The 65,816-nt window shown below is 32.4% G+C and overlaps 5 protein-coding genes and 1 pseudogene across 8 annotated transcripts; 3 read left to right on the top strand and 3 right to left on the bottom strand.

Moving 5' to 3' along the window:
• Positions 1-12,498: 12,498 nt before the first annotated feature.
• LOC109788416 (uncharacterized) lies at positions 12,499-14,018 on the bottom strand. Of its 2 annotated transcripts, none has more exons than XM_029269249.2 (4): positions 13,701-14,018; positions 13,328-13,373; positions 13,077-13,237; positions 12,499-12,993 (listed from the first exon to the last, which is right to left on the bottom strand). In XM_029269249.2, the coding sequence occupies exons 1-4, from the start codon at positions 13,887-13,889 to the stop codon at positions 12,682-12,684; spliced, it is 708 nt and encodes a 235-aa protein (XP_029125082.1). In that variant the 5' UTR covers positions 13,890-14,018; the 3' UTR covers positions 12,499-12,681. The 2 variants fall into 2 exon arrangements, with proteins under 2 accessions (XP_029125082.1, XP_020202725.1); XM_020347136.3 differs by having other exon boundaries at positions 13,698-14,017.
• A 101-nt stretch (positions 14,019-14,119) lies between these two features.
• LOC145956914 (uncharacterized) lies at positions 14,120-18,733 on the top strand. The gene is made up of 2 exons (XM_083072794.1): positions 14,120-15,813; positions 17,588-18,733. Exon 2 carries the CDS (start codon positions 17,591-17,593, stop codon positions 18,614-18,616), a length of 1,026 nt encoding a protein of 341 aa, XP_082928920.1. The 5' UTR covers positions 14,120-15,813; positions 17,588-17,590; the 3' UTR covers positions 18,617-18,733.
• An 8,164-nt stretch (positions 18,734-26,897) lies between these two features.
• Positions 26,898-34,529, top strand: LOC145956913 (uncharacterized). Its single transcript, XM_083072793.1, has 2 exons — positions 26,898-29,240; positions 34,178-34,529. Exons 1-2 carry the CDS (start codon positions 28,199-28,201, stop codon positions 34,213-34,215), a joined length of 1,080 nt encoding a protein of 359 aa, XP_082928919.1. The 5' UTR covers positions 26,898-28,198; the 3' UTR covers positions 34,216-34,529.
• A 3,110-nt stretch (positions 34,530-37,639) lies between these two features.
• LOC114915109 (uncharacterized) lies at positions 37,640-39,183 on the bottom strand. 2 transcript variants are annotated; one of them, XM_029269247.2, is made up of 4 exons: positions 38,767-39,183; positions 38,393-38,438; positions 38,140-38,300; positions 37,640-38,048 (listed from the first exon to the last, which is right to left on the bottom strand). In XM_029269247.2, the coding sequence occupies exons 1-4, from the start codon at positions 39,166-39,168 to the stop codon at positions 37,827-37,829; spliced, it is 831 nt and encodes a 276-aa protein (XP_029125080.2). In that variant the 5' UTR covers positions 39,169-39,183; the 3' UTR covers positions 37,640-37,826. The 2 variants fall into 2 exon arrangements, with proteins under 2 accessions (XP_029125080.2, XP_082929440.1); XM_083073314.1 differs by having other exon boundaries at positions 38,140-38,297.
• A 13,626-nt stretch (positions 39,184-52,809) lies between these two features.
• LOC145957456 (uncharacterized) lies at positions 52,810-53,427 on the top strand. Its single transcript, XM_083073717.1, has one exon. It carries the CDS (start codon positions 52,810-52,812, stop codon positions 53,425-53,427), a length of 618 nt encoding a protein of 205 aa, XP_082929843.1.
• A 3,185-nt stretch (positions 53,428-56,612) lies between these two features.
• Positions 56,613-65,154, bottom strand: LOC109788417 (putative receptor-like protein kinase At3g47110; annotated as a pseudogene). Its single transcript, XR_014433294.1, has 3 exons — positions 64,854-65,154; positions 57,585-59,994; positions 56,613-57,305 (listed from the first exon to the last, which is right to left on the bottom strand). The product of XR_014433294.1 is annotated as a putative receptor-like protein kinase At3g47110 (transcript).
• Between the last annotated feature and the right edge of the window lie 662 nt (positions 65,155-65,816).

Below are 65,816 nucleotides of genomic sequence, written 5' to 3'. Positions count from 1 at the left end.
TAATTGTTCCAAAACTTAGTTCACAGGCACTCTTCTACAATTTCGTTCTCTCTCACAGATCATCATTTTTACAAATTATTAGCATATTTATAATCCTCAACACATACCGAATCTAATGATATAATTAATTCCTCAAACAGGAATAATCCAATTTTTCCAAAACCTACCCTACAGGCACTTTTCTATAATTTCGTTCTCTCTCCTAGAGCATCATTTTTACAAACAAATTATATATTTATTGTCCTAAATATATACAGAATCAAATAATGCCAATAATTCTTCAAACAGAAATAATTGTAAAATTACTCATAATCCTAAGGGCTCTTCTTTTACCCAAATTCCCTCATGCAACTCCACATATAAATAATCCCCTTTTCTCCCGTACCTGGATACATAGGAACTCGGGCAGAACCTCCTCTTTTTCCTTAAATAAGGATCGGAACTAAGACTGGAGCAGAACCTCATCCTCTGAGTTCCCCTTGGTCTTCAGAGAGAAGAAGAAGAACGAAAGAGAGAACAGAAGAGAAGAGAGAGTGAGAATGAGAGGTGTGTAGAAATGAGAGGATTTGAGGCCTATTTATAGGATTTTTCGCCCACCTACCACTACGGCCCGTTCCAAAATCGGAACGGCCCGTTCTGGGCCATTCAAACCTATGTAAATTTTTCAACTGGAACGGCCCGTTCCCAAACCAGAACAGCCCGTTCTCAAACCCAGCAGAACGGCCAGTTCTGCTTCCAGAACGGCCTGTTCTCCAAACCAGAACGGCCCGTTCTCCCTCTGGAACGGCCCGTTCTCCAAACCGGAACGACCCGTTCCCCCTCCAGAACGGCCCGTTCTGCTTCTCAAATTTTGGGCCTTTAACTTATTCCAGAACGGCCCGTTTCACTTTTGAAACGGCCCGTTCTGGGCAACGAATTGGGCCTACGGCCCATTGAAAATTGGGCTGTTACAAGGGATCTAACTCATCCCTTGATTGAAGAAGTCTTAACATGAATCATATAAAATTTTAAATTTAGGTGATTTACATATTTATTTTAAGATGCTTCTTTAAAATCTACATACCCTTCAAATGATGATATCATTATTTTCTATGATAAGGACTAAATCTAATGACAAGGTATTTCTAATCGATGTGATTAGAGAACCACCAAAGCATAAGTATCAGTGAGTCAACATGTCATATCAAGATGAGTCATTGACTTACAACGACTATATTAGATTTACTCCATTAACAGTTAAGTGTCAAGTTTTGTCTCACCCTTAGATTGATGGGAAGGTAGGTAACAAATCAACCACTCGGATTTACTCCATAGTTAATTCCACCTATTTTATTCTGTAGATCATTGTAAAACTATGGTGAAAGTATAAAAGTGGGCTAATATGGCTCACTCGGATTTGCTCACTATAGGTTGGGACTTTAAACGAGTAAGTCCAACCTAACTCACTTTCTAGCAAGTCAAGAAAATTTCAACTTGACTCGATCCACTATGGTTTGACGGGTTGCTTCACCAAATTTTCTTATAAAAAAGTCACAAATTTTTTTTATTAAATCATTCATTGATTTAAGTACAAATATAAAAAAAAGTCATTCAAGTAACATTTTTATTTTTAAATACTGGGATATATATATATATAATATTTTAATTCTAAGTGGGTTGAGTGAGCCAACCCGATTTCAACCTATTTGACATGTGAATTAAGTAATAAGTTGAAAGTGAGCCAAAATTGATGCAATGTTTTTTCTTAACCCAACACATAATTCTGACAATTATATATCCTGAAAACATATAATCATGAAGAAGCAAAGCTCTCCCATGACAATTATGCAGGCTAGAAAATTCTATACTGTATCCTTCACATGCTATTTTGCAGCACTATTTAGGCAACAAAATTCTCCCTCCATGTATACATGATTTTTATATATGTTAAGACATACAATAGAGTTTCGTTTCTAAAGAAAGAATTTAGGTTTTGCCCAAAGAATATTAACGGAACTGGGTGAGCTTAATTATGTACTCTGTTTTATGTTTAGAAATTATACCTTGGGCTCCTAAGTCAACACTCATAATTTAGAATGGACTTTAACAGCCCTCAATACTAAGTAGGAAACAAATATATATACTGTCAGAAAAGTTGGCCTTTGATGCCTATCTCATTCCCTTCTTCTCAATAAATAGTACAAAGATGTTTTCAATTATTTATGATAGAATAAATCTAATTCCTAATTTGTAGGAAGTCTAATTATATGAAATAAATAAATTGATTGATATTCCTAAAATACATAATATATAATTGGAAACAGTAATCGTAATTGATTCCCTCATTAACATCCCCCCTCAAATTGATGCGGTTGATCAAGAAGCATCAATTTGTGAACTAGAAATTGATGTCGTGGACGAGGAACAACCTTGGTAAATATGTCTGCAAGCTGAAGTTGTGAGGTGACATGAGGAAGGGAGATAACATGATTGTCCAAAGCTTCTCGAATAGAATGGCAATCCACTTCAATATGCTTAGTGCACTCATGAAAGACTGAATTGGTAGCAATTTGAATGGCACTAGTGTTGTCAGCATAGAGAGGTGTTGCATCTGTTTGAGGGAATCCAAGCTCAGCCAAAAGACCACGAAGCCAAATAATCTCAGAACAAGCTATTGACATAGCCCGATACTCAGATTCGGTGGAGGAGTTAGAGACATGAGACTGCTTTTTACTTTTCCAGGAAATCAATGCAGGCCTAAGGGACATACAATAACCAGTGACTGATCTCCGAGTATCAGCACAACCAGCCCAATCAGCATCACTATATCCCACCAAGGTAGTTGGGGAGTCGTTGGGAAAGAAAAGACCACGCATAGAGGTACCTTTCAGATAACGTATAATGCGACGAACAACAGCTAAATGATGATGACGTGGAGTGTGCATAAATTGACTCACCTGTTGAACTGCAAAAGAAATGTCAGGGCGGGTAATAGTCAAATAATTAAGACTACCTACCAACTGTCGATATAGTAAAGCATCCGTTAGAAGATCACCCTCATCACGATGATATTTGACATTAATCTCAAGAGGAGTATCCACTGGTGTAGTAGAGCGTAGACCCGCGAGAGAAATCAAGTCTTCAACATATTTATGTTGATGGAGAAAGAGACCTTTAGAGTGCATGGAAACCTCGAGAACTAAGAAATAACGAAGAGGACCGAGGTCTTTCATATGAAAAGAAGCCTTGAGCTACTCTCTTTAAGATGCTGGATGGATGTATGATCAGAACCCGTAATTACCATATCATCAACATAAATGAGAAGAAGAACAATACCAGTTGTCGTATGGTGAATGAATAAAGAAGAATCATATTGACTTTGAACAAAGGAGAATCCAAGAAGAGTGGATCGAAACTTCTCAAACCATGCCCTAGGTGCTTGTCGTAGGCCGTATAAAGAGCGTTTTAGCTTTCACACGTCAGTGGAAGGAGAAAACAAGCCTTGAGGTGGAGTCATGTAAATATCTTCTATGAGGTCACCATGAAGGAAGGCATTCTTCACATCCATTTGATGAAGTGGCCATCTTTGAGAGGCAGCAAGACATAGAATTGTGCGGATGGAAGTCATTTTTGCCACTGGGGCAAATGTCTCGTCATAATCCACCCCATAGTGTTGTTTGTTACCCAAGGCGACCAATCGAGCCTTATAACGATTAAGAGTGCCATCAGAATTCAACTTCACAGAATACACCCATTTGCATCCGATAGGCTTAACACCAGGTGGGCGAGGAATAATGTCCCATGTGAAATTCTCCTGTAAGGCTTGAAGCTCCACTACAAGAAAATTCGGTATTTCAGACGGCAAAAATCCATGGGAAATGCCCAAAATCCGTGGGTAATGAGGCATTTCCGACGGATTACCGACGGACACTAATCCGTCGGTAAATTGGTCGTCTGAAATTTACCCACGGATTTTAATCCGTCGGTAACTTTCCCACGGATTTTCCCACGGATTTATCCGTGGGTAACTTTCCCACGGATTTATCCGTGCGTAATTACCCGAAAATTATAATTTTTTTTTAATTTTAATAAATTTATTAATGTAACAACCCTCATATTTGGCCTCTCAAGGGTTCTATTTCACGATATTTCATTGTTTAGTGTGTTTTATCCTTACTTGTGCAATTTCTGGGAAACTTCCCAGAAGGTCACCCATCCTTGTACTACTCCAGGTCAAGCACGCTTAACTGTGAAGTTCTTTGAGTAAGCTATTGAAATGTATATGTATGTTGTCAGTATAACTTGTACAAATTAATTCATTTAAGTCATTCTCAAATATACAATCTCATATTTGTACTATAATAATAATATATAATAATTTTATATTACAAATAATAATAATTAATAATAATAATATATTTAATTATTATTTATTTATATGTACTTACTTTTATAATTAACGTCTACTTATTTTTATTTAAAATTATAATTTAAATTATTTAATTTTATAATTTATAATGATAATATAATTTAAAAAATTATAAATATTTATTTAATACATACTTATAAATTAAATTTTAATATTTTAAATAAATTATTAATTAATTTAATATATTTATTTACCTTAAATCAAACATATAAAATTCAAAAAATGTATTTATCCTTGTTTTTTTTTTATTTTTCTAATTATCAACTATTAATAAAATACTAACTTAAAATCGTATCTAATTATATATAATATTCTCATATCAAATTTAAAATCAGATATTAGTTATACAAAAATATTAAGATCATATAGTAAAATCAGATATTAATTATACAAAAATATTAAGATCATATAGTAAATTGTCAATAAGATTTTAGTTAAATAATTTAAAATAATTAATGTTTCAATTATATTGTTAATTCACAAATAATTTATTCCAAAACTAATTAATTTTTTATATTAATTATTAGTAAAATTTAGTAACTTTTAATTTAACAATTAATTAGATCGATAAAATTCAACACACGCCATGAGTTACTGAGCGGAATAACTTTACCAAAGAGTTATTTTATAAGTTATCTTAAATCAAACATATAAAATTCAAAAAATGTATTTATCCTTGTTTTATTTTTTAATTATCAACTATTAATAAAATACTAACTTAAAATCTTATCTAATAATATCATAATATTTTCATATCAAATTTAAAACCAGTTCTTACATTTTCGACAAATATAAATTTGTCTGAAATATTTCATCAATAATATAGCTTTTCCTACAAAAAATTTTCTCATCGAAAATATAAATTTTTCAACATATTTAATTTTGTTTTATAAGAAATCATCTTCGATTAATATAACATTTTGTATATATGATTTAAGAGTAAAATATTTTTAATTTAACGGTTGAATTTACAAAATTCACATTTAATATAAAGTTATACGTCATCTTGTAACTGATTTTGTCTAAAAAATAATAGATAATCATACCCTTAAATGATTTTTATTTTATATATTCTAATTTTATTTGTAATAATATGATTATATATTTAAATAATTTAATTTTAATAATTTTTTAAGTATATTTTTGTCTTTTCACTTAAAATATTTGAATTTTCATATTTTAATTTGAATTATTTTTTAAGTATATTTTTGTCTTTTTGTCTTAAATTTTTGAATTTCTATATTGTAATTTAAATAAATTTTTATTTCTATTATTTATTAATTCTTTTCTTTTTTAATGTTTTATAACATTATTAAAATTTTATAATTTTAATCTCTCTAATTTTATCTTACTTTTTATTTTATAAATATAATTTAGATTATTCATTTTATAATTAAATTAATTTTGTTAAATTTTTTATGAGTTTACATTCTAAGAATGTATTGAAACTCCTCAATTTTGAATTTAAAAAAAAAATAATTTTTCACAGAATTTCCCACGGATTTCCCACGGACTAATCCGTGGGTAATTTCCCACGGACTTGTCCGTGGGTAATTTCCCACGGATTAGTCCGTGGGTAATTTCCCACGGATTAGTCCGTGGGTAATTTCCCACGGATTTGTCCGTGGGTAATTTCCCACGGATTTGTCCGTGGGTAATTTCCCACGGATAAATCCGTGGGAAATTACCCACGGATTAGTCCGTGGGAAATTACCCACCGATAAATCCGTGGGAAATTCTGTGAAAAATTATTTTTTTTAAATTCAAAATTTTATTAAATAATTATCCTATTTAAAGATATTAAATCAATCATAATTATGTAAATCAAAACAAATTTATTCATACAAAATAAAATGTCATACATAACAAATAAAGTTTAGGAGTTCAAATTTAAAAATAACATATAGTACGATCAGTAGTAGAATTATAACATAATGTCTAATAATCAGAATATTCATGTTGTTGCTATCTAATAATCAAATATTGAGGAATTTCAATACATTCTTAGAATGTAAACTCATAAAAAATTTAAAAAATTTAATTTCATTATTAAATGAATAATCTAAATTATATTTATAAAATAAAAAGTAAGATAAAATTAGAGAGATTAAAATTATAAAATTTTATTAATGTTATAAAATATTTAAAATGAAAAGAATTAATAAATAATAGAAATAAAAATTATTAAAATTAAAATATAGAAATTCAAAAATTTAAGACAAAAAGACAAAAATATACTTAAAAAATAATTCAAATTAAAATATAGAAATTCAAATATTTTAAGTGAAAAAACAAAAATATACTTAAAAAATTATTAAAATTAAACTATTTAAATATATAATCATATTATTACAAATAAAATTAGACAAAATCAGTTACAAGATGACGTATATTTCCCTTTATCTATTACTATAGATAATCAAACAACTATATATTTAACTATTTTTCTTCTATTCATTTTCTGTCTTTATCTCTACTTTCTATATATAGATTCATTGAAGTTTTAAATACTCATATTTATACTCGTTACTTTGTATTTTACTGATTTACTTAAATATAAAATTCAGAAATCAATAAAGTGTAAATTTAAGAAATTACTACAACTTAAAGAGATTTTTAAATCAATCAGTTATTAGGAACAAAAATAATTATTTAGTGTAATTATTTTAACTTTAATCTTTTAAGTTTTAAATAAAGAAGATTTAATCTAGAAAAAATTTCATTAACCCCTACTTGAAGTTTTTCTCAATAACGTCATACATATATCTCTTCTCAAATTTTTAAGTGAGTATTAATTTTCTTATTTATTTATTTAAGAGGCACATACAACTACTTATATAAGATAATACCGTTTATATACTATTAAGAGAAAATAATTTATTAATACAAATATCAATAATTAAATGAGATTTGATCTCTTATTTCATTATTTCAACTTTTTTGAAATTTATTTTAAATATCATGCACACTGTGATTTAAAAAAATATATTAAATTTAAGTAATAATTTTAAAAATGAATTGAAAAAAATCTTATTTTCAAAATTGAAGATCAATGAAAGTTTTCATCAAAATGACATATTGGATGTAATTTAGAAATAAATGATAGATACATATATATGATTTGCAGAACATAATTTAACTTTTTTTCCCCTTATTTAATTAATAACGTTATTTTCAAAGAGATGAGTGATTTTTAAAAATTAAAGAAAAGATGTGTTATTCTTAAATTTGAACGTCATGTGTTGGTATTTTTCAAGATAAGTAACAAAAAACACATTTACGCTAATTAGTTTATAATTTATAATAACCTAAACATATAATTATATATAGGTAATATAAGTCATACCTCACACACTTTGATTTATATTTATCTTATTTATATTTTGAAAACACCCATATAATAATGAAAACATTATATAGTGCATTGTTGTTTGTATTGATGCGATTATGATTGGTTGCATTTGAAAAATAATTGGCTTAAATTTTATTTAATAATTTTAGACGTGGGAAACTCCGTCAGAAATTTCAGACGGATTTTAATCCGTGGGAAACTTCGTAAAAAATTTTAGACAGATTTAAATCCGTGGGAAATTCCGTTGAAAATTTTAGACGGATATAAATCCGTGGGAAATTCCGTCGGAAATTTCCCACGGATTTAAATCCGTCGAAAATTCCGTCGGAAATTCCTTCATGTAAAAATCCGTGGGAAATTCCGTCAGAAATTTCCCACGGATCTAAATCCGTGGGAAATTTCCGACGGATTTTGGTCCATGGGAAATAATCCGTGGGAAATTTGACTTTTTCTTGTAGTCCTCTTGCATTGGTTTCACCCAACAAGCATCCTTAACTGCTTGTGAATAACATGTAGGAATAGATATACCAGATAGAGTAGCAGTAAGAGAAATAGCCCCAAAGCCATACCTATCTAGGGGACGAATAATGCATCGTGATCTGCATTCTGCTAACGAAGCAAGTTCAGGTGGAAAATCAGCATCACGAAGGGGCGAGGTAGGCTGTCGTCGAACATAAACATAACCTGGTTTGAAGCGTTCTATAGGACGAGAACCATTAGAAAAATTTGGAAGGGTAACAAAGCCAGTAGAAGTAATAGGAGACTGAAAAAAATATTGATGATCAAAGAAAACCACATTCCGAGATATGCGTAAGCGAGAAGCAGTGGCATCATAACACACAAATCCTTTGTGAGTATGACTATAACCAAGAAAAGCACATTGGACAGATTGAGCCCCAAGTTTATGACGATCAAAAGGTGGTAAGTGGACAAATCAAACACAGCCAAAAGGATGGAGATTATGGTAATCAGGATGAACCTTAAATAGAAGAAAGTAAGGGGAATCAAGCCCAAGAACCTGAGATGGAAGACGGTTGATCAAAAAAATAGAAGTGGATAAGGCTTTAACCCAAAATTTAGGTGGAACAGAGCCATCAAGAAGTAGGGACCGAGTGACATCAAGCAAATGGCGATTCTTACGTTTTGCAATGCCATTTTGTTGAGGTGTATAGGGACAAGAGCGTTGAGAGATAATCCCATGTTGTTGAAGGTACTCTTGAAATTGATGAGAAAGATACTCCCCGCCAGAGTCACTACGCAAGGTCTTAATCTTGGTGTGAAATTGGGTCTTAACATAAGCTAAAAAGTTCTTAAACATGGTGAAAACCTCAGCTTTGGATCTAAGAAAGTAAACCCAAGTATATCGACTATAGTCATCAATAAACGTCACAAAATATTTGTATTGAGCATGAGATAAAACAGGAGACACACCCCAAACATCACTATGAATAATATCAAAGCATTTATCAGCACGATGAGCAGAAGAGGGAAAAGGTAGAGTTTTGCTTTTGGCAAGTTTACACACAGAACAAGGGACGAAGAAGAAATAATATTTTTATTGCCTATCAAACCAGATTTTATTAAATGCGACAAAACAACAGAGTTTGGGTGTCCCAATTTTTTATGCCAAGTCACAAATGTGTTGGGAACATTATTACAAACAAAGGATGAAAAACTAGGAGAAGTAAATTGGAGCAGAAACAATCTCCCCACCTTAGGCCCCTTCGCGATCACTATCTTCGACACTTGATCCTGCACCAAGCAACCAGCCCGAGAAAAATGAACACTACAATTAGTATCTACTAATTGACTAACTGAGATTAAATTGGATGATAAACCAGGAGACACAAGTACATTTCGAAAGAAAGAATTAATGTCTCCAACAGCAGCTATAGAAAGAGTATTACCGTCCGCAATTTGAATTTTTTTCGGTGCCATTGTATGAGTGAACATTGTGCAAATGTTTAGGAGATCCAGTCATATGATTAGAGGTCCCAGAATCAACAAACCAAGGGGAAGAAGTGGCGGTAGACTTACCCGTGATGCCTAAGGCAGAAAGAGCAGATAGTACCACTTGTTGCACCATATCCGTAGTCAAAACACTATTGTCGAAGGTGGTAGGAACATAAGAGGGACATGCTGAACCAGCCGTGGCAGTAAAGGCTTTCAAGGGACGTTTTGCTGGTCTTGTGGGGCACTCGGTGATAATATGACCACGTTGTTTGCATTAGTTGCAAAAAATTTTAGTGCAATTTTGAGCAATATGACCGAACTTTTTGCAGGAGAAACATTGGATCTGCCGCATGTCACGACCTTTGCTTTGACCTTGAGCAGAGTAGGCGATCGGAACATCAGAAATATCAGACATGGAGGCTTGGGTAAGCACGAGCCCTAAACGACTGAGAGAAGCACGAACTGAAACACAAAACCAGAGGCACGAGCCCTAAACGGACTGAGAGATAATTACAGGCTAGAAAACCTGACTCGTGATACCATGTTAGAAAAGTTGGCCTTTGATGCCTATCTCATTCCCTTCTTCTCAATAAATAGTACAAAGATGTTTTCAATTATTTATGATAGAAAAATCTAATTCGTAATTTGTAGGAAGTCTAATTATATGGAATAAATAAATTGATTGCTATTCCTAAAATACATAATATATAATAGGAAATAGTAATCGTAATTGATTCCCTCATTAACATATACTATTAAACATAAGAGCAACCAAGCACTACAAAAGTATAGTACAAGCTACCATAGCCGTAAAGATCTTCTTTTTCCTAGTAAGAGATATCAAGCAATAATAATTATTTAGGTCCAACAAAAATAGTAAGTTCATAAGCCATTTTTACTATTCCTTCCATTCCTTTAGTTGGATGGTTTAGGATTAATGCAACTCCAAATGTTGTCATGGTCACCCTTCTTTTCAAGCTTGTGTAAGAGAACATGGTCAAAACCATCTTATATCCCTTCATGGCAGTTCAATTGCTTGATGTAGGATCTGTTCTATAATTTCTACTAGTCTACAACACCAATTAGGTAATTATGATAATCTATATGAATACCTAAATCAGTTAGCTACTATAATCAATTCGGCTAACCTTTTTCGGAGATATCTGATTCTTTTTTCTCAACATCTATATGATCATTATGTAATCATTGCAAGTGTTAGTCTATAAAAAACAAAAGAAAATCACAGTAGTTTTGCTACAAGAATTTGCATTTTTTTTTATTACAAACAAATTCAATTTTCAAAGTATACAAATAAAAAAGTCAAGTAAAATTTGAAATAGAGGAGTTCACCTATCTTTGATGTTGTCAGTAGGTTGAATCATCTCTTGATGTGACAACAACGTATGCTTCACTGTCTTGGTTATGATAAACCAGTGCACGTCCACTGAATGAAATGAAAAATGAATTATTCCATGTTAGAAAAGCATAAAATAATAAGTTACACTAGAATATATCCTCCAATAAACAAAACGGTAAAAAATAGAAATATTTGTTATTTTTCAAAATCTTTTTTCTTTGTTGATACAAACAAATAAAAGTTTTTGGCAACCTATATAAATAGGTGATGGGAAGATCTTGTCCATAATGGTAATTAGGGAAGAGGTATTTGGAGACCTATGCACAAAAAGGTAAGTGATCCGAGTAAGGGGTGTCTCCTTTCATACGGTGGCAGGTGAGAAAGCATTTTTGCAATTGAAACAGTTGGGGGATACTCTAAATTATTTATCATTAATTAAAATATAATTTATATATTTAAAAATATTTATTTATTTAAATTTTAAATACAATTTATATATTTGAATATAATATTTATTTATATATAATTTATTTTAAATTTTAGTTATATATAATAAATATTTAACATGTGCATTGTATAAACTATAATATTAGTATAACATAATTAATATCTTCAAATATAATATTATTTACATATATAATTTATTATAAATTTAAATTATATTTAATACACATTTAACTTATTATTAAAATATTTTATTCATCCTAATTGAAAATACTTTGAGATCAATAGTGCAATTTGAATCCGACTCATAGTTTATAGGTTGAAAAATTATTAAATAGTTAGCATAACCAAATATTCATGATCCTAACTAATTATTACATGACATGTATGTAAGTTTTTTAACTCACTAAAAAATAATTACATGTCATGTAAAGACTAATTAGGATCCTGTGATCCAAGTATCTAATAATTTCTTATATGAATAAGAGTGTAAATAGATTTTTTTGAAGAAAACGAAAGATACATTTAAGTTATAATTAAAGTATATATTTAATTTGTAATTGATACTTAAAATTACATTTAAGAGAGGAGTGAATCTTTTGTAGAAATAGTCTAAGAGGAATGTGCATATAATAACACAACCAAATTGTAAAAGAGTACATATTGTAGTGACAAATCAACAAAACAGGTGACATGGCAAGAAAAACAGTTATTGACGTAAAAGCGTCGTGTTTTGTAGCCCAAAGTTTAAATATTATGAATAGATAAATAGATTTTGAACAAGTTTAACTATTATGGCCTTTTTCTTTATTGGAGAAAATGCCATAGTTGCTCACTGGGGTCTTTTATTGTTGGAGAATTAGAGGCAAGAACACTTAATTATTGAATATTCAGATTAAATTAGAAGCAACATTATCTCCTGACCTTTTGGCCTTCAGATGCAATTCTCTTATATTTGAGAAATAAACTAATGAGCCAAGGATATGAACAAATAAAAAATCATTTCATTGATTAACATATAAGGCCATACAATAAAAGAAAACTTATTTTTACTAATAATGAGTAGTATCAGCGGAATGGCAATGCCAAACTGAAAATAACCAGAGCTTTCATTCTACTAGTAGATCATACTTTGTGTTCGAGGAAACAAAATTGAGCAATTCGGGTTCAACATTTGCTTTTCATCACTTTGGTAGCATTGGATTTCGACTTCTCTTTTGGACTATCCAAATTTGGCATTTCTGACTCCTTTTGCATTTCGTTATTGGAAGGAGCAGGTTGATCTTCCTCTTTTGTGATGGGAACTTCATCATCCTCAGTTACTTTTTGAGACTGAGCATTGTCCCAATCCTCACGAACAATGATTCTATTCATTGCTTCCCAAGTGTGAATGATTCTATCTGGGCCTGGTTGCCAAATAATGTCACCTTCTCTTCTCTTCAGAATGTATTTGAATTGGAATTTTCCGGTAGGTATTTCCTGATTGTATGAAATATGACATCACTCAAAAACTTTTTCATCACAAAACATTTTTCATAGTTTGAAATAATAATAATGCTCACCATCTCTAAAGTCCATAGATGCCCTTCAGACCAAGTCATTGGTATGGCATTCGCAGGGTTCCATGAACCAAACATTGGATCATTACCAACTACTAGGAATTGTTCTCCAAAATTGCAAATGCGATGTAACTCAAATTTGACATTAATAGTCTTTGGTTTCGCTGAACAATAAATAGACCTTTTTAATCTTCATAACTATAAAATATATATTGGAAATAAAGATCCTACAAGATGTTACACTCAAAACTCACTTGGTTGTTCTTGATCAGATTGAAGCACCAAATTGTCCAAGTCCTCCTGCATCATGATACACAAACCAAGATTAAATTTCATCGAATTAACATACCAAACCTCACGACAACTCATTTCCTCTAAACAATTAAAAAAAATGTTATAATTAACCATTTTATGATTTTACAACAAGTTTTTCCAAATAACAGAAAAATGATTAGTTTGAATGACATTCTCTCGAACTCCAAAAAGTGATGGAGAATTTTATCATTGAAAAACAATACCTCCCTTCCTAATGACCAAAAACACATTAGTTAAATACCAAAACATTATAGCAATTAAAACATGCAATTGAAGCAAAGCCAAAATCAAGAGTTAACAAGAAAGGACCACAGTTTTGGATGGCACAGCATGAAGTGGAGAAAGACCCTTGTTTTGGACAAGTTTAGGAAACCCAAAATCGCAACCCTTTTTGTCATTGAGGAAGAAGGAGAATTTTGGGGTGTTGGAAACAAGAAAGGCAGATTTAGGAACATGGGTTCCTAGCATGGCCTTGGAGCAAGAGCTGTTGAGGGCTTCCATCACTTTGATGTTGATGGAGTGATGTTTGATCACGGTCACAAACAAAGGAAGACACAAGTGTTTGTTCCTTTGTAAGTCAGGTGTTGTTGGGAAAGGGAAATTGACAAAGCTTGTTTGTGTGTTGTTAAGAGTAGAAGTGAGGTCTATTTATAATAGGAGTGTATGGTTCTAGAACCATGACAGAAATAGATCACAAATCGAAATGGACCTGTCATGAGCCTATGACTCGACGTGAGAATCTCAACTGATAAACTGTTATTTTGTTTGTGAGTGGCTATAAACAACTCTCCAATGTTTTGTCTGGAAAACTCTATACCACTTGCCTTTGGTTGTATTGCATGTAGGTCATTTAAGGCATGAATACCCTTGAAGATCGAAGGTCAACTTTGAATTTAAAAAACGTGAAAGTTATTTTTTTTATTGGTTTGATTAAGGGTTTTTTTTTAAAAAAAAAATTTATTATAAAAAATATTATTTATTATTATTTTTTTATCTTACAGTATATCAGTTTACGTACATATTTATTATAAAAATAAATATTATGACACGTAATTGTTTGTACCAAAGATATTTTACGATAGTTGGAGATTAGTTTTTTTTTCTCGATAATCCTATATATTAAATTTAATCATAATAAATTATTGAATTCAAACTTTTTGATAACCACTTTTTAATTGCGCTGGAACTTGTTGGTTATTATACTACGTGACAAATATATTGAGTTTAATAGTTTATTAAATTTAGTCATAATCATTAGATAAATTTAAAAGTATCTAAGTGAGTAAAAAGAAAAATATATTTATTTTAAAAAGTTTAATTATGTTTTTAGTCCTCTAAATTTATATTATTTATTTTTTTCTTCAAATTTAAAATTTATATTTTTAATTCTTGTAATTTCAAAAAAATATTATTTTAATTTCTGTATATATTTTGTCCCTCAAACTTAAAATATATGTTTTTAATTTTAATAAATATAAAACTATTATTTTATCTTTCAAATTTAAAATTCATAACTTTAGTTCTTGTAATTTTGAAAATATATTTTTTAGTCTATCATGATCATCAATAGCATAATTGACAATAATATGTTAAGATAATTTTATAATATTAGTTAGTTTAATATGATATTTTCTCTGACAATAATATAATAATAACATAACTGACGGTGTCTGTAACACCCCAATTTTTTTATAAAGAGTATTTTTGTATTAATGGCATTTTCGTATTTAGTAATGGTATTTTCGTAATTTTAATAGAGAAATGAGGGTATTTTTGTAAATTTATTATTAATGGCATTTTCGTAATTTTTAATGGCATTCTCGTAATTTTGTTAAAGTTTTTGGGGTATTTTTGGTTTCTGGAACGGGCCGTTCCAAATGTGGAACGGGCCGTTCCAAATGATAAAATTGTGTATTTTTGGGACGTCCAGAACGGGCCCAGAACGGGCCGTTCTCCAAAGGAGAACGGGGCGTTCTCCTTGCAGAACGGGCCGTTCCAGAAGGAGAACGGGGCGTTCTCCTTGCAGAACGGGCCGTTCCAGAAGGAGAACGGGGCGTTCTGCTGGGTTTTGGAACGGGCCGTTCTGATTTCAGAACGGGCCGTTCCAGTTGAAAATTTTGCGTAGATTTGAAGGGTCCAGAACGGGCGTTCCACTTTTCGGAACGGCCGTTCAGGATAGGTCCGCGAAAATGCCTATAAAAAGGCCCCTCCTCCCTCTCAAATCCTCACACCTCTCATCTTCTCTCCCTTCTCTCTTTTCTTTCTCTCTCTACTTCCTGCTGTTGATGGAAGGAGCTTAGGGGTGGAAGTTCTACCCTAGTTCCGGTCCCGATTTAAGGAGAGAGAAGAGAAAGTTCTGCCCGAATTTTGACTACCGTTTAAGGAAAAAGAAGAGGAGGTTCTGCTCAAGTTACTATTCATCCAGGTACGGGGGAAAAGGGGATTATTTATATGTAGAGTACATGAGGGAATTGGGTAGAGAAAGAATTTCTTAGGATTATGATTAATTTTATAATTATATTAGTTCTATTGAAATTATGTTTGAGGTTTATAGATATGCCAAATTGTAGGAATAATGATCTGGGAAGAAAGAAGAAATCATAAATGCTGTGAACTAGAATTTGGAATAATTATGAATTTCACTGTTATATTAAATTGATTATCTTATTGATTATTATAATTTATTATTGCTATATTACTCGTTAAGAATGGATGATCTTGATATGAATTGCTTAAGGGGTGTGTAAACCCTCATTTTGTTGGGCTTATCTGTTGTGTATGTGATGTGTATGTGATGTGGAATTATGTACGTGATGTGAATTTGAGTTATGAAATGAGAAATGGGGAATGTGATTGAGATGTGAATGAGATGTGATTATGGTACTGATGACCAGGGGTGAGCACGACCCTAAGCTGATGGGTAGCGTGACCTTGGCACAGTATTATGTCAGGGGTGAGCACGGCCCTAGGCTACTAAAAAGGGTAGCGTGACCTTGGCACAGTGTTATGTCAGGGGTGAGCACGGCCCTAGGTTGGAAAAAGGGTAGCGTGACCTTGACATAGTGAAATTTGTGTGGATTATGAATGAATTGTAATGTTCAAGTGGATTGAGATGGATTGATGTAATTGTGAATTGAGATGTGAATATGATGAATGGTTGATAAATTATGATACACACACACACACACACATATATATATATATATAGATAAATGCTTATGAATATTTTATTAAATAATGAGTTATTATGAGATTATATTGTGATGTGTTTGTATGTACTTTGCATATAGATATTTTCTTTTCTCACCGTATAAACTGTGGATATTTTAGGAGCAGAAGATCCAGCTACGAGTGGCTTCTAGGATGCCAACAGTTAAAATTCTGGGAATGCTCTGATAGTGTGACATCGGGGCAGAGGGTTTCTAGGATGAAATATTTATGTGTATTTGGCACTGTAATATTGTTTTGAAAACAATTTGTAAAACTCTTGTGTTTTATGTTTTATATCTCTATTAATGTGATTGTCGAATTTTTATGTGAACCCTTTTACCAACTTAGAAAATTTAACCTTCTTAAATGTATTATAATTTTTTTTATATATGTGTTGGGGTAGTAAGGGTGTCACATTTAGTGGTATCAGAGCAGGCCGATCCAATCGGCCGTGAGTTATGAGTCTACTATGCTTGTTTGGTAGATTAATTATGCTCTTATTTATTTATTTGTGTGCATTGTATTCTCAAGATTTGTCTGATAGACATGATATAATTTGATGATGCTATTTTTTTTTTTTTTATCTTTTCATAATTTCTTATTTGTTTGATACTTTTTACGTAAAAAGACCTTAGATTTGGATGATTTAAGAGTTTACGGTTAATGGAATTTAGGAATCTATAGTAGTAAGCAATTGAATCAAAGGTGGTTGTATTTGAGAATTGGAATTTTGATATTTTGATGAGAGATTGGAATGTTCCTTGAGTATTGGTGCTTGCATGTTAACTTTATGGTTTAGGTAGTATGTAAATTTTATTCTAAGTCCTTTGTGAGCTGTTTTGGAAAGCTTTAATATGAGTTTAAGGTGAAAAAAAAAAAAAAAAATGAGTTTGGAATGGTTAAGATATTTTGTGAAATGTTAGTACACTAATGCTAGTATGATAATTCCTTATGTCTGTTGTTTATTTGATTGTGTACTATTTTCTTAGATTATGGCTGGTAGGAATGATCGTGCAATTGCTGATGCTCTTCAAGCATTAGCACAAGCTGTAAGTAACAACCATAGGACTGAAATCGCTCCTAATTGGTTAGAGCGATTTCAACGAAATAATCCACCTACTTTCCAAGGAGGATATGACCCAGATGTTGCGATGAATTGGCTAATGGAAATCGAAAAGATTTTCAATGCCATGGAGTGTCCTTTCACTCAGAAAGTGAGGTTGGCTACCTTCATGTTGACTGCTGATGCCCATTTTTGGTGGGAAGGAGCACTTCAAAGGATGATTGATGGAGAAATGCAATTGAATTGGGACAACTTCAAGAGGGTTTTTCTTGAGAAGTATTTCCCGGATGATGTAAGAAGCCAGAAAGAAGTTGAATTTCTTGAACTAAAGCAAGGGAATGACACAGTGGCAGAGTATGCTGCAAAATTTGATGCCTTGGTTCGCTACTGTACTCATTACCATGGTGAGGATGGCGAAAGGGCTAAGTGTATTAAGTTCGTGAATGGCCTTCGCCCTGAGATAAAAACAGCAATCAATTATCAAGAAATTTATCACTACCCAACTCTTGTCAACAAGAGTAGAATTTACGACCGTGACAATCGTGCACGTGCTGACTATTACAAGGGAGCTGGAGGTCCTATGCGTACCACAAATTCTAGTGCTTTAGGTAAAAGTAAACCTTACACCAAGTCTACTGGGAATTCAAGTTCTAAGGTGAATAATCAAGATTCGATGCAACGAAAGAGTCAATCTCCAATGGTTGGACAAACATCAAAAGGGGGGAGTGAGGGTTCTGTTCCACGCGATAATTGCTTCAACTGTGGGAAGACAGGTCATAAGGCATATGAGTGTTGGGTACCAAGAGTGATAACATGTTACAACTGTTACGAGAAGGGACACAAAGCTCGGGAGTGCCCCAAGAATAAGAAAGAAACAACAGAGGTTGAAGGGAGGGCTAGCAAGCCTAGAGCCACATGGAGAGTATTTGCCTTGAGTGGTGTTGAAGCTACTTAATCCAAAGATTTCATCCAGGGTATGTGTTTCATCAATGGAACCCCTCTAATTGTTTTATATGACTGGTGCGACTCACTCTTTTATATCACGTGTATGTCTAAATTACCTATTTTTTTTCCTTGTCTTTTGAATTAATAGTAGAGACACCCACTAATGGTTCAGTGATCACTTCTGATGTCTGTCCAAAGTGTCCCTTGACTATTGTTGATAGAGAATTCATAGTTGACTAAATTTGTTTGCCTCTAAGTCAGCTAGTGAGATTAGTAGCTTCCTTGGATTGGCTGAATACTATAGAAAATTCATAGAGGGATTCTCCAAGTTAGCATTACCTTGACAAGTTTGACTACGAAAGGAGTTGTGTTTGTATAGGATAGTAAATGCAAGGATAGTTTACCGGGCCCTTGAGGAAAAGTTGACTAGTACACCTGTTTTAGTATTGCTTGACTGTTGTGGTTTATTGTGATGCTTCTAAAATAAGTTTGAGTGGAGTGTTGATGCAAGACGGAAAGATAGTGGCTTGTGATTCTAGGCAACTGAAAACTCATCATAGGAATTACCTTACTTATGATTTTAAGTTAACGGTTGTAATATTTAGAGACATTGCCTATATAATTATAAGCTTGAGGTATTTATTGATCGTTAGAGCCTTAATTATTTGTTGACTGAAAGAGTTAAGTTAAGTTTAAACTTCTAAGAGGACTAATATTTCAAACTTAATTGTTATTTGAGTAAAGTCATTGTGGTAACCGATATTTTGAGTAGGAAATCTTTATATTTATTTTCCTTTATGATTAGAGATTCAAATTAGGGATTTAAGTTTGACTTATGAGATTACTCTTAATAGTGTAAAACTAGGTATGACTCAAATACTAAGTGGATCGTTGAAAGAAATTGGAGAAGCATAATTAGTTGATTCATTTGATAACAAGATATGAGATTATAGGATAAGGTGATGGATAAGAATTTGACTTAGGTGTAGATGGAGTGGTGAAATTAGTGATCTGATACGTATACCTAGTGAACTTACACTTAGGTACTTAATCTTTAGAGATAACCATAGAAGTAAAACCAATATTGTAGCAGATACCTCGATTATGATGACCTCTGATATATCATTTTGATGATTTAAGGGTTGGATTTGATTGAAGAATTTAGAGACTTATGCTAGATGAGTGAGATTACCCTTAGAAGCATTGAATGGATTATGCTGAAAGTAACTAGTGAATTAATGGATGAGATTAGAGAAGCTTAGGAGTCAGATCCTTTCTTAGAACCAAGTGGAGAAGATTGGTAGAAGTATAGATAACCAATTCTGAGTAGAAATCAATGTTGTTTTGAGGAGCAAGAACCAATTTGGGTGTTTAGTAACCTTGAATTAAGAAAGATGATTTTAGAGTAAAGACATACGAGTGTTCTTGAAATATATTTACGAACTACTAAGATGTATCAGAGTTGCGCAGCGGAAGTGTAGTGACCTAAGGTGAAGAGAAAAGAAATCATATACTCGTGTTTAGTATACAAGAAATCTTTACAAATTTTGTAGCAATTAGACGTCTCATTTTGGAAGTAAGATGGTGAATGGATAGACCTTAATTATAGGTTTGTTTGAGACATTTAAGAGATTGATTTAGATTCCTTAAAATTTACTTGTCTTACCCTTAGATTTCCTTGGTAAAATGAATAGAGTTGTAGGTAGTGAGGTTGCATAAGAATTAGAAGTAAGAAGCGAAGAATTTACCATTGCAAAAATTTCGAGGACGAAATTTCTAAAAGGAGGGAAGAATTGTAACACCCCAATTTTTTTATAAAGAGTATTTTTGTATTAATGGCATTTTCGTATTTAGTAATGGTATTTTCGTAATTTTAATAGAGAAATGAGGGTATTTTTGTAAATTTATTATTAATGGCATTTTCGTAATTTTTAATGGCATTCTCGTAATTTTGTTAAAGTTTTTGGGGTATTTTTAGTTTCTGGAACGGGCCGTTCCAAATGTGGAACGGGCCGTTCCAAATGATAAAATTGTGTATTTTTGGGACGTCCAGAACGGGCCCAGAACGGGCCGTTCTCCAAAGGAGAACGGGGCGTTCTCCTTGCAGAACGGGCCGTTCCAGAAGGAGAACGGGGCGTTCTCCTTGCAGAACGGGCCGTTCCAGAAGGAGAACGGGGCGTTCTGCTGGGTTTTGGAACGGGCCGTTCCAGTTGAAAATTTTGCGTAGATTTGAAGGGTCCAGAACGGGCGTTCCACTTTTCGGAACGGCCGTTCAGGATAGGTCCGCGAAAATGCCTATAAAAAGGCCCCTCCTCCCTCTCAAATCCTCACACCTCTCATCTTCTCTCCCTTCTCTCTTTTCTTTCTCTCTCTACTTCCTGCTGTTGATGGAAGGAGCTTAGGGGTGGAAGTTCTACCCTAGTTCCGGTCCCGATTTAAGGAGAGAGAAGAGAAAGTTCTGCCCGAATTTTGACTACCGTTTAAGGAAAAAGAAGAGGAGGTTCTGCTCAAGTTACTATTCATCCAGGTACGGGGGAAAAGGGGATTATTTATATGTAGAGTACATGAGGGAATTGGGTAGAGAAAGAATTTCTTAGGATTATGATTAATTTTATAATTATATTAGTTCTATTGAAATTATGTTTGAGGTTTATAGATATGCCAAATTGTAGGAATAATGATCTGGGAAGAAAGAAGAAATCATAAATGCTGTGAACTAGAATTTGGAATAATTATGAATTTCACTGTTATATTAAATTGATTATCTTATTGATTATTATAATTTATTATTGCTATATTACTCGTTAAGAATGGATGATCTTGATATGAATTGCTTAAGGGGTGTGTAAACCCTCATTTTGTTGGGCTTATCTGTTGTGTATGTGATGTGTATGTGATGTGGAATTATGTACGTGATGTGAATTTGAGTTATGAAATGAGAAATGGGGAATGTGATTGAGATGTGAATGAGATGTGATTATGGTACTGATGACCAGGGGTGAGCACGACCCTAAGCTGATGGGTAGCGTGACCTTGGCACAGTATTATGTCAGGGGTGAGCACGGCCCTAGGCTACTAAAAAGGGTAGCGTGACCTTGGCACAGTGTTATGTCAGGGGTGAGCACGGCCCTAGGTTGGAAAAAGGGTAGCGTGACCTTGACATAGTGAAATTTGTGTGGATTATGAATGAATTGTAATGTTCAAGTGGATTGAGATGGATTGATGTAATTGTGAATTGAGATGTGAATATGATGAATGGTTGATAAATTATGATACACACACACACACACACATATATATATATATATATAGATAAATGCTTATGAATATTTTATTAAATAATGAGTTATTATGAGATTATATTGTGATGTGTTTGTATGTACTTTGCATATAGATATTTTCTTTTCTCACCGTATAAACTGTGGATATTTTAGGAGCAGAAGATCCAGCTACGAGTGGCTTCTAGGATGCCAACAGTTAAAATTCTGGGAATGCTCTGATAGTGTGACATCGGGGCAGAGGGTTTCTAGGATGAAATATTTATGTGTATTTGGCACTGTAATATTGTTTTGAAAACAATTTGTAAAACTCTTGTGTTTTATGTTTTATATCTCTATTAATGTGATTGTCGAATTTTTATGTGAACCCTTTTACCAACTTAGAAAATTTAACCTTCTTAAATGTATTATAATTTTTTTTATATATGTGTTGGGGTAGTAAGGGTGTCACAGTGTCAAGTTAAAAAATAATTTTGTAGTATATTAATTGGTCTAATGTGATGATTTTACTAAAAATGATACTGATAAAATAATTTGTATAATAGAATAATCAATGACATTGGAGCAGAGAGGCTAAAATTATATATATATATATATATATATATATATATATATATATTATATTTTGAGATTAAAAATACATATTTTAAATTTGAGGGACCAAAAAGATATATGTAGGAGCTAAAAAAATATTTTCTAAAAATTACAAAAATTAGAAAGATAATTTTTGAATTTGAGGAATAATATATATATATATATATATATATATTATTTTAGAGATTAAAATAACAAATTTTAAATTTTAAAGACTAAAAAAATACAATCTCAAATTTAAAAGATTAAAACCATATAAAGCCAATTTTGAAATTATTATAGCAAAAGAGTTAAAAGCATTTAAAGTATGATAACGTAAGCATTTATCTTCGAATTTTCATAAATTCTTATAAAAAAATGTTAGCCACATTTACAACAATTATGAGAGTCTAACTTAATTGGTTTTACAAATGTGTGTGAATTGTTGTAAACTCTTTAATATCAATTTCAATTCCAATAGATAAAAAATAAGAAGATACATTTACAACGATTATTTTGTATATGCAATAATATTTTTTCTGTATAATTTATATATCCATTATATAGGAAATTCATAAATGTAATTATTAACATGTTTCTAAAATGTAGTTGTTATTATTTTTTATATATATATTTTTTTCATATATTCATACTCAACAAATTTACTCATATACTATAAATGAAAACTCTAGTGAGTGGAATACTTACACTTCTCGTTCTATTTATTAGAGATTCTCAAACTTTTTTCCCTATCATTGTGAGGTGCGTTTCACTCTTTCTTCTTGCAACTCAGAGAGAAAAAAAACATCTCTCACACAAAGTAACTTTTGGTAAAGTTATTTCGCTTAATAACTTATGGTGTATATTAAATTTTACTAATAATTAATATATAAAAAATTAATTAATTTTGAAATAAATTATTTGTTAATAATATAGTTGAAAAATTAATAATTTTAAATTATTTAACTAGAATCTTATTGATAATTTACTATATGATCTTGATATTTTGTATAACTAATATCTGGTTTTAAATTTGATATGAAAATATTATGATATAATTAGATAAGGTTTTAAATTAATATTTTATTAATAGTTGATAATTAAAAAATTAAACAAGAATAAATATATTTTTTGAATTTTATATCTTAAATTTAAGATAAATAAATATATTAAGTTAATTAATAATTTATTTAAAATGTTAAAATTTAATTTATAAGTATGTAATAAATAAATATTTATAATTTTATAAATTATATTATCATTATAAATTATAAAAATAATATTTTAAAAAATACAAATTATTATTTAAATTTTTTAATTTATAATAAATAATTTAAAATTGTATCATAATATTAATTTTAAATAGAAATAAGTAGATTGTTAATTATAAAAGTAAGTATATTTATAAATAAATATTAATTAAATATAATATAATTATTATATATTATTATATTTTTATAAAAACTTAGATACACCGGAATAAGAGAGATTCAAGGATAGTACAAGTATGAGATTGTATAATTGAGGATGACTTAAATGAATTAATTTGTACTACATATACTCACAACATGCATCTACTTTTCGGTAGCTTATCTCATCAGAACTCTATAACTAAGCGTGCTTGACTTGGAGTAATATAGGGATGGGTGACCTTTTGAGAAATTTATCAGAAATTGTGCAAGTAAGGACAAAACACGCTGAAAAATGAAGTGTCATGAAATAGAACCCTTGAGAGGTCAAATATGAGCAGTTTCTAGAAATTGTGCAAGTAAGGACAATAGAACCCTTGAGAGGCCAAATATGAAGGGTATTATATTAATAAATTTATTAAAATTAAACAGAAATATTTTAACGGTTTATCCGTCAGAATCACATAAAGATTTTCAAACAATTTCTGATGGATATATCTGTTGGTAATTTCTGACGGATATATCCATTAGTAATTTCTGACAAATATATCTTTTAGAAATTACTGATGGATATATTCGTCAGAAATTTCTGACAGAGTAAATTGTTTCCGACGCCCCTTTTTCTGACGAATTGGCATCTATCAGAAATTCTCTATTTTCGATGGATATATTCCTTTTTATTGATAGATTATGTTCGTCAGAAATTTGCATTTTTCTTGTAAGTGAATTCTTATAACAACACCCTTCTCCACTGTTCTTTATATCTATTTATTTGTTCTTGAACATGTGTATCTATTATTTTATTTTTTGACAATCTCATTTCAAAATCAATCCATGCATTCATGCTAGTAATGTGCTCATCTATTATTTCATGGCTCTTCAACTTAGCATTAAGATTTCTCCAGTCTCTACTGCCTTAATTAGCTAGTTTACTTGTGCAAGAAACAATATTATTAAACAATTTGCAACAAAAATAAAAGACTATCTAAATATCTAGAATAAATTAGCCATCTTCTTTCATGTTTCTCTCCATTAGGCAATTTTTGAGTGTATTTGATGAAGAAAAGTGCCTAGAATATTTATTCTTTGAAAAATCTATATCATTAGTTATTTTAATAAGGCCTTTTTCTACTAATATGTCATTCAATTTTGTATCAATATTCTCCCATTGACTTAGATCATATATATTTCTAAGAGTAGAATCATCTACTCTTATAATTTTCTCCTTGTTATCATGAGTTTGAGAATAAGAATTATCCTCTTCATTAACTACTTCTCTATTGTTGTTTTCACCTATATCTATATTGTTATCTTGTTCATTCAAAGAGCACCCACCAATATTTTCTAATTCTTTTTTGTTGCTTATTTTTTATAAATTTATTTGTAGCTCCTTTTTGTGATTGAATTATAGCCTTGACTTTTCTCTTTTTTTTTTTCTAGTTGACATATTCGTATATTTTTATACAAAATTAAAAATTATAATATATAACACTAAATATAAGTATATAAAATAAGACTAAGTTAAAACAATAAAACCCAATTGTCAACTACCAAACTTGATTGTAGTATTTATCTTGAAGTCTCAAGTCTCCTTTTGCCTACTTAAATTTAATTTAAAAATTTTAAATTTCTAATGCTCTTTCTTGAATCTACACAAATTATTGAGATTAAATAAATAATAAAATAATAAAATAAAAAATTATTTTTGATCAATTCATCAATCTCGCAATTGAGGATTAAGGTAGAATATATATAAAAAAACTTTGTTAGGTTTCAAACTTTTAAATTAACAATTTTTTAACAGAAAAGACAACATGATAATTTGATAAAAGAACATATAACAAGCATTGACAAAAGAGAAATTGACTGAATAACAATACACCATGTTCTAATTTTTAGATTTTAACTAATACTGACACAGTCATGCACCCAAAAGGAATAAAAGTCAACACATACTCCAATTTCCTTTATTTCCAAGCCTTCCAAACAGAGGCACACACAAAAATACACAACAATTGTAACACCCAAATTTTTATTATTATTTTAATGGCATTTTCGTAATTTTAATAAAGTTATAGGGGTATTTTGGGTTCTGGAACGGGCCGTTCCAAAAGTGGAACGGGTCGTTCCAAATGTTGAAAATGTGAGGTTTTTGTAGTCCCAGAACGGCCTTGGAACGGGCCGTTCCGGTATGGAGAACGGGCCGTTCCGGAAGGAGAACGGGCCGTTCTTCTGAGATTGAGAACGGGCCGTTCTGGTTTCAGAACGGGCCGTTCTAGTTTTTTGGGAACGGGCCGTTTCGATTTTGGAACGGGCCGTTCCAGTTACAAATTTTGCCCAGATTTGAAGGATCCGGAACGGGCCGTTCCGAAATCAGTACGGGTCGTTCCGGGTGCGTCAGATTGCCTATAAATAGGGGCAGGGGGGTGAAATTTTTTATACAGAGGAAGAAAGTGAAATTTTAGAGAGAGAAAGAGAAGAGAGAGAGAGAGAGAGAGAAAGAAAGAGAAAGAAAGAGAGAGAGAAAGGAAGAGGGAATCCAGAGGAGGAGGCTCTGCCTAAGTTCAGCTCCGCTTATCCAGGTAAGGGGGGGAGTGAGAACCTCGCTAAGGGGTGTAGGGATAATTGTTGGATAGTTGTTTGTCGGATTGGCCCCCAATCCTTTGTCGTTATTCTGTTTAATTTCTATTTACTCTACTTTGCTTTTTTGTTGGAGGTGCCGTTGTTCTGTCTAAATTTCTATTTACTCTACTTTGCTTTTTGTTGAAGGTGCCGTTGTTCTGTCCGATTTTCTATTTATTCTACTTTGTTTTTGTTGAAAGTGCCGTTGTTCTGTCTGATTTTCTATTTACTCTACCTTGTTCTTTGTTGAAAGTAATAAATGAATATGAAATTAATGTTAATAATAAATGAGTTTTAATATGAATAAGAATGCTCTCTGGATCTCTGCGAATACCTATGCGGACCTTAAGAGGAGTATTGATGACATGACCATGTGAAATATGGACAAATGACATGAGACCTAAGAATTGACTATTGAGACAAACTATGATTATGAGACTATGACAAATGAGGACATGATGTACTAAATGAAATCATGTAAAAAGTTAAATATTGAGTCAATGAGATTATGATGGTATGACATGCATCATACGCATATATTATTCCAGGTGTGCCGCTGAGGCCGCATACCAGTGATGTAACATGCTAACAAGGTGTATCTTAGGGTCACCAGTGATGTAACTTGTAACCAGGTGTACCTTAGGGTCACCAGTGATGTAACCAGGTGTACCTTTGGGTCACCAGTGATGTAACCAGGTGTGCCTTAGGGTCACCAGTGATGATATGTGAAACTTCCTTATGGCGCCACATGCATGCATTTATAAGTCAAGATCATGACATCATTGCATGATAAATGAATATATATGTGATATTGATGATGTATGTGTATTATTTATAAGTGACTTATATTTGTTGTGTGTGTGAGTGCTATCTAGCCTTTATTTCTGCACCTGAAACTGAGTGAGATGTTTCTCACTCCCTTGTTGTTTTTGTATATGTTTAAATTATGTTGCAGGTGATCAGCATCATGAGGATGTTGGTGATGAGGCTTAAAGGCTTCAATTGGGCATGCTCTGATAGGATGTGACATCGGGGCATAGTTATTTTAGTTTAATATGTTATTGTTTTTATAACTTTAGTTTCTCTTCTTTTGTAATTTCTAACGAAGAAATAACGTAGATAACATATATAATTCAAGGAAAATATATGTTAAGAATTGTAATTTGAACGTTCTTGATAAAAGACCAAGATGTACATTTTTGTTATATTTTTATTATATGATTTGGGAGTATAAATTAATTCCTAACCAGGAGGCACTGCCACCTTTACTGGAGTTAATTTATATTTCCTTTATTATTATTTGTATATATATGATTTCTTGTTTTACACTAAATTGTATTGAAAATCTTAACTTCTTTTCTTTTATAATTTTTACACTGGAGTTATGATTTATGAGTTACGAATGTGAATCTTCTACCTTGTTATATTTGAAATATTTGTCAACTATGAAAGATTTTATTTACCCAAAAAGAAGATAAGAAATATTTTATTGTTACATTTGTTGTATATTAATAACGGGGTAGAGGGTGTCACATTTAGTGGTATCAGAGCAGGTCGATCTAATCGACCGTGAGTTATGAGTTTACTATGCTTATTTGGTTTACTATGTTTATTTGGTACATGAATGATGGACTGAATTGATTGTAAAACTTGTTGGTATGATAGTATGATGATTGATTATGTTTATTGATTGTATTATTTTCTTAGACTATGGCTGGTAGAAATGATCGTGCGATTGCCGATGCTCTTCAAGCATTAGCACAAGCTATGAATAATAACAATAGGACTGAGGTCGCTCCTAACTGGTTGGAGCAATTTCAACGAAATCACCCACCTACCTTTAAAGGAGGATATGACCCAGATGCTGCTATGAATTGGCTAACAGAAATAGAAAAAATTTTCAATGTTATGGATTGTCCCATCGCTCAGAAGGTGAAGTTGGCCACATTCATGTTGACTGCTGATGCTCATTTTTGGTGGGAAGGAGCACTTCGGAGGATGATTGATGGAGGGGTGCACTTGAATTGGGACAACTTCAAGAAGGTCTTTCTTGAGAAGTATTTCCCGGATGATGTGAGAAGTCGGAAAGAAATGGAATTCCTTGAGCTGAATCAAGGGAACGACACAGTGGCTGTGTATGCTGCCAAATTTGATGCTTTGGTTCGTTATTGCACACACTACCATGGTGAGGGTGGTGAAAGAGCTAAATGCATAAAATTTGTAAATGGTCTGCGTCCGGAAGTAAAAACTGCAATTAACTATCAGGAGATATATCACTTTCCCACTCTGGTCAACAAGTGCAGCATTTATGATCATGACAACCGTGCTCGTGCTGCTTTTTATAAAGGAGTTGGAGGTCCTATCCGTGCTGTGAGTTCTAGTACTTCGGGTAGGAGCAAGCCTTACTCCGCTTCTAATAGATTTCAAGGGAGTAAAGCTGCTGCTAATAAAAGCAAGTTGCTTACTAGAGGATCCACTGTTAGTGCTACTGGAAGTGTTGGAGGGTCTGTGTCCACTCCTTCAGTAAGATGCTGGAAGTGTGGACTTGTTGGTCATAATCAGTCTGAGTGTCGTGACAGGGAAGTTACCTGCTTCAACTGCAATGGTAAAGGTCACATCAGTACCCAATGTCCTGAATCACAAAGAACACGTGTTATGGGATCGGGTTCGCAAACTGAGCGTCCAAAGACTGTGGGGAGAGTATTTGCTCTTAGTGGTGCTGAAGCTTCTCGGTCAGAAAATTTGATACAAGGTACTTGTTTCATAGCTGAGACTCCTTTTGTTGTACTATTTGATTCTGGTGCAACTCATTCCTTTATTTCTGTATCTTGTGTCCAAAAATTGAATTTGCCTGTGTCTTTGTTAGATTTTGATTTAGTTGTGGAAACCCCTACTAATGGTCCTGTGACTACATCCCTAGTGTGTTTGAAATGTCCTTTGACAGTTTCTGATAAGCAGTTTCTAGTTGACTTAATTTGTTTGCCTCTTAGTCAATTAGATGTAATTCTTGGTATGGATTGGTTATCTTCTCACCATGTCCTTTTAAACTGCTTTGAGAAATCTATTTCCTTCGGTGAATGTAAGAGTACGGAATTTCTTAGTGCTGCTGACATTAAAACTTGTTTAAAAGACAATGAAAAAGTGTACATGATCTTAGCTTCTTTAACACTTGAGACTGATAGTAAGCTAGATGAGATTCCCTTAGTGAGAGAATTTCCAGAAGTATTTCCTAAGGATGTGTCTAGTTTACCACCTGAGAGAGAGATTGAGTTTAGCATAGACTTAGTACCAGGTACCCCACCTATATCTATAGCACCCTATAGGATGTCCCCTACAGAGTTAGTTGAGCTTAAGAAACAAATAGAGGAATTACAAGGAAAACAATTCATTAGGCCTAGTGTCTCGCCTTGGGGAGCGCCTGTTTTGTTGGTTAAGAAGAAAGATGGGAGCATGAGGTTGTGCGTAGACTATAGGCAACTGAATAAAGTGACCATTAAGAATAAGTATCCTTTGCCTAGGATAGATGACCTTATGGATCAACTAGTTGGAGCTTGTGTGTTCAGTAAGATAGATTTAAGGTCAGGATACCATCAGATTAGAGTGAGAGCTGAGGATGTTCCTAAGACTGCCTTTAGAACCCGCTATGGGCACTATGAGTATTTAGTTATGCCTTTTGGTGTGACTAATGCACCTGGTGTTTTTATGGACTACATGAATAGGATCTTTCACCCTTACTTGGATAGATTTGTAGTGGTCTTCATAGATGATATCCTAGTGTATTCCAAGACTAGGGAGGAGCATGTTGAGCACCTTAGGATCGTTCTTCAAACCCTTAAGGAGAGGCAGTTGTATGCAAAATTGTCAAAATGTGAATTTTGGTTGGATAGTGTGAACTTTCTAGGACATGTGATATCCAAGGGTGGAATAGCTGTAGATTCTGCTAAGGTAGAAGCTGTGTTAGAGTGGAGAACACCTAAATCAGTATTTGAGATTAGGAGTTTCCTAGGACTAGCTGGTTATTACAGAAGGTTCATAGAGAATTTCTCTAGGCTAGCTCTTCCTTTGACTAAGCTGACGAAGAAAGACCAACCTTTTGTGTGGGATTCTAAGTGTGAGGAAAGTTTTCAAGAACTTAAGAGGAGATTAACTAGTGCTCCTGTGTTAGTATTACCTGATCCTAGTAAGACTTTTGAGGTATTTTGTGATGCTTCTAAATTGGGTTTAGGAGGAGTGCTTATGCAGGAGGGTAAGGTAGTAGCCTATGCTTCAAGACAACTTAAAATTCATGAGCAAAACTATCCTACCCATGACCTTGAGTTAGCTGCAATAGTTTTTGTGCTCAAGTTGTGGAGACATTACTTGTTTGGGTCTAGATTTGAGGTTTTTAGTGACCATAAAAGCCTTAAGTACTTGTTTGACCAAAAGGAATTGAATATGAGGCAGAGGAGATGGTTAGAGTTTCTTAAGGATTATGACTTTCAATTGAATTATCACCCTGGCAAGGCTAATGTTGTAGCTGATGCTTTGAGTAGAAAATCTTTGAGAATGTCTTCCTTGATGATTAGGGAATTGCAATTGATTGAGGAATTTAGGGATATGAGCTTAGGGTGTGAGTTGACCTCTAAGAGTATTAAGTTGGGAGCTTTGAGAGTGACTAATAGCTTGATAGATGAGATTAGAGAAGGTCAGAAGATGGATCCTTTCTTATTGAGTCGGGTAGAGAAGTTGAATCAAGCTGTGAAAAGTGAGTTTAGAGTTGGAGTGGATGGAGTTTTAAGATTTAAGGATAGGTTGTGCATTCCTAGTGTGCCAGAACTTAAGAGAGCAATCCTGGAAGAAGGTCATAAGAGTATCCTTAGTATCCATCCAGGAGCCACTAAGATGTACCAAGACCTTAAGAAGATGTTTTGGTGGCCTAAGATGAAGAGGGAAGTGGAGGAATTTGTGTATGCTTGCTTAGTATGTCAGAAAGCTAAGGTAGAACACCAAAAACCTTCAGGTTTGATGCAACCTTTAGATGTGCCTGTGTGGAAGTGGGATAGCATCTCTATGGATTTTGTAGTTGGGTTACCTAAGACTGTGAAGAACTTGGATGCTGTATGGGTCATTGTGGATAGATTGACTAAGTCTGCCCATTTTATTCCCATTAATATTAGGTACTCTTTGGAGAGGTTAACCAAGTTGTACATCAGTGAGATCGTGAGGTTGCATGGAGTTCCTACTAGTATTGTGTCTGATAGAGATCCTAGGTTCACCTCTAGATTTTGGGAGAGTTTGCATAAGGCTTTAGGCACTAAGCTTAGATTGAGTTCAGCTTACCATCCCCAAACAGATGGCCAAACTGAGAGAACCATACAATCTTTGGAAGACTTGTTGAGGGCTTGCATCTTAGAACGTGGGGGTAGTTGGGATAGTTTCCTACCTTTGGTAGAATTTACCTACAATAATAGCTACCATTCTAGTATTGGGATGGCACCATATGAGGCTCTGTATGGTAGGAGATGTAGAACACCTTTATGTTGGACAGAACCTGGAGAGAATGTCATGTTAGGACCTGAGATAGTTCAACAAACTACTGAACAGGTTAAGATGATCCAAGAGAAGATGAGAGCAACCCAGAGTAGGCAAAAGAGTTATAATGACAAGAGGAGAAAAGACCTTAAGTTTAAAGAAGGTGATCATGTATTCCTTAAAGTCACTCCTTGGACAGGAGTAGGCAGAGCACTGAAATCCCGTAAGCTTACTCCACGTTTCATTGGTCCTTATCAAATTCTTAAAAGAATCGGTGAAGTGGCCTATCAAATTGCTTTGCCTCCATCTCTTTCAAATCTCCATAGTGTCTTTCATGTTTCCCAACTCAGAAAGTATGTCCATGATCCTTCCCATATCATTGAGTCTGACAACATTCAGTTGAAGGATAATCTTACTTATGAAACGGTTCCTCTAAGGATTGATGACAAGAGAGTGAAACAACTAAGAGGAAAGGAAATCCCTTTGGTTAAGGTCGTTTGGGGAGGAAATATTGAAGAAAGTGCTACATGGGAATTAGAAAGCAAGATGCGAGAAGCTCATCCATTTCTGTTTTCAGGTAAATTTCGGGGACGAAATTTCTAAAAGGAGGGGAGAATTGTAACACCCAAATTTTTATTATTATTTTAATGGCATTTTCGTAATTTTAATAAAGTTATAGGGGTATTTTGGGTTCTGGAACGGGCCGTTCCAAAAGTGGAACGGGCCGTTCCAAATGTTGAAAATGTGAGGTTTTTGTAGTCCCAGAACGGCCTTGGAACGGGCCGTTCCAGTATGGAGAACGGGCCGTTCCGGAAGGAGAACGGGCCGTTCTTCTGAGATTGAGAACGGGCCGTTCTGGTTTCAGAACGGGCCGTTCTGGTTTTTTGGGAACGGGCCGTTTCGATTTTGGAACGGGCCGTTCCAGTTACAAATTTTGCCCAGATTTGAAGGATCCGGAACGGGCCGTTCTGAAATCAGTACGGGCCGTTCCGGGTGCGTCAGATTGCCTATAAATAGGGGCAGGGGGTGAAATTTTTTATACAGAGGAAGAAAGTGAAATTTTAGAGAGAGAAAGAGAAGAGAGAGAGAGAGAGAGAGAGAAAGAAAGAGAAAGAAAGAGAGAGAGAAAGGAAGAGGGAATCCAGAGGAGGAGGCTCTGCCTAAGTTCAGCTCCGCTTATCCAGGTAAGGGGGGAGTGAGAACCTCGCTAAGGGGTGTAGGGATAATTGTTGGATAGTTGTTTGTCGGATTGGCCCCCAATCCTTTGTCGTTATTCTGTTTAATTTCTATTTACTCTACTTTGCTTTTTTGTTGGAGGTGCCGTTGTTCTGTCTAAATTTCTATTTACTCTACTTTGCTTTTTGTTGAAGGTGCCGTTGTTCTGTCCGATTTTCTATTTATTCTACTTTGTTTTTGTTGAAAGTGCCGTTGTTCTGTCTGATTTTCTATTTACTCTACCTTGTTCTTTGTTGAAAGTAATAAATGAATATGAAATTAATGTTAATAATAAATGAGTTTTAATATGAATAAGAATGCTCTCTGGATCTCTGCGAATACCTATGCGGACCTTAAGAGGAGTATTGATGACATGACCATGTGAAATATGGACAAATGACATGAGACCTAAGAATTGACTATTGAGACAAACTATGATTATGAGACTATGACAAATGAGGACATGATGTACTAAATGAAATCATGTAAAAAGTTAAATATTGAGTCAATGAGATTATGATGGTATGACATGCATCATACGCATATATTATTCCAGGTGTGCCGCTGAGGCCGCATACCAGTGATGTAACATGCTAACAAGGTGTATCTTAGGGTCACCAGTGATGTAACTTGTAACCAGGTGTACCTTAGGGTCACCAGTGATGTAACCAAGTGTACCTTTGGGTCACCAGTGATGTAACCAGGTGTGCCTTAGGGTCACCAGTGATGATATGTGAAACTTCCTTATGGCGCCACATGCATGCATTTATAAGTCAAGATCATGACATCATTGCATGATAAATGAATATATATGTGATATTGATGATGTATGTGTATTATTTATAAGTGACTTATATTTGTTGTGTGTGTGAGTGCTATCTAGCCTTTATTTCTGCACCTGAAACTGAGTGAGATGTTTCTCACTCCCTTGTTGTTTTTGTATATGTTTAAATTATGTTGCAGGTGATCAGCATCATGAGGATGTTGGTGATGAGGCTTAAAGGCTTCAATTGGGCATGCTCTGATAGGATGTGACATCGGGGCATAGTTATTTTAGTTTAATATGTTATTGTTTTTATAACTTTAGTTTCTCTTCTTTTGTAATTTCTAACGAAGAAATAACGTAGATAACATATATAATTCAAGGAAAATATATGTTAAGAATTGTAATTTGAACGTTCTTGATAAAAGACCAAGATGTACATTTTTGTTATATTTTTATTATATGATTTGGGAGTATAAATTAATTCCTAACCAGGAGGCACTGCCACCTTTACTGGAGTTAATTTATATTTCCTTTATTATTATTTGTATATATATGATTTCTTGTTTTACACTAAATTGTATTGAAAATCTTAACTTCTTTTCTTTTTAATTTTTACACTGGAGTTATGATTTATGAGTTACGAATGTGAATCTTCTACCTTGTTATATTTGAAATATTTGTCAACTATGAAAGATTTTATTTACCCAAAAAGAAGATAAGAAATATTTTATTGTTACATTTGTTGTATATTAATAACGGGGTAGAGGGTGTCACAACAATAGTGCAGCAATTGGACAATAGATTAATGACACTCAAAGTAAATGTCAAAAACTCAAATTGAAGCAATAATATAAAAAAAGCCAAGGAGTAGTCAAAGAGACTCAAAGAAAGAGAAAGGAAGGAGATAGAAGTGAATAATAGAAAGAGATAGAAAATTAGAGAGTTTTAAGATTTCTTTACCTATTAAAATAACTATTCAATATCTTTTTAAAAAAATAAAAATATTATTATTGATTAGGAGAAATTTCAAAATTATATTCATTATTATATAGTATTTATAGTACCAATATAAACTTAACAGTCAGTAAAGATATTTTAAAATTTTAATTAAAAATTATTTTAGGTGTAATTTTAAAATTAAATATTTTTAATTTTATAGTAGTATATTAATGTTAAAAAAAATTGGGGGCCTAAAGCCCTTGCTTTACCTACTTGGGCTTTGAGCTAGCCCTGTTATTACATATCATACAAACAAGTGAGAGCTTTTCCTTTTCAGCAAGATGTATCTCCATAATTTGAAATCACATATCATAGTTTGTTTCATAGAATAATATCTACATTGAAGGATGAACTCTCTACTGGATAATAATTAGAACATGAGTAGACTTACTCATATTGGTTTTAGCATCTCTAAAATTTGATTTGCTCATATGGTTTTGGGTATGACCTTACTTTGATACCAAGTTCAGATTTAAAAAGAATATTTTCATTTGTATTACTTTTGTATGAAACTATACAAGAAATATATAGCCAACAATTGCAGAGGGAGAAAGCTAAAATACAACAACTATGCCTTCTAATTACAAAATTTTCAAAAAATCTAAATCCCTAGCAAAAAAAAAAAAAAAACTCAATAGTTCTCTTTAATATTGTAATTATTCATTATTTCCAATTCCAATCAATTCATTTTTTTTTATTAATATTGTAATTATGAAGGCTTATTTTCTTAGGTAAAGAATTTTATAACTCTCTCAATAATTGTTTGTACCCACTTGTATTTCATATTATCTTTAGTACAATTCTTACTATGATAATATAAAAAGTTATAAAAACAAAATGCCTATATATATAATATTTCAAAAATAAATGTAAAAAGTGATAAAAAAAAAACACTTGATTACCAAATCATTTATCCATATTTAACACGACACTACAATTTTTGAGTTTGTGTACCACAAACTCGTATGTTTTTTCCTTTTTCCATTTTGGTTTTTACCTACTCTACTTTAATTAATTTAATATTATATACGAGTTTTAATTGCATTCAATTTGTTGACAACTGCAATCATAACACCTTTTCACGTGGTAAAGTTGTAGAGCATGATACCCTTATTTTCAACACTTTCCCTTCTGTGGAAACTTCTTGTTCTTGGTCTTTATCATCAAATTCATGCTTAAGGAGCAATAAAGGATCATTTATATTCATAACATTATTTGGTGAAACCAAGGCTATAAGCCAGTGAATTCTCAAGTTAAGACCTACAAACATCTCATTTATAGGCTTTTTCATGTGAAAATTCAAGTAAATATAGTATCCCATAATTGTAACAATGTTTGGTTGGAGGGAAATAGAGAGGAGGGGAGATTTTTTTAAAAAAATTTATCTTTTTTAATTCAAATTTTAGTATTTAGATATGGATCCATACAACAATTTTGATATGAAAGTATGGATCCATATGACAATTTTGATATGAAAGGGTTGATCTTGAAAGACTTAAGAACTTAGTTAAAACTCAGATTTTTCCTTATGGTCTTTCTTGTTTCTTGTTGTGTGTTGGAATGAGAAAAAGTCTCAACTTATTCCATATAAATGAGGTTGAAAGTACAAACACTCCACTCCATATTCTTTGTTTCTTATGTATGTCAAGTGTTTTGCAAATATGGAACCAAACCAATAGTGAAGCTCATATATGTTCGACAACTTGGTTGATTTTGTTGAGAGCTACCTTGGTAACGCCAAGTGGAATGACTAGTTAGAGGTTTAGAAAATTGATCAATAAGATTTGTTATAGGTATTTTATTTGTCACTGGGAACCTATATATGCACAATGTGTTAATTTATTTATTTATATTTCTATTTCATGATGTAATCGTTGATGTGTCAGTTTCTTTATGATTATAGTGACTAGTTTGACCAATTTATCTTCATATCTTTACATTGTTCTTTTATTACATTTTATTTGCAAAAAAGAAATATGTTTTAATTAAATAAAATTAATTAAGAAATAAATAAGTAATTTTTTGATAAGTGATATGTCTAATGTATAGTGAGATGTTATTTATGATTCTAAATTGTTAGGTAAGAAAACAACGTTTTGTATTTATTTCTACATATATAACTTTAATTTATAATATATCATATAGTATAAAAAAAAATATTATTTCAATTTTTTTTCTATCTTGTATAAATATTTTACATATTTTCAAATATTTATTAAACAATATAGTGTAATATTGTAGAGCGTAGTCTAGAATTCTTTTAATAATACTGCCACAAAACTAAATATTATTCTGAAAGTAGATTTTATATATACACCGTAAGTGTATTTCTGACACAAATGAGTGCAACTAACTACCTAGATAAATATTGCAAAGTATTAATCAAGGTCGAGACTATTACATAATACATATAGTTTATTACTTAATTATGTTTATCATAGCATAATTTATAAATACCATTCGATGTTATTAAATTATTCTTACATGCTGCTTTTTTCTAAAATTTAACCGCAAGAATTGACAATGGTTCATGGCTAGTGGATATATATAACATCTTGAAGAAAAGATACTTTCTTTACCTATAATAATGATCATTTAAGTCAAGCCCTTTGATTTATAAATATTTCTTTATGAGTGAAATTTTGCATTACACCCTTAGATTGAGTGCCACACAAAAGCCTTTCTAGTTAATATTTAGGTCTAGAAGCTTGAAATCTATTTTCAAAGGAGAGAATATTATTTTTAACTACTAAAATCAAACTCAAACACAAAACCTTATAATAATTAATGCACTCTATTAAACTATTCGAGCTAAACTCCTTTAATCAGTTTAATGAAGACATATACTTATTCTAAGTTTGACTCTGAAGAATTTAACTTCTCTGAAATGATTGATTCATCACCATCCTCTGTTACTTTCTGAAGTTGAGCATTGTTCCAATCCTCATGAACAATGATTTTATTCATTGCTTCCCAAGTGTGGATGATTCTATCTGGACCTGGTTGCCAAACAATGTCACCTCTTTTTTTCAAAATGTATTTGAATTGGAATTTTCCAATAGGTACACCCTGATTACATAAAATATGACAACACTTAATAACTTTTGCATCACAACATTTTTCATATAATAATAATAACAACAATACTAATAATACTCACCATTTCTAAAGTCCACACATGCCCTTCTGACCAAGTCATGGGTATGGCATTTTTAGGGTTCCATGAACCAAACAAAGGATCATTACCAACTACGAGAAATTGTTCCCCAAAATTACAAGTGCAATGTAACTGAAATTTGACATTAACAGTCTTTCGTTCTACTGCGCAACAAATCAACATTTTTAGTATTATAATTAGCTATAAAAATATATTTGGTGGAAAGATCCTACAAGATGTTACACTTAGAACTCACTTGGGTGTTCTTGATCAGATTGGAGTTCCAAACTGTCCAACTCCACCTGGATCATGTTACACAAACAAAAATTAAATTTCATTAAATTAACTTACCAAAACTCATGACCACTCATTTCATCCAATATAGCAATCAGACTTGAGATAATTAACCATTTCATGATTTCATAAAAAGTTTCTCCAAATAATAGAAAAATGACTAGTTTAATTCGTATCTTCTCAAACTCCAAAAGGCAATGGAGAATTTTAACACTTTAAAATAGTACATCCCTCCTTAAGAACCAAAAATGCATTAATTTAAAGGTCAAAATCATTATAACAATTAAAAAATGGAAAGAAAGGAAAAAAGTTTAAAAAACAAATAAAAGAAAGGACCATAGTTTTGGATGACACTGCATGAAGAGGGAAAAAACCCTTGTTCTCAACAAGTTTGGAGAAGCTAAAGTTGCAACACTTTTTGTCATTAAGGAATAAGGAAAATTTGGCTGTCTTAGAATCAATAAGGGAACATTTAGGAACATGAATTCCTAGCATGGCCTTGGAGCAATAGCTGTTGAGGGCTTCCATCACTTTGATGTTGTTGGAGTGATGTTTGGTCACAATCACAAACAAAGGAAGACACAATCGTTTTTTCCTTTGCAAGTCAGGTGTTGTTGGGTAATTGGCAAAGTTTGTTTGTGTGATGTTGAGAGTAGAAGTGGAGTCCATTTTATATGAGGAGTGTATGGTGTTAGAGCCATGATAGAAATAGCACACGGATCGAAAAGCACGTGCCATGACTCGATGTGAGAATTTCAACTCTACTGATCAATTATTGTTTTGTTTTTTAGTGGTTACAAACAAGTGAACAACTATCATATGTTTTGTCTTAGAAATTCTACCACTTGAGGATCGAAGTTCACCTTTTTTTTTTTTTGATCCATCAAAGTTCAACTTTGAATTACCACAACATGATAAATATTTTTTTACTAGATAAAACAATGTAGTTATTACGATATCAACATGTTTTTTGTGGGATAAATTAAATTAAAATATATTTTACCATGATTAAATAATAGAAAATTTTAAAAAGTATATAAGAAAAGATTAAGTTATGAAGGCACCAATTAATCAGTGTTATAATTTTATAGGAGATGAACTTCTAATTTAAATTAATCTTTTGTGTATGGTCATTATACATGACTATATGTTATTTCGTACCACAAACATTATTTATTTTGAATTTTTTATCATATTTTTTTTTTATGTAGGGAGAATTTTTATTATAAATTTATTTTAAAAATGTTTATCAATTTTGATCTTACAAAAAAATTAAGATAAATATTACTATTTTTATAGATATAATTTTGAGAGCTTACCATTATTTATTACATTGTAATTTAAATAATATTTTATTATATGTATTTTTTGTAGAATCGATCAAATAATGATTCTATTTTAAAACTAACAAAGTCTACCATTAATTGTTGCAATACATATAGTTGGACCCTTTAATTACACTGTTAAGGGTTGACTCCTTGTCATATAATAGTAAAGACAAAATTTTATTTAAAGAAATAAAATTAATACACATATTAAAAGGAAATAATGTATGAGTATGAATTAATTAATAACATAAAAAATGTCATTTAAGTCGCATATAATGTGCCAATTAATGTGGCACTTAAATCGTTTGAAAATGATTTTATTAACTATAGGAATCGTATTATTAAAAAAAACTATAGGAACCAATATTGTTGGATGTGAGAGAAACTTATTGTTATTATTTTTATATAATTTAGAAATGAAGTAATATATAATGTGATACTCCGTGGATGAAATTGATGTTTATCATTAATGTTATTTAACATCATTAATGTTATTTAATATCACTAATATTATCATGTCAATATATTTTTCATGTGTCAATCTTGTAACAACATGGGAGGCTGTCACACTTCGCACAACACAATAACATACAAACAACGAAAAATATAAATCTTCTACCTTAAGACTATCATTTAAACAATCCCTAGACATACGGATGCAAAAATGTATATAAATAGGATGCGAGAAAACATAAAAATAGATTTTGCTCGTATATCTGAAAACATAAAGCTCTGTATGAAGTTATAGTGTATATATGCAAAATTAATTATTTTCAAATATCTACAACTCCAACAAGGGCTGAAAGGTAAAACACAATATTAGGTGTTAATCAACCAACTCTATATACATGTTGTATCAAAATAATTTCAGCCAAAAGCCATCACCAATATATATATTTCCATTAACTTTCAAGCTCGTTGTCCTATTAATCCTAATATGCTTTTATACCAAGTACGATAATAACTCTCTAACACACATAAAATAAGGGTAAACTTGTATATCGAAAACCCCATGTAAGGAAACTTTGAAAGCTAACTATATACACGTTAACAACTTATGATTTTTCATCATAAATCAACTTAATTACAAAATGCAACATCCAACTCAAAAATATAGTATCATACTTTAGAACTTTCATCATTTGAATAAACATCAACAACTTCATAAACTTAACTTAATCAACATGTTCAACATTTCAACTTTAGCAACTTATACAACATCAATAAGTTGTTATGTAACTTTAACAACTTATGTGTCATCACATATTTTCAACTTTGAAGATCTTCTATAACTTAGTAAGCATGTTAGATGCCTTCACTGTAGTGACTCACAACTTTAGATCTGTCATCTCTACGTCAAGTATAAAATAACTTTAGGCATGACTTGTTTTACAACTTATTTTGCTTTCTTGAATTTGTCACTTAAACTAGGAAGGTCCAATACATTCGTACGTTAAGAATAATACAACTTGAGTGTGAACCTACAATGACATTGGTATGTATCAACCAAGGCCTAATAAAATTATCTCATTGCCTATTCTCTCAGTATCGCACACCCTTCCAACACTCGATTAAGGATTATAGCCCCGTACTCTGTGCCTTATTCATTACCACTTATGTAAAGTATAACTCAGGCTATTGCTATGCATTTATTAGCAAGTATACCAATTATTGTATGTAATAAATTGGATAAAAATCCAAGTGTCGAATCCACATAAACTTGTGTAACAATTGTTTAATTTAATTTTAGTACTAAACAAATGATTTTAAAAAAATTAATTTGTTTAAGGCAATGCATAAGAATTTATAAAATTATGAGCATCAAGAAACATCCAAATAATTAATTAGCAATTTAAATTTAGATAATAAAGATAGTTAAAGATTGATTTCACTAACCTTCTTCATGCAAATCCTCCTAAATTTTCATTGAATTTCAAATTTTAAATAGTTAATTCAATTACCCTCAAATATATTAAACACTAATTCATTAGATGAGAAATTCTAAGTTCCTTAAGAAAAATTCTAATTCCATGAAAAAATTTGTTAAACAACCCACATTAAAATTGAGAACCTGAAAATTAACTAATAAGGCTTTTTTTTATTCATAGTAATAAGTGTTATCAGTCTTTTATCTAGATCGAAATTCTGATAAGGTTTTCCAATCTCAAATAAAATTATAAAATCATGCAATGGTTGATCACCACAACAAACATTAAGTAAAAAGTAAAAATGATTAACTAAATAAAGATACTTATTGAATGATAACAGCGAGAATTACATGAGTATAGTAACTACACCAATCTTCAACAATGGATACTTACCCACTCAATGCTAAGGATTTCACTCAAGAAAGAAATAGATCCTTGAGTGATATGTGATTACAAGGTTGCTTTCACAAAAACTCTTTCTAATCTCTCAAAGTTATGATCGTAAAAGTATGAGATATATATAAAGCCTCTCGTGAAACTCTAATTTATAATAATTTAAGTGGTTTTTTTGTGCATGCTTGCTTAGAGAGTCTACATGGTTCACTTAAGCGAGCCAATTGATTCTTCTAGAGGTTTGTCTTTGACTTACCTCGCTTAGAGTGCATTTCGTGCTCACTCTAAGCAAATTTTAGCTAGCCCAAAGTAAGCAACACATTCACTTAAGTAAGATGGCAGGTACTTCTAGGGGGTAGTCTCTGTGCGGACTCACTTAGGACACTCATTGTGGTCCTTCTTGTTAAGTCAGACAAAGCAATTTCTAGCAAGGTTTTGAATGAGACAAATATAATACATGTTATCTCTAACAAGTGTGTTAGTGTTTCAGAAAAACATAAGTTCAGGCAAAATGAAGAACAAGCATGTGCATCAGACAATACAAGATGACAGACAAAAGCTTCATATAGACAAGTCAAAACAAAGCTTCAAGCATCAGACAAATGTGAGTCAAAGCAAAGCAAATCATAAGAACTCAGATGGAAGTTGGTCAAACAAAACGGAAGTCAACAAAATAATTAGACGAAGAACAGTATAAGCACGAGAAGAATCAAGCCTCAAAGAACAAGTCAAATATCGTTTATACTCATAGAAGAACACACAAAGTCTTTGAAATTGTGAAAAGAGAAGAAGAAAGAAGAAAAGAAAGCATGAAAAAGCATGCGTGTGTCCGAAAAAGTACACCTACTTTTCAGCAAAAGGACAACGTCTCTACAACTACAACTGACGAAAAGAGAACAGAAATTCCTAGACCACTGCTAAAGTCAGGAATAGTACTCACGCAATGTCCATAAACAGAAGCAACATTTAATGCAAGATCAAATGCATTAAATGAGACGATCGAACCAGTCATGAATGACCATATCAACTTCAACAGACATATGCAACGGTCAGATTCTACAAGACTATAAATATGCCATAACCTCAAACCTGAAAAGGTTGGCTTTTCACCCTGTGATTTTAGCATAAACATTGAACAAGAGTGAAGTGCAAGCCCAAAAATAAGAGAAATCAAAGACGAGCTTCTATAGTCAAATATACAATGTAATATTGTATTTATCTCTGTAGACTGAGCTGTTCTAAATGTAATTTAGGAATGAAAACCTTAGTGAGTGTAGCAACCTATGTATCCTCTCTATGATAGTAAACCACACACTCCCAATCTCTGTAGAACTAAGGTTGCATACCTTAGTGAGTGTAGAAAACATATGTATCCTCTCTGTGAGAGTAACCCATACACTCAAACCAATTCATATATTCATCAATTGTAAAGCCTGAAGAGGCTAGGGAAAGAATACTTGTAAAAGCCTAGAGAGGCTTGTCAAAGAATCCTCACTACAAGCCTGAAGAGGCTGAGCAAAGAATACTAGCGTTGATGAGTGAAGTCAACGGGCCAAGAGGTGGTCGAGAATACTCACTGAGAGCCAGAGCTGAACAAAGAATACTAGCGCTAGTGAGTTAAGTTGGCGGGCCAGGAGTGGTCGAGAATACTTGGACCAGGAGTGGTTCTGACCTGAGTGATCCATAATACTCATTGCTAGCCTGAAGAGGCTGAATAAATAATACTAGCGCGGATGAGTGAAGTTGGCGGGCCAAAAGTGGTCGATAATACTTGGTGTATTTTATTGAATATCTAGTGGAACCCTTCAAGTTGAAGGAGACTGGACGTAGCTTAGTCTGAGTGAATTAGTATAAAAATACTTGCACTATTTATTCATATCTCAGACGAAAATTTTAATTAACTATTAAATCAAATTGAAAAACTTCGTCCAATGTTTATATCTCATTAAAACTGGTTTTCAAACGCAGACGCAAATCTTGCTTAGTTAACTTATTACACTGAAGGTTTTGTCTACTGCCTATTTCTAAATTGCATCTATCTTCAGATGGAAAATGCTCACTCTTAACTTATTATTTCAAGAAACATTTTCCTGAAGCATACGATGAAACACTCAGATGCAAATACCTTTTGCTAGGCAATTTCTACAGAGTCGCAAATGTTTAAAAGCATATTTTATTGGACGAACAAAAGTCTTCTTGCGAAAACGAGTTAAAAATTCTCTTCGTTCACACACACACATATTCAACCCCCCTTCTATTTGTTTTTCATCTTACTTCACCTTTAAGTGAATTTTTCGAGAATACTTCGTAGCCGCAATACCAAGATGGGCTCAGATTATTGGAACCAGAACTCTGCTGTACAACTAGGCTCCCTTAAATGAGTTACTCATTCGCTTAAATGGGCTAGCATGTGCGTCCAGAGGTAGTCTCTATTTGAACTTGTTGAGAATAAGAACTTGATCACTTTAAGCTAATCCTTTCAATTAGGCTCGCTCAAAGTACCAGTTAGTTGGCTTGGGCTGATCCTAGGTTGATTTTGTTGAGACTTATGTAACTTCAAGTTACACTCTTCCTTGTTTCTAAAAAATCAACAAAGAAACTATAAAAATTCCAAAGAAACTCAACACTTTTAACCCTTAAAAATGTATCATCCAACTCAATAAAGCCAAGCTAACCTCATGACCAAATGAGAAACTAAGGTTCACTCATAATTGATCAATATTCTTAACAATTATAATAGAACACTTTTAGATAACTAAGCATATACTTATGCTTAGTTAAACCCGTATATAAAATAAATAATATAATATAGTACACATGTAATTAACCATGTCGGCACAACAAAAAATAAATTAGTAATATTAAAATATTCATTTAATTATTACTAACTTAATTGAATTCAAATTTTCAATTTAAACTTTTACCATTGTCTACAATTTAATTATTTTAACATTGCCACAAAAATTTATATATTTTAATACTCCTAACATTGCCTAATTAACATTTTTCTATTTTTGGAAAATAAAATTTCTTAGTATAATATAGCCTAAATACAAGCTTGTTTTCAAGCACTAAAATCAACTAAACTATATAAGCTCCCAAACCTCAAGCCTACTCCAACTAGCAAACTAAACCAACACCTAAGTGCCAAAATATGCACTTAAATAACAACACCTCAATACCCCTCCTTTGACACACCTCAACAACACTTGGCAATACAAAAAAAATCATACAAAAAAAACTCAAACAATAGGGCAACTCTCAACAACAGTTGGTAGTATTACATAAACCAAAAAACCAACATTGCACAAATTAGCATTGCACAAAAAGAGAAGAGAACAAACCTTAGAGCATGCACGATGGAGAAATCAAGTATCTCATCGAATAGAACAACCTCGTTGGACTAAAGAACCTAAAAGATGAAACAAACCAATATTTGATAAGACAACAAACCAACATTGCATTGAAAAAACTGGATGAAGAAGAGACAAGACAAGACAAACTTGGAAGACAAAACACTACAACAACAGAACGAGGTCACGAAAGTCGCCAAAAATGCTCACTTAATGGGTCTCCAGAAACGACAGGTGCTACGATGTAGTATCTCAATGAGGTTGTTGAACAGAGTAGCAACTTCATCATTGGAGAGAAAGAAAAAAAAAGTTGAGAACACGAATGGGTTTATGCCCTCTTAAGCAAATGACAAGACATTCTCTATTGCGGGTGACAATTTACTCATCATAGAATGTGAAATTTCTATGACGGATTAGTCAACACTCGACATAGAATGATTGAAGTTAAAGGCTAACCAACATATTCTATGATGGGTTTTAACTTACCAATCATAGAAAAACATATTCTACGATGGATAAGTCAACACTGGTCATAAAATGTTTTGACATATTTACAAGTATGCTATCGCACCACTTTGTATATCGTGTGCATGACACCCAACATAGAAAGTGCATTAGGAAATGTTTAGCTTTATGTCACAATAAGTTAAATAATTGGAGTTTGACAAAAGTGATGGACATATTCTAGGGCATAATCAACATTAATTATTATTTTTAGTCTTTGGATAAATGAAAATGGTGTTGTCTAATTAGGCAAACTATCTATAGGATGCAACCAATCATCCAAACTATCATCTGGAATGAACTCAAATAACAAGGATTTGAAGTCAATAAGTACCTTGATGATCAACACTTGAGATGATTGTTATCATCATGAGAAGGTTGCAGTGCCTTAAAGTTATTAGAACGTGGCACTCGTTAATGAAACCCTTTATTGAAGCTTCTATTTGTTCAAGATATACTTTAACTACAATCTTGATCCATCACTTGAAAGTTTGAACATAAAGCCAAAGCTTCATGATCAAATAAGTGTTAGACTTTGAGAATTTTCTTTATATTTTGAATATAAATATGCTATATGTACTTTTTTTTATATGTAATATGTTTTAGGTGAAAAGTAGGTGATATGAAGAATGTTTTTAGTCAATATTTAGTAGGTAAAAATGGGTAGTACAACTAACTCAACTATGTATGCATTTTTCAATTGTAAGGTTATAATATCATACTCTCAAGTCATTGTAATACTTGTTGATATGCAAAAAAAACGTGAATGCAAAAGTGAATGCCCACTTCAAAATTTTCTTGCTTTATTTTGCTCTCCACTCTTCCTACTTATCTGTTTTCATTTTTAACATGGTACCATGAGCTTCATTGATCTTTTAGGATTTGTGAGGGAGAAAGAAAAAAAATTGAAAAACAGTTTATGCATAAGAGAGAAAACCAACAAGAAACCCACTTAAAAATCCTTCAACCAATGGCTTCTAATAGTAGTTCCTTACCTCCACCTCCAATATCTGCTGGATAAAATTATGATTTGTGGGCTATAAAGATGAGAACTTATTTTAGAGCTCAAAGTTTATGAGAAATGGTGGAAAATGGAAGCAATCCATCTCCCTTACCAGACAACCTAACAATGGGTCATGTAACATTTAACACTGATGAAGTGGCTAAAGAAGGCAGAACACTTGCCATCATATAAGCAACCATTCCTAACGATGATTTTATCAAGATTTTGAATTTTGGAATAGCAAAAAGGGTTAGGAAAAACTCAAGGAAGAGTTCCAAGGTAGTGAAAGAAAAAAATGAGGATGAAGGTGCAAAATTTGAGAATAAAATTTGAAGCTATCAAAATGAAGGAAGCTAAAACAATGAAGGAGTTTGTTAATAGGCTTTATTAAGTGGTTATACTAATCATATTATTGGGTGAAGAACTTAGTGATAAACGAGTTGTGGAGAAAATATTAGTATGTCTTTTGGAGATGTTTAAGTAAAAAATTTCCTATCTTGAAAAAAATAAGAATTTTTCTCCTATATCAGTTATAGACCTTATAATGCTTTACAAGTCACTAAATAGAGAAGATCCTTAAGGATGGAAGAAAATGTCAAAGGTGCCTTTGTTGCTCAATAGTTATGGGAAAAATCCATTTAGTGAGAAAAAAAGGAAAAGAAAAAAAAAACAAGAAGAAAACAATAGAGGAAGAGCACTGCAAAAAATATGCAATTTAGCGACCATCAAAATCGGTCGCTAAATTGCTAAAATTGGTCACTATTTACCTTAGCGACCGAATTAGTAACCGAATTTAATCAGTCGCTAAAACCTTGGTCGCTAAGCTATTTAGCGATGAAAAAATTTTCGTGTCACTGTTTAGCGACCGAAAATTTTGGTCGCAAAATGGTTGCAATGATTTTGGTCGTTGAAGTGTATGGGACCAAATTAGTGACCTAATAAATCGGTTGCTAAATATTTATTTATTTTTATTAAATTTTATAGACGTCGCAAATTTGGTCGCTACGAACCACTCATATTTGACCTCTTAAGGATTTTATTTCACAATACTTAACTTTTTAGCATGTTTTGTCCTTAATTACACAATTTTGGAAACTTCCTAGAAGGTCACCCATCCCTATATTACTCCAAGTGAAGCACGTTTAACTGTGAAGTTCTGATGAGATAAGCTACCGAAAAGCAGATGCATGTTGTTAGTATAAGTAGTACAAATTAATTCATTTAAGTCATCCTCAACTATCCAATCTCATACTTATATTATCTTTGGATCCTTATCATTTTAGTGTATCCGGACCGTTATAAATATATAATAATATATATAATAATTATATTACTAATAATAATAATTATATTATATTTAATTAATCTTTATTTATATATATATATATACTTACTTTTATAATTAAAAATCTACTTATTTTTAAAATTAATTTTATGATACAATTTAAATTATTGTTGTTGGAAAGACAACTATCCACCTTTCTCTTACTGTAAGAAGAATAATCATACATTAAATTTTTGTTGGTTCAAGTTAGAAGTCAAATACAAAGCATGCAACCAACTTGGTCATGTGGGCAAAGTGTGTAAAAACATGGCAAAGCAACAAGGACAACAAGCCCAAGTTGCTAAGCATAAAGAACAAACTAAGGAGCATTTTTTTTTTTTTGTTATTTATCAAGTAGTAATAAGGAGATTTGGCTTATAGATAATGGATGCACAAATCACATGACTTATGATGCACGTATTTTCAAGGAATTGGATAAGTCTCACTTCTTAAAAGTCATTGTTGGTAATGGAGAAAGTGTTGATGTCAAAGGCATATGAGTTATTGTTGTAGAAACTTTTTCCGTTACTAAATACATTTAAGATGTTTTATATGTGCCTAAGATAAATCAAAATCTTTTAAGTCTGGGATAGATGCTTCAAAAGAATTATAATTTGCATTTTGAAGACATGAAATGCACCATATTTGATCCTTATGGGTGTGAGCTAATGTTTATCAAAATGATAGAAAAAAGTTTTCCAATAGAATATAAGCAACATGTTTTTCCAAGTTTAGTAGATGATTATCTTTTATGGAACTAATAAAGACTTGGTCATTTTAGTTACTCCACCTTGAACCAAATAAGCTCAAATAGTTTAGTTTAAAACTTACCTTCCATAGAAGATGATGTTGATGTTTGTGATGTATGTCAATTTGGAAAATAATGTAGATTGTCATTCCTTACAATAGCAACCTAGAGAGCTACTAAAAAATTATAGGTTATCCATATTGATGTGTGCAATCCAATGAGTATGTCTTTAAATGGAAGAAAGTATTTTATGCTATTTATAGATGATTTTACAAGGATGAGTTGGTTGTTTTTTCTAATGCAAAAATCAGGTGTGTTTGCTTCATTTCAGAAGTTTAAGATTTTGGTTGAGAATGAAACTAGTTGTCAAATTAAAAAAAAAACTCAGATCTAACAATGGAACTGAGTATACGATAGGGGAATTTAAAAAAATTTGTGATCAAGCAGGAATACAACATTAGTTTGTTGTTCCTTACACTCCTCAACAAAATGGAGTGAGTGAAAGAAAGAATAGGATAGTGATGGGGTGGCTCGGTGTTTACTCTTTGAGAAAGGCTTTCCTAAGACTTTCTAGGCTGAGGTTGTAAATACCTCAATTTACTTATTGAATTTATTGCCTACCAAAGCATTGAATGGTAAAACACCCTTTGAAGCATGGTGTGGTAGAAATCCTTTAGTGAAGCATTTAAAAATATTTGGTTGTGTGTGTTACAGTCTTGTTCCAGATATGAAAAGAGATAAACACTATCATAAGTGTGAAGTTGGTATTTTTTTGGGGTACAATAATAACTCCAAAGGATATTGAGTATACATAAAGGATATAAAAAATTTATTGTTAGTAGAGATATAAAATTTGTTGAGTTTCCAAAACGGAATTGGGAGAAACATTAAGTAGAAGGCTCATGTAAAGGGATTTTGATGAAGACACTTTGTAAGAGCAAGATTCTGAAAATGATGAAGAGAACTATGATAGTGACACTAAATTTCCAATGAGAGGTATAAGAACCTTGGAGGATATTTATGTAAGATATAATGTTACATTGGAGCCTACAAGGTATGAAGAAACTTCTAGATTTGAAAGTTGGAGAGTTGCCATGAAGGAGGAGATAAAAATGATTTAGAAAAATAAAACTTAGAAACTTGTTGATAGGCTAAGTAATAAAAAAGAGATTGGTGTTAAGTGGGTTTACAAAACTAAACTCAGTCTTGATGGCTCTACAAGCAAACTTAATGTTAGATTGATAGTAAAAGGTTACTCCTAGTAGTATGGAGTTGATTTTTGTCATACTTTTGCATCTATTACAAGACATGATACAATCAAATTATTGATCTCTTCAACAACAAAGCTTGGCTGGAAAACTTATCATTTTGATGTAAAAATTAGCTTTTCTAAATGGATTGCTTAATGAATACATATATGTTGATCAATTTGAAGGTTTTCAGGTTCTAGGAAGTGAAGATAAGGTTTATAAGTTTCATAATGCTCTTTATGGATTAAAACAGGTACCAAGAGCATGGTATAACATAATTGATGGTTATCTCCTACAAAAAGGATTCAAAATAAGTGAAAATGAAGCCACCTTGTATGTGAAGAAGTCAAATAATGAAGTGCAACTCATTGTATCTTTGTACATTGATGATTTATTAGTTATAGGAAATGAATCAAATTCCTTAAACCAATTTAAGAAGGACATCGGGAAAAAATTTGAAATGACTAACTTGGGTGAAATGAAATACTTTCTTGGAATGGAGATTTCTTAGCAAAATGGTGGAATGTTCATTTCACAAAGAAAAATAATTTAGAGATATTGAAAAAGTTGCACATGGAGAAATGCAAGCCTGTTGTTACTCCACTTATTGTAAATGAAAAGTTATTAAAGCATGATGGTGAACATAAAGCAGATGCTTCTATTTATAGAATATAATTGGAAGTTTGTTGTATCTTTCAGTACCCATACCACATTTAATGTTTTCTACAAGTTTTCTTTCCAAGTTCATGCGTTCTCCTAGTCAAGTTCACTTTGGTGCAGCAAAAGGAGTTAAGATATATAAGAGGTACAATTGATTATGGTTTGCATTTCTTAAAAAATGAAAGTGGAGAACTTCAAGGATATGCAAATAATTATTGGGTAGGAAGTATTGATGATTCTAAAAGCATCTTTGGATATGTGTTTTCATTTGGTAGTGCTATTTGTTCATGGAATTCAAAGAAACAAAATGTTGTGGCCCAATCCTTAGCTAAAGTTGAGTATATTTTAGTTACAGCTAATGCAAATTAGGCTATTTGGCTTAAAAATATTTTATTAGATGTGTGGCAGATTCAAGATGAAGTTATTGTCATTTGAGTGGATAATAAATATGTTATTTCTATTGCAAAAAATATTGTCTAGCATGGAAGAATGAAGCACATTAATGTGAAGTTTCATGCCATTAGACAAGTAAAGAAGTCAAGAGAAATCAACTTGGAGCGTTGTAGCTTTGAGGAATAGATGGCATATATCATGACCAAATCCCTTTCACAATGTCAATTTAAAATACTAAGATCAAGACTTGGAGTGCTCAAGGAGGAGTATTAGACTTTGAGAATTTTCTTAACATTTTGAATACAAATTTGGTGTTTGTACTTTTTATCTAATATGCTGTCTATTTTAGGTGAAAAGTAGGTGATATGAAGAATATTTTTAGTCAATATGCATTAGGTAAAAAGTGGGTAGTACATCTAAGTCAATTATATATGCATTTTTGAATTGTGATCTTGTAATATCAAACTTTCTAGTCATTATAGCTTGTTGATGAGCGAAAAAGTGTGACTGCAAAAGTGAATGTCCACTTCGAAATTTTCTTGCCCTATTTTACTCTTCACTCTTCCTACCTATCTATTTTCATTTAATCAGGTTATCTTGGGAGAATCCACCATTACGCTTAGTAATTTCTGAGTATGAAATTTGCAACTCCAAATCCTTTGTAGTAGTCAATCTAGAAGCTCTCTTTCTTGATTTTTTTTACTATAAATATTGCAAAGAAACAAAATAGAAAGAGCACAAAAATAAGTGCACTGGCTAAAAAGATATATAGCCAACTTAGGATCATGAAACTTTCTAAGGATAAATATAGTATATTATAAAGAAATATAGTATACTAAATCTAAAGATGAATTTTCTAACCAAATGTATATCTATATCTATATTATAAACAAATGAATGAACCCATTTTATAGCCCTCATTTTGAAGAGTCAAAACCCACAAGAGAAGACAAAAATACCGAATGAAACAAAAATGAGTTACACCCTAAACTCCTCCCGTAAGTGATTTGACAATCTGAAAGTGAAAAAGGGGAGAAAAATGAAGAGTGTAAAGGTAAAGAGAGAAAAAAAATGATAATTCTAACATTATTTAGCACAACTTAAGCTCATGTACATCTCTTATGACATTACATTGATTAAAACAATATTGAGTGTATGCATCAGTTGATATTGGATCGTTATAAATTAGAATTAAGGCATAGGTCTGGTTGAGTCTTAGAATGTGTTGGGAATATACCTAAATATCTTTAGGAGAATAAATTAGTTTCTGATAAGCATATTTTATTTATATTTCAAATATTTAGATTTAATATTTTTTTATTATTTTAGGATTTGTTTCTCTATTTTTAGAATAGGATAATATCAATATTTGATTTTGTATAAAATTAGATTATGCTCCTCTGATAAAAATAAATCTTATAAAATACTCCCCTAAACAAATATAATAAAATAACCCCACCATTGGTATCTAGAGCTAAGGTTACGACTTGTGAAGATGGAAATAGAAACAAACTTTTCACAAATTTCCCCACCTATTTTTGATGGAGCAAGTTATGATCTTTGGGCGGTGAGAATGGAGGCATTCCTAGAAACTTTAGATCTTTGGGAAGCCATAGAAGAAGATTATGATGTTTTCGTGTTGCCAAACAATCCTACCGTAGGCCAAATGAAAATTCACAAGGAAAAGAAAATCAAGAAGGCAAAGACAAAAAGTTATCCCTTTGCCTGTGTTTCAAAAAATGTTTTCACTAGGATCATGACTCTCAAATCAGCAAAAGAAATTTGGGATTATCTAAAGGAAGAATATGTTGGAGATGAAAGGATTCGAAGTATACAAGTATTAAATTTAATGAGAGAATTTGAGATACAAAGGATGAAGGAGATTGAGACAATCAAACAATACTCAGACAAATTGCTTGTCATTGCTAATAAGGTACTGTTACTAACACAATTTCTTGATTCTAGAATTGTTGAAAAAAATTTAGTAACTATACCTGAAAGATATGAAGCTTCAATAGCAGCTTTGGAGAACACAAAGGATCTAAGTAAGATCACTTTGACAGAGGTGTTACATGCACTACAAGGATTAGAACAAAGGAGACTTATGAGATAAGAAGGAACTACAGAAGGTCTATATTTAGCCAAATGGAAGAACAACAATGGTGGCAAAAACAAGAAGGAATTATTCCAACAGAATAGTAAAAATAATAGCACTCAAATTTTTCCACCATGTCCTTATTGCAAAAAGACTAATCATCCATGTTAGTCACTTAGCCTCAATTAACTTAAGAGGGGGGGTGTGAATTAAGTTTTCCAAATTTTCCTCTTATAAAAACTTTTCCGAATTACTTTCTTACAACTTCAATTCCTTAGATAAATTTATATGTAAAGATTGAATGATGCAAATACTACTCCAACACAATTAAATATCAAGTAATTAAAAGTGTAAGGAAAGAAGAATTGCAAACTCAATTTTATACTGGTTCGGCCAATCCTGCCTACGTCCAGTTCTCAAGTCTCCCACTTGAGATTTCCACTATTCTTGTAAACCTTACAAGACTTGAATCCTCCAACACCTCGGAACTCCCTTTCCTTGTGTTGAGATTCAAAAACCAAAAAGGAGAAAAATCCTTTCTCCTTCACAGATCCAATGATCAATTGGGTATTACAGAATGACTCTCTTTGAAGAGTAGATATTACACTTTCTAAGAATTTGATGAACTCTTTAGAGATTTTTGCAAATGATTTTGGCCAAGTAGTTTTTGTAGACAGATTTTCACATTAGAGTTCGTAACCTTTCTCTGAAAAATTATAGATATTTATAGACAATTGTTTCTTAGACTATGTCTTTTCATGAAGAGTTGTAACTCTCTATAATTTTTCAGAAAAGAGGCTCTAGTAATCGATTACAAGACTTGGTAATCGATTACAACGGTTTAATTTCAAAATGTTTGAAACGTTGTATCATTTAAATTCAAATTTTGAAGTTTCATCTTCTAGTAATTGATTATAATGACTGGTAATCGATTACCAGAAAACATTTTAACATTTGAACCTTGAACAAAGAAGTTTTCTTTCTCTGGTAATCAATTACATCAAGTGGTAATCGATTACCAGACAGATATCACTAAATTAGCTTATGAAAACTTAAGATATAGAAAGTTTCTATTTTCCAGTTAAAAATATTTTTGTTTAATCTTTTGAATACTCTTTTTGCTTTCTTTTCAAACAACTTATTCTTATATTCAAAAAGATTAAGTTTAGGTTTTCTTGAAATCCTTATTTTAACGGCCAAGTGAAATTTGCAAATTCTAAAAGTTCATTTTACATACTAAGCTAAGCAGTCAAGACTTATCTAGTTATTACTTGAGATCTTGTTTCTTGATCAACTTGTTTTAACTTAACCTTTATTTTCTTTAATGCTTTGGCATCATCAAAACTTTGTGCATATTTTCTTCCACAATCCATAACAGAGATGTTGGTGGAGACTTGATTCAAAATGTGACAATTGCGGACAATTAGAACACCTAAAACATGTATGCAAATCTCATGAGCAACAAAAAAGAAGCTAACCTTGTTGAAGATCAACAAGAAAAGGAAGAAGAACAACTACTTTCAATGTCATGCTTTATGACCAAAAAAAACCCTCAAAAGCATGGATTATTGATAGTGGTTGTACAAACCATATGACTTATGACCGGGAACTCTTCAAAGAACTCAACAAAACTGATATCTCTAAAATTCAAATGGGGAATGGAGCACACCTTACAGTAAAAGACAAAGGAACACTGGTTATTAAAATTCATTCAGGTTTGAAATTAATATATGATATTTTATACGTTACGGATATTAATCAAATTTGTTGAGTGTTGCTCAATTGTTGGGAAAAGGCTATAAAGTTTTATTTGAAGATAATAATTGTGTGATTAAAGATGTAAACAACAAAGAAGTGTTCGATGCTCATATAAAAGGCAAGAGATTTACTTTAAATTTGGAGAAGGAGGAGCCCATTATAAATGAAGATACAAGTGAAGAACACAAAGATGCATATCTTCAAAAGAAGTTTGATGATCAAGAGAAGAATGAAGATGATGAAAAACCACCTTCAAAAGAGAAGTTCAAGACAAATGCTAAAGTGGTCCCACTCAAGAAGGATTGCAACAAAAATCACAAAAAGAAGAAACTAATCAAAAAGAGAAAAGGTAGATTTTGAAATTCAAATTTAAATTAGGTGACAAAGATATTCAGTCAAAGAGGAGTGTTGGGAATATGCCTAAATATTTTTAGGAGAATAAATTAGTTTTTGATAAGAATATTTTATTTATATTTCAAATATTTAGATTTAATCTGTTTTGATTATTTTAGGATTTGTTTCCTTATTTTTAGAATAGGATAATATCAATATTTGATTTTGTATAACAAATTTTCTTTATAAATAGAGACTCATGAATAAAATTAGATTATGCTCCTCTGACAAAAATAACTCTTATAAAATATCCTCTCAGATAAATATCATACAGTAACCCCATCAGAATGTTAAGGTCTGACTCCAATATGTTTGACTACTCCCTTTAGTTAAGAATGTTCATGGATCAAATTTTTTAAAAATTCAAACCGAATTGAATCGATTCATTTTATAAAAGTAGATTAGTTAACTGATCCATTTTTTATATATTAGATTGGTTCAATTGTTTTAAAATAAGGATTGGTTTTTTTTTTGAAATTAGATCGATTTAGTGCGATGTGATTATCCATTTTATACTCATATATATATATATATATATATATATATATATATATATATATATATATATATCATTTTTTTAAGAAAATAAAACCAAACCAAAGCGATCCATTTTGTAAAAATGGATCACATAATCGAATTGATTTATAAAGTGAAACGGTTCATATTTTTTTTAATGTGGATCATTCAACTGTGGATCAGTTATGGAAGTTATGGAAGGATAACAGATTCTTGTACCATCCACTATAAAAAAAATGTTACATATAGTGATATAAAAATAGTGTCACTATAAGTTCAATATATGTAAACATATATTTATTTGACATATAACAATACACAATTTTAGTGCTGATTTTGAATAAGATTTAATAAAATATTTTATGTGTCATTAATATCTACGCTTTTAAACAATATACCGATATATATTATATTTATTATGTAGATAAAAATATTTTTTAGTAATACATATTATGTCAGTATAAAATATGTTATTATATAAATTTTATTATAGTGATTACTTTTTAAACTTTAAGAAACTATGCATTCTTTTTGTCAATTAAAATACTATTATTACATAGATGAATGGAGGAAAGTATATTAATTAAAAGATATGTTCAGAAGGTAAAAATCACCATAAGCTAAAATGTTGATAAGGTGAAATTGAGTAGTTTAAGATTACTAAAACGGCATTCGCCCAATTGAATTTATAAATAGATTATACATAAAATCTTGTAGTATTTTACATATCATTATCTTATCAGAAAGTAAGTATATATATATCATTGTCTTAGTTTTTCCCCTTCTTAAATGTTGTCATATAGCACTATGCTCTATTTTTATTCTTTATAAACGAGTTCTTGATAGCATGTAGGTTGTTGATGACCACAGTGATTGGCATTCGTTCACCTGGTAGATTTGCAGAGCAAGACACTCCAATCTGCATCACTGACACAAAGCAATCCTCCACCAAACCTTTGGCCGTGCCTTCATTCTCATAGCATCTCTTCATAGCTCTCTCTTCACACTCAATTTCTTGATTTTCGTCAACGAAGTCTTGTTCAGAGACCAAAGAAGGATCAACTATATCCATGACATGGTTAGATAGAGCCATTGCTACAAACTGGTGAATTCCCGCTCCACCTTCAAATGCTTCATTTGTTGGTCTTTTCCTGTGAAAATCTCCAGTAATAGTATTCCATAACTGTAGATATCTCCAAGTGTAGTAGGCTTCCCACCCATACCATACTCTGCATTTCACTAATTAGTGGGTTATCCTAGCTAAATATATCCTACAATTTAGCACTTTGAATTTGAAGGTTTAATTATCTCTATAGATCTATTGTTTCATGAACTTTACCTTCTATTTCCTATAATAATAAACAATAAAGATTAAAAAGAAAGAAAGAAAAAAAAAGGTGATATGTATAGAAACAAAAATAAAACATTTTTAATTATAAAAACTAAAAGATAAAGCTAATGAAATTAGATAGATAAAAAAGTAATTAAACTAATTTTGAATAACATACCTGGAGGAATATATCCAATGGAACCCCTTAGGTTAGCTGACATAACTGGCTGAGTGGAATACTTGCTTGATTCTTCAAACAGAAATGTAGCCAATCCAAAGTCACCAACATGGGCAACCATATCATTGTCAAGAAGTACATTGCTTGGTTTTATGTCACAATGAACAATTGGAATTTCACAGAAGTGGTGGAGATATTCCAGTGCACAAGCAACATCAATTGCTATGTTCAGTCTTTGGATGAATGTCAGTGTCTTGGTCTGATATTGCACATTATTTACAGGATGCAACCAATCTTCTAGACTGCCATTAGACATGAACTCAAACACTAGAGCTTTGAAGTCATTGCCTTGATGATCAACACCTGAGACGGCAGTTATGATCTTGAGAAGGTTTCGATGCCTTATACTTCTCCGAGCTTGGCATTCATCAATGAAGCTCCTTTCTGTTGAAGATTTAACACTTTAACTGCAACACTTGATCCATCTCCTGAAAGAGTTCCTTTGTATACAGAACCAAAACTTCCTGAGCCTATTAGGTTATCCTGGGAGAACCCACCAGTGCACTTGCTAATTTCTGAATAAGAAATTTCCATTTGCAAATCCAAATCCTTTTCACTAGTTGATGTAGGAGTTTTCTTTCTAGCCCTTTTTACTATTAGGAAGACCATAAAAAGACTTAGAAACAACACCAATATAAGCGCGCTAGCTATAGCTATAGGAATAGCCACCTTAGGGGCAAGAAAATTTTTAAGTAGAGAGGCTTTTCTGATAGTGCATTCTGGAAAATTTAATTCTGGGACACCCCCACATAGCTTGCTGTTTCCATATAATGAAATGCCAGTTGCATTTTTGAAGATTCCATTCTTTGGTATTTCACCTTCAAAATTATTATATGAAAGATTTAGATGCTTGAGCTCAGTGAACTCACCAAGAAACTCAGGAATCTTACCAGACAAGTTATTTCGCGAAAGATCTATGTCTAGTAAACCTCTCAAATCCTTTAAAGTCTGAGGAATGTTTCCCTCAAAAGAATTACCCTGCAAATGCAGCTTTTCCAAGCTAATACAGCTTCCTAGAGAAGATGGAATGACTCCAGAAAAGTTGTTCTCAGACAGCACCAACAATCCAACGTTATGTAGTTTACTCACTTCAGCTGGAAGAGTTCCTGACAAAGCATTATGAGAGACATCAAAGTACATTGATAGTGAAGAAAGGCCAAAAAATTCTGTTGGTATGGTGCCACTGAGCTTGTTGCTATAAAGGCTGAGTACCAATAAATTGTGGCAGTTTCCAAGGCTAGAAGGTATGCTTCCCTCAAAGTTGTTCTCCTCTAGAAAGAGTTTAATTAATAAAGTTAAATTTCCCAAGGAGGATGGGATTCTACCTGAAAACTTGTTGACATTCAGATACAATTCTCTCAGATTTTGCAGCTTACCTAATGAATTAGGAACAGTACCGGTTAGCCAGTTTCCTTCCAATGCTATAAGGGCCAGGTTAGCAAGATTGCCAATTCCAATAGGTATATTTCCATGTATTCTATTAGAACTAAGGGCAAATGTGTGCAATTGGCTTGAGAAATTAGCAATTGATTTAGGCAACACTCCACCAAAATTATTTACACCTAGACGTAAAACTTGTAAAGCCGTGCAGTTGACCAAAGAATCAAGAAACCTAAGGTCATCAGTTTTCCCAGTTCCAAGTCTGTTGTGCTCAAAGCTAAGTCTAGTTAACCTGTGCAAGACCCCTATCTCCTTAGGCAGTGTCCCGGTAAGACTATTCAAAGAGAAGTCAAGAATTTCTAGTTTTGATGCATTCATCAATGATGCAGGAACAGACCCTGTGAGATTGTTCACCCCACCAGCAAATACTTGAATGTTAGGAAGAGTAAGTCCAACATCAGCTGGTAAGTTTCCACGAAGATGGTTTTGAGTAAAAGTGAAATAGTACAATGAAGAGATATTATAGATTGAAGAAGGAACTATGCCAGACAAGTAATTCCCATATAGAACAAGTGATTTCAAGCTTGATAACAGGCCTACCTCATGTGGTATGCTTCCAATGAAGTTGTTCAAGCCAAAGCTAACGCGAGACAAAGAAGAAAGGTTTCCTATCCAAGTTGGGATTGTTCCTCTAAGATTGTTAGCACCTGCAGCTAGTACTATTAGTCTTGTGCAGTGACTGAGATTACTTGGAATACTCCCACCAAAGTTATTTAAGCTGAAGTTTAGGTGCTGCAAGTATAGTAAACGACCAACCTCTTGAGGAAATTCACCATGGAAGCTGTTGTTTAACAAATTGAGAGCGGTAAGGAATGTGAGATTTCCTATGAATGGTGTAAGAGTGCCTCCTAGTCTTAGTTGCTCAAGGCTAAGGTGCATGACCCTTCCATTGGAAATGTTGCATGTGATTCTGTTAAGAAAAACCAGAACAGAGAAGTTGAAACAGAAAAAACTGGAACAGAGAAGTTGAGTTTCTGGTTTTTCGTTGTTTCAATGAAAGGAAGAAAAGTGGTTACACAATTTCATTATTCATTTTCACACACTCCGTAGAGTTGCATTACATCAAATATATGACAAGAGAGATTTCTGATATGCATATCATATGCTACAGTAAATCTCCACAAAATAAAGATAAACACTCCTTTTTACCTAAACATTTGTCCAAGCAACAAACAAATCTCTTGAAATATGGATTTCCACTTAATTATACCTAACCACACCAAATGCAACTAAGATACAAACATACATAAATATTTAATATTTTCTTAAAGTATCTAGAAAAATCTTAACTTCTAACACTCCTCCTTGAGATTTTTCTTACATACTCCAAGCTTAGATCTTAGCATTTCAAACTTGCTCTTTGAGAGAGCTTTGGTCATAATGTCTGCAATTTGATTCTCAGAGCTGCAATGCTTCAAGCTGACTTCCTTTGATTTTTCTGCTTCTCTGATGGCATGATATTTCACTTTGATGTGTTTGGTTCTACCATACTGGACAGGATTTTTTGCAATTGCAATGGCTGATTTATTATCAACCCATATGATAGTAGCCTCATTTTGATGTTGTTTCACATCACACAAAATTTTTCTAAGCCAAATAGTATGATTTGCAGCTGCTGCAGCTGAAATATACTCAGCTTCAGCAGAGGATTGAGCCACTACTTCTTGTTTCTTTGAATTCCATGTGAAGACACCACTCCCAAATGAGAAAACATAGCCAGAGGTGCTCTTGGAATCATCTATGCTACCTGCCCAGTCACTATCAGCATATCCTTGAAGCTCTCCACTCTCATTTTGTAGAAACCACAAACCATAATCAGTTGTACCCTTTAAATACCTCAAAACTCGTTTTGCTGCACCATAATGAGCTTGACTAGGGGAATGCATAAACCTGGACAGCAAACTAGCAGCAAACATTATGTCAGGTCTGGTGGCTGAGAGATACAACAAACTTCCAATTAAGCTTCTATATAAAGAAGCATCAACTTTAGCAATAGCATCATTAAGTGATAGCTTTTCATTTATAACAAGTGGAGTGTCCACTGGTTTACATTTCTCCATATGAAACTTTTTCAATATCTCCAAGACATATTTTCTTTGGGAAATGAAGATTCCTGCATCACATTGGTATATCTCCATTCCAAGAAAATAATTCATTTGTCCCAAATCTGACATTTCAAATTCATTCTCCATATCATGCTTGAATTGTCTAAGGGAATCAAAATCACTCCCTATGACCAGCATATCATCAACATATAATGATATAATGAGCTTCACTTCATTCTGGGACCTTTTTACATACAGAGTAGCTTCATTTTCACTTCTTTCAAAGCCTTTTTGCAAAAGGTAATTATCAATTCTGGTATACCAAGCCCTTGGTGCCTGTTTCAACCCATAAAGAGCTTTATGGAGTTTGTAGACTTTATTTTCACTTCCCTTAACTTGAAAACCTTCAGGTTGATCAACATAGATGTCTTCTTCAAGAAAACCATTTAAAAAGGCTGGCTTCACATCAAAATGATAGATCTTCCAACCAAATTTTGCTGCCAATGCCACTAGCATTCTGATTGTATCATGTCTTGCCACAGGAGCAAATGTATCTAAGAAATCAACTCCATACTGTTGATGATAGCCTTTAACAACCAATCTAGCCTTAAGTTTGTTTACAGAACCATCATAATTAAGTTTGGTTCTATAAACCCACTTAAGACCAATCACCTTTTGATTAATTGGCCTGTCCACAAGCTGCCAGGTATTATTTTTCTCGATCATATTCATCTCCTCCTGCATAGCAACTCTCCAACCTTCAAGTTCAGCAGCTTTAGCATATTCTTTTGGTTCCAGTGCAGCAACATTACACCTTTCGTAAATTTCAGCTAGATCTCTTGTGCCTCTAACTGGAAAATCATCATCATCCAAATTTTGTTCTTCACTTTCTGAATTTTGTTCTTGGAGATTGTCAACTTCAAGTTGCCTTTTGTTTGAGGCTTCTGCTTTGGATTTCTCCCAATTCCATCTAGATAGCTCATCAAACTTGACATTTCTGCTGATAAGAATCTTCTTTGTTGCTGGATTATAAATTCTATAACCTTTAGAGTAACTGCTGTACCCCAAGAAAATACCAACTTCAGATTTCTGATCCAATTTATCTCTTTTCACTTCTGGAACAAGAGCATAACACACACAACCAAAAACTTTGAGATGCTCTACTGAAGGCGTTCTTCCATGCCATGCCTCAAATGGTGTGTTACCCTTCAAGGCTTTAGTGGGCAACAAATTCAGTAAGTATACTGAAGTATTAACAGCCTCAGCCCAAAAAGTTTTAGGAAGGCCCTTTTCAAAGAGCAAACACCTTGCCATTTCCATAACTGTTCTGTTCTTCCTTTCACTCACTCCATTTTGTTGAGGAGTGTAAGGAACAGTTAATTGATGCTGAATTCCAACCTGCTCACAGAATTTTTTGAACTCTCCTGCTGTGTATTCAGTTCCATTATCGGATCTTAGTCTTTTAACTTGAAGTCCAGTCTCATTTTCAACCATAAACTTGAACTTCAGAAAATTGGCAAATACATCTGACTTTTTCTTTAAGAAAAACACCCAACTCATTCTTGTATAGTCATCTATAAATAGCAGAAAGTATTTGCTGCCATTTAAAGATGTTGTGCTCATTAGACCACACACATCAGTATGTACAAGTTGTAATTTTTCAGTGGCTCTCCAGCTAGCTTCTTTTGGAAATGGTAGTTTCCTTTGCTTTCCATATTGGCATACATCACACAAATTAGCATTATCTTGGATTGCAGGCAGATTTTTAACTAAGTCATTTGAACTCATACGCTTTAAAGTAGAGTAGCTAAAATGTCCAAGTCTTTTATGCCATAAGAAAGAATCATTTACTGCACTTGGAAAAGCATGCATGGCTGTTTGTTTCCATTCTATTGGAAAACTTTTATCTCTCATTCTAATAGTCATTAATTCAAATCCAGAAGGATCAATTATTTTGCACTTCATATCTTCAAAATGCAAAACATAATTCTTTTCAAGCATTTGCCCCACACTTAAAAGGTTTAGATTTATCTCCGGTACAAACAAAACATCATAAATATACTTGGTACCTGAGGGAGTTTCAACAGCAACAACTCCTTTGCCTTTGACATCAACACATTCTCCATTGCCAATGGTGACTTTGGAGAGGTATGACAGATCAAGTTCCTTGAAAATGCTAGCATCATGAGTCATATGATTTGTACATCCACTGTCTATGAGCCAAGCTTCTTTGTTATTGCTTACAGAATAACAAGAAGCAACAAATAATTGCTCCTCAATTTGTTCTTGATGCTCAGCAACTTGAGCTTGCTGTCCTTGGAGCTTTACTTTGTTTTTGCAGACCTTCTCCACATGGCCAAGTTGGTTGCATGCCCTACATTTGACTCCAGGTCTGAACCAGCAAAAATTTTCTGTATGATTTTTCTTTTTACAATGAGGGCAAGGTGGATACTTTTCCTTCCAAGCTCCTCCTTTGTTTCTGTCTTCTTCCTTTTTCCCTTTGCCTTTTTTCCCACCAAATGACTTTTTACCAAAGCTATTGCTGCCTTGATCTTTGCCTTTGGTGTTAGCTGCAAAAGCACCTTCAACATTTTCTTCCATTCTTAAAGACCTTCTCTGTTCAGTAGCTTGCAGAGCATTCACAAGTTCTGCAAGTGATATTTGAGAAAAATCCTTGTTTTCTTCAAGAGATGAGATTTTTGATTCAAACCTCTCAAGAAGACAAACCAAGACTTTCTCCACAACTCTTTGATCACTAAGTTCTTCACCTAGCAATCTGATTTGTGTAACCACCTTAGAGAGCCTATCAGAAAACTCCTTCACTGTTTCAGACTCCTTCATTTTGATTGCTTCAAATTCTCTTCTCAGATTCAGCACCTTCATCCTCCTTGTTCTTTCACTGCCTTGGAACTCCTCCTTGAGTTTGTCCCAAGCCTCTTTTGCTGTATCAAGATTCAAAATCTTGATAAAAACATCGTCATGAACAGCTGCTTGTATGATGGCAAGTGCTCTGCCTTCTTTAGCCACTTCATCATTGTGAAATCTTATCTGAGCCATAGTTGGGTTGTCTGGTAAAGGAGCTGGATTGCTTCCATTTTCCACCACTTCCCACAAACTTTGAGCTCTGAGATAAGTTCTCATCTTTGCAGCCCACAAATCATAATTTTCTCCAGCAAAAACTGGAGGTGGAGGTAAAGAGCTGCTACCGGAAGCCATTCTGGATTTGGTGGGTGTTCTGATACAGGTTTTCTGGTTGGTTTTCACTCACTCACAGGCCCTCTGTTTTTCAGATTTTTTTTTTTCTCCCTCACAGACCCTAAAAGATCAATGGAGCTCTTGATACCATGTTAAGAAAAACCAGAACAGAGAAGTTGAAACAGAAAAAACTGGAACAGAGAAGTTGAGTTTCTGGTTTTTCGTTGTTTCAATGAAAGGAAGAAAAGTGGTTACACAATTTCATTATTCATTTTCACACACTCCGTAGAGTTGCATTACATCAAATATATGACAAGAGAGATTTCTGATATGCATATCATATGCTACAGTAAATCTCCACAAAATAAAGATAAACACTCCTTTTTACCTAAACATTTGTCCAAGCAACAAACAAATCTCTTGAAATATGGATTTCCACTTAATTATACCTAACCACACCAAATGCAACTAAGATACAAACAGACATAAATATTTAATATTTTCTTAAAGTATCTAGAAAAATCTTAACTTCTAACAGATTCCTATCCAATTACAGTGATGGATGGAGTCATTCCAAGAACTCATAGTGTTGAATGGATCTTCAACTATCTTAATTTTAAAGTCAAGTAAAGCTTGTAAATCAGTTTCATTTCCTGCAGGGGTTGCTCCTACTGCTGAGTCCTTGATAAAGATCATGCATAGTAGAAGACATCCATCAAAGATATGTAACACTAGGCTCCTAGAGTTTGAACATGGATGATTCATATTTTAAGTGCAAAATTTTGATGCCAACTCTGAAATGATTCAGCTAGCTTTCTGTTTTAAGGGGGAAATGTTAGACGAGAGAAAAAGATTGTCATAACAGGTAAGGATGGTTCAATCATATTTAAGACGAAAAGCATTATTAGGCTCTTAGATATTTATTTTCAGTTGATTCCAGACACTAATTTATGACTCTCAGCTGTTGTTAGGTAAGAAAACAACTTGTGTATTTACTATGGCAAAGAAATGTTATTTCAAATTTAAATTTATCGAGTTTAATATCTTGTGTAAATATTAACATTCAAATTTATTCTCTTGAGAAAGAACATAATTCAGATTTATTTAACCAAGTTAATTAGCATAATATTTTATGACAGTATGCAAAATTAAATTTCAGCAAATAAGTAGTATTTATACAACTTTTATTTAAACTAGATCACCTTGCGGATATGTTTTTAATATCCACAGAAAAAGTCTGAAAATTTTTCTATAATTATATTAATTATAGGATTAATATTTGCGAATGAAAATTAATTGGCATGTAATTAGGTAAGGTTTTCTTTATTTGTTTCTGCAATTTTATTTTTTTTGCTGATTCATTTTGGCGGAAAATAATTAATGTTATTTTAATAAAATTGCAAGAAATGTTGCAAATATTTTCTTTTATAATTTTCTGTTGATTTTCCGGGGAATTCAAATTTGCAGGAAATATTTCATGTGAATTTAAAAT

The sequence above is a fragment of the Cajanus cajan genome, chromosome 4, assembly GCF_000230855.2.
Source record: "Cajanus cajan strain Asha chromosome 4, NIPB_CcT2T_4, whole genome shotgun sequence".
NCBI classification, from domain to species: Eukaryota; Viridiplantae; Streptophyta; class Magnoliopsida; order Fabales; family Fabaceae; genus Cajanus; species Cajanus cajan.
The sequence above is the reverse complement of the archived record's forward strand: the minus strand, read 5'-3'. Positions and strand labels throughout refer to the sequence as shown.

Bases quoted from the DNA above. Each gene is read 5' to 3' on its own strand.
- LOC145956914 (XM_083072794.1), top strand. From the start codon at position 17,591: ATGGCTGGTAGGAATGATCGTGCAATTGCTGATGCTCTTCAAGCATTA.
- LOC114915109 (XM_029269247.2), bottom strand. From the start codon at position 39,168: ATGGCACGTGCTTTTCGATCCGTGTGCTATTTCTATCATGGCTCTAAC. The intron at 38,439-38,766 runs GTCCTTTCTTTT...AACATGATCCAG, and splicing joins CAGTGTCATCCAAAACTATG to GTGGAGTTGGACAGTTTGGA. The intron at 38,301-38,392 runs GTGAGTTCTAAG...TTTGTTGCGCAG, and splicing joins ATCTGATCAAGAACACCCAA to TAGAACGAAAGACTGTTAAT.
- LOC145956913 (XM_083072793.1), top strand. From the start codon at position 28,199: ATGGCTGGTAGAAATGATCGTGCGATTGCCGATGCTCTTCAAGCATTA. The intron at 29,241-34,177 runs GTACTTGTTTCA...ATTATGTTGCAG, and splicing joins GTCAGAAAATTTGATACAAG to GTGATCAGCATCATGAGGAT.
- LOC145957456 (XM_083073717.1), top strand. From the start codon at position 52,810: ATGGAAATAGAAACAAACTTTTCACAAATTTCCCCACCTATTTTTGAT.
- LOC109788416 (XM_020347136.3), bottom strand. From the start codon at position 13,889: ATGGAAGCCCTCAACAGCTCTTGCTCCAAGGCCATGCTAGGAACCCAT. The intron at 13,374-13,697 runs GTCCTTTCTTGT...ATCATGATGCAG, and splicing joins CTGTGCCATCCAAAACTGTG to GAGGACTTGGACAATTTGGT. The intron at 13,238-13,327 runs GTGAGTTTTGAG...TTTATTGTTCAG, and splicing joins ATCTGATCAAGAACAACCAA to CGAAACCAAAGACTATTAAT.